Genomic DNA, 60,948 nt, shown 5'->3' with positions numbered 1-60,948 from the left:
CAGTGTCATGTGCTTCGTAAACAGCCACATTCGCTCTACTGTTGTCAACACTAACAAGTACGTGCTACTCTTGTGTAAGGCATAATTTCATTGTTTTGAATTAAATCGAATAAGACTTTTTGTCGTTTCTGAGCATTCGGAATGCATGTTATATGCACGATATGTGAGTTACTCAGTCAAAAGTAATAAATTAATATTGCATCTCAATAGTGCATATTTACATGTATAAATTAAAAAAAAAACATTTGCGATTTTAAATACGAAATTTTATTATGCAATCCGGTCATTAATATAACAGTTTTCATGATGGAATGTGTTTGCATCAACGCATTTATTAATGTTTTGCCTTACAGAGGAATGAACAATGAGGGGATTTGGACACTTTTTTTTGCACAAAAAAATGTCAAAATTCTTAGGGTTGGAGGTGTTCTTAGCCTGTTATAGTCTTTAACAAACTGTGCCTTGGGAATCACTCGAAGTCTAAAGTGCCCTCAAAGACCCCCACCCCACCCCCGTCCTTCCATCCTTTCCGGGATATGCAAACCAATCATTCAAAAACAAAAGAGTTGTACACCGAACCCCCATAAGTAAAGGCAAATATGTAATAAATACAAATCATTTTGTTCTTTTTATATTGAATGTATCATTTAGATGCCAAAGTTGGAAGCCTTCTAAATTTTGCACCATCGATGAAACCCTCTTATCACCAAATGGCGTGTGGTGTATGAACTCTTCAAATATGACTTTTTATTACATATAGTATTCAGATTTTTAAATATAAACCAGGTGTTCGATGCTATTATTTTTTTTAGTCATTTTGCATTATCATAAAAAGTTCGCAATTGCAAATACAGAAACAAGCCCAAAAGTCGACCCGTACAACGATCTTGTTTGATTACAAGACAATCCACCTAATCAGAGGTAAAAACATTGACAGTGTTACATTTAAAGGGCACGTGTTTGGGTCAGTGTAAGGCTGCAATTAACTTCATTCAGAGGACACCAAAATATGATATTTCACTTGTGGATATCAGTAGACAATTTACTTTTATGGTGTTCACGCTATGAAATACATTGCCATCTTAGACTGAAACAATTATTCTTTTCCTTTTTTATGCTTAAAACGGTTTTAAAATATTGATTGTAGTTTTTAAGAAAATAAATAAAACAAACACTATGTGTGCGAACGTTACGCCATTTCATGACGTCGATGAAACTGTGACCCAACCCTGTGCTCGCTGTCGCTTGATTTGAACTGAAATAAAATTTAAGAGGGCTTTAATTTTAAATTCAACTAAAATGATTTTATACACTGTTTGAAATAGTACAATCTCTTTTTTTATTGCAGTGATTTATAAATTTGTATAAACCAACTGAAAGTTTGTTTGCATGCCTGTTGGTTTTTTTCATCTTCGACTACGTCTAAGTATTTGAATATTTTTACGGTATTCAAGATAAAAGTAAAAACCCTCGATACATTGAATCAGTTCTCAACGGTGAATGAAATTTTGTTTATTTGACTTACTCATTTTCAAGTCTCTATTGTCTGATAAAAGTACTGATATTATTTTAGGACCACTGCATAATTATGTTTTTGTGTAAGGAATGTGAATACTAAATAACCATTTATGGCTTTTTCTGTATCGCGTCGAGAAGGTAAAAGTTCTTTTGATTAAGGGTTATTGCTACATGAAAGGTGATTTATTACCTACGACTTTTCAAACATGCATAGCAACAAGGTCAATTACCATTTGTTACGTCGGTAATTTCTTGTTTTGTGTAAACTGCACTGTTGAAATATGAATAATCGTAAACGAGAACATGATGCACACGGAAGCACTTGAGTAATTAAATGTTATCAAGTTTATGTTGCACAATATAAAGAGCTGTTTATGATGTTTTGATTAAATGCCAGATTGTGTGGGAGATCAAAAGCTACAATCACTGTGAGAGGAATCTATTACTGTTTTAATCAGTTTAATATTCTAGATAACATTCGCTTAAATCCAACTGTAAATTTTTACAGCCATTGTATAAGATCTTTAGGTAAGGTATTCCTATTTATAATGATATATGGTGTCATTAAATGGTTTTTAATTATTGTTATTTAAACAAAATTAGCAAGAATCGAATTGTTTGCTTAGTCATATTTTCTCTAAAAACTACGCATTTCTGATATCAAGAATAATTGGCTAACTCTGAAACTAATGAATTAATTGGTCCATAAATGATCTTTACTGTCATATGGAAACCTAATTTGCTTTTATTCAATTCCCGCGGCTAATGTTGTTCTTGTCAACTTAACTGATTTAATTAAGTACTCTAAAAGGGGGTACATTAGATGTGTAGCTTTACGGTAATATTTGACATTAATTTCGAATCCTAAGGGACCAAAACTCAATTATACCCAAGGAGTGCTTTTAAATCACTTTGCTGCACTCAATGCCTAATATCGGTTCGTTATGCTATAATCATGTTTTTTGTTGCCTCGTGTTAATGTATTTTAGTCGCTTGAAAAGCTAGTGAACTTTCATTTTTATTAAACCTCATTTACATAAAAGCAAAACAACTCGTTCGATTTAATGTCTTTTATAAACTTTTCTCAGGTTATTGCTTTGTATACATAGTTTCTTCCAAGCTATTTTCGTCAATTTAATTCAATGGTTTACTTGATATGATTATAATAAACAAAACTATTTTGATAATGTCTTTCTAGATCATGGGTATGAGAAAAGGCCTACATCGATGTGGCTAGTATTTGAAAAGATTTTAATCTTTGGAATAATAGTAGTCTTCTTCCCGACCGAATCTCCAAGGTACATGTGCCCCAGTTTTCTTCTTCTCAGATCTTACATAGTCTTTAAGATCGTTGTCGACGGACTTCTTTCCAAATCGAAACAAAGAGCTCCGTTTGTCGGCAATATCTAAGTTATTTGGCTGGTTTGGATAATACACATCAGGAGCAGCGTAGGGCAAATATTCATCCTCAAGGTAGGCGTCATAGGCCGGTCGTTTTCCAAATCGCAGAATGGTTCCTCGCTTCCCAAAGCGAAAGAGGGAACGTCGTTTACCGAATCTGAAAAGGGACCTCCTTTTTTCGGGGATGGACTCTTCTTCGTCGTCGAGGAATGAGTACAGCGATTTTATTTTGTTGATTCTGTCATCTAGATCTGGCGATATCGGATACTCGGCCTCTACAATAACAAATATACAGGCTAAAATAAGTGTATGGTAGATACTTTTGAAGGGCAATCGGCTGTGTGTTTTTTTTCATTATAGATTAATCGGACTGACTGCCTGAATTACTAATCGGATTAATTAATTATCAGAAAAAATTAAAAGATACAGTTTGAGTCATTTCGCGTCTAGTAAGTTAGTATTGGTAAATAAAATGACACGTATTTCATGCCTTTAAAATAAAATAAAGAAATAAAGTATTTGTGTAGTTTGATTTCTGATTAATCTACTACCGCCGATATTCAGCCAACCAGTAGTTAATACGACGTGTAAACATGTTAATGTTAAACTTTTCATTGTCTATATCTAAACGTTCAAATCATTTTATTAATGTTATACAAATTCGTAAAATGAATTTTTGTTTAAGTTCAAACAAGTGAAGTAAACGTCTATATTTTGAAGCCCTAAGATCGCTGAATATTTCGAACCATACACAGTAGAAGGTTGAGTTACATTAAATAAACTGTACCATATGTTTAAATTTTAACACATGTACCGGCTTATTAATGTTTACATTATAAGGTAATGTATCCTTCTTGTTAAATTCATAATAAGATAAATTAGCCAGCGTGTTCAAAAAGTAAATAAGACTCCAATTCTTTTGACAAAAATGAAAGAAAAGTTTGCTTGCATTGAAACTACGCAACTAACATACAATGAGTGAAGCATACAGGGCAACAAATTATTGCACACCGGATAGGCATTTCCGGTGAAAATGGCCGTGCTATAAATTTCCATCTGGCACCCCCATGCCAGATGAGTCACGCTCTAATGAAATTAAATTTTGTAATTTCAAATGAGCGCTGGACACATATTTCAAACAAATATTTTAATATCAATATTTACATTGCAAGACAACGAAAACGCTGTTTGATAGAAACTATTTGACGTCAACTTTGAACTAAAATTAGTAAGCATTATGATTGCAGTAAACAGGGTCGCACACGTTATTAGGTCAATGTGCAAACAAGCGTTTTCTACATTCATTTTTATACAGACTAAAACTTAAGGTATGCTTGAAATAATTCGTCATGTTTTTTTTGAAGTCTGCAAACAATCCATCCGACCCGAGAGCATGCGCGGAATCCGGTAAGGAGGTTCTACGAGGTTCACGTCAGGTATTATTAATCTGATTTAAATAGAGCGACACGGGTATTCCCATTTGTAAAACTCAATTATAACTAGTGGCACCGATGCCGTCAATTGATGGTGGGTTAAAGAATATCAAATATTGCTGATATATAACAAAACACCAATATAAAAGGTACTGAAAGAATTTAAGCTTAAACATGAATCAATGTTTAAAAACCGGCCATCTTGTTCTTTATTAAGTTATGTACGGAATATGACGTCATTAACAGGAAATAACTCAAGGAGAAAGAAAATCATGCACATAAACACATCAATTAGACTGTGAAAGGCAGTGCTTAAAAATAAATGAGATACATACAATTTTGACTACATAGGCTAGCAGAAATACTTCTAGCTATAGTTTAAACATATTGATTTAAAACCGATTGTGAACGTTATAACTATATAATATTTATCCCTCACGATGTTATGCGGGAGTGTGGTCTTGTGTTGCAGGGGTAACCGGAGTACCCGAAGGAAGCCCACTTGTCTGACTTGGCGACCACTTATCAAACACACGTGTGTCAAGAGAGATTTGATCCTGGGTCGCCAAGGTAAAAAGCGACTGAGCTAACCACTGCGCTAAATGGACAACATACTACTTTTACTTGTACACAAGACTCGACAGACAGTGACTTACCAGCTTGTGTGGGCTGTGAGCTTGAGTAGGAGGCCTTGAGAATGATAAACGTGAGTATTGAAAAGGCGTAGATAGAGTAGTCTGAAATCATCCTGAAAATGTGAAGAACGATGATTACTATTCAAAAAGTATCTTAGACATAACATGTAAATATAATCATTATATTGTGAATTAAATGTGGAACCTTCGATGCAATGATGACCCTTTTTTGAAAACTCTAAAATGAAATCGCGATTTGTAACAACAGGAGCTAAAGTGCCTTTTTCGTAAATCAATTTTGAAAAATAACGTTTTTAAGAAAATATCTAAAGAAGGAACTAGTTCAGTGACATTTTGCATCTGTTCATTGTAATGTAACAACGATAATACAAAACTCTAAAATAATGGTAAATGAATTAAATAAAATCATATAAGCAAAATCCTGTTTTCATTAAAACACACATTTACATCATAACATATGGACAAGCATAAGTAAACGTTTGTGTTTTTGTTATGATTAACGTCAACTTGACCCTTACTTTGTTTGGAAAATTAAAACTTCATTGAGGACAATTATGGATTGCATAGCTTCTGGCTAAAGAACAAAGCTATTTGGCTTAAACACTGACTATTTAGCTAACAAACAAGTTCGAAACTAACATACTTCGGATATCTTTTTAATCACTGAAACAGAAATAGAGTCACGTTATAGAAAAAAAAAGAACTATGAAGTGTTATCAATTCAATGCAGCTGCTGGTTTTTATTAAAATCACGTTTGTTTGTAAAATGCCCATTACTCACACATGCCCTCCTGTCGAGCAAATAGAAACATATTGTATCTTCCCAGGCCTTAATATAATCAAGTCGTACTTTGTCCCTCATGGGAAAAGGTTTATCTGTCAAGAACCCAACTACCAAACCATAAGTAACGACAAATGTAAGTGAATAGGAGCATTATTCATTTATGTTGTCTTACATCCAGCTGTTAATACCTCGTACTTCAGAAAGGTGGTGGTAATCTAAATCAATATAAATATTGTCACGGACAAATACGTACATTTGATCTAGATGGGTGAATAAGTGATCACTGTTTAAACAGTCATAATTTGAACATATAGTTTAACTTATTTGTTCGCTTAGCATGTTTGACGTTTTAGGCTTGTATTCCAAATTAATCCCATAATCATACTTCATTAACATTTTAAATTGTATATGATAGTCATTTAAATCACGCGATTAGATAAGCTTCATCAATTTTAGATTTTATTAAGACCACATAATTCAATACCTGACCTTCTTTAACTATTGAAATGACGATTAAATGAATAATGATCAGTACATATTATATGTCGTCAAAATGAAAATTAAATTTGTGTTAATAGGATATATAGGCCAAGTACAATTATTATAAGATAAAATATGATATTGTATAGGTACTTTATAAAGAAGGTATTCAATACTTAAATTTGTAATCTCACATGTACAACTATATTAAACTATTATGGATATCTAGTTTAAATATATTAAGTCACTCTCGTTGGCACGATGTTGCGCGGGAGTGTGGTATTGTGTTGTGAGAAAACCGGAGTACCCGGAAAAAACCCACTTGTCCGGCTCGGTTACCACGAACCAAACTTGCATGCGCCATATTGTGTATATTATTTGAATATATATAAACCTTAAGAATATGTTTGACTGACGTAGAAATGAATATGTATTCAATTTTAAAGTGGTATATCTTATATACACTTGACTATGTAATGTGACAAGCAATTAAAATGAAAAAAAATATTTCAAAAGGGCATTGCCATTTCAATTAAATAAGTTGATCCATAGTTACCCGATAAAGATGGCACTTTGCTCTTTATGTGGCAAAATATTGATAGATAAGTAAATATATCAAAAGCTTGCCTATCAAGTAATGAAATGGCCAACATTTAAGACAAGAACATAACATTTTCCAGTAAAACAGGTGACTCTTGTAAGAAGTTAATAGAAAATGATGGGAGATTAATAGATCTGAGATATATACTATTATGACTAAGAAACCTTTGCCTAAAGGGATGATTACCAGTTGCATGACAATGACATAGGCCAGACAAGTCAGTTTGTGGAATCATTTCTTGACCAAGAAAATGAAAATATCCTTAAGTCTATTCTCCAGATTTCAGTTTTGGATATTTTTTCTGTTTTATAGTGTTAAAAATCAATCTTGAGAATGGTATATACTAGCACAAGAAATATCCCTTAAAGAAATATGTGTATGAGCCTTATAGATGTATCAAGGAAAATCAACGTGAGAGTAAAACGTTAAGCAGTCTTCAAAGGGACGAGCTCATGTTTTGGACCATTTTTTGAATTAAGTGACGAAACGCTCCCAACGTATTACAATATCATTACAACGACAATTCTAGTCAATTATTTCCATTTATTTTGGACGATTGGCTGCTTTCCATTAACACCAAACCATATTTTTAAAAACTATCAATTAACCGTTATTTATGTCGACAACTAAACACTGAGCTATCAGAATAACGAGATGCACTGCGGATACACATGACTCTGTCCAGTTGGAAAAATAAAATTCCATCATCTTGTCCTGATTTTCATTACTGAATTTACATTTAATCTCAGTGACAATTCCATTTGTATGGTGTTATCTTGATAGTTTTCTGGTGTAAAACCCCCATTTCAAGTGGTGATCATTAATATAACGCTGATATCAAGAGGAAATGAAAACATTACAGCGGCATTAGAGTGGCACTGTTTGTAATGAATAACTAGTAAATAACCTGCACTCTACATGACAAAATAGAGAAAAGAGTTTTAGTGCGCATTTAAAAGAATGTCTGCATGCTAGAGTTATCAACATGACTTCCATAAATTGCAGTGGATCTATTGGAATCACGCTGTGGCCAATGGTCGCAGACAACTTATTTTCCAATAATTATCTAGGAACCAAATGTTACGAACGAAAATAATTACAGATGCTTTTACATGATCAATGTAAATAAGAAACTTTATTTTGAGCTCAATAAAAAAGTAATAGATACGCGAATTAAATGTGAAACCGTATGTGCAATGAGGGCCTTGTTTGTTAAATCATTTTTTCTCGTGATAAGGCCATACGCTATAGTGAGTTACATTTGTTAAGCCATTTCTCCTATCAAGAGAATGTCCACGTTTATGTAAGGTTTAAATATGTCGTTTTTCATTTGCTCCTTATTGTTCATATTTTAATAATTTTACGTAAGTCAAAATTCATGTTCAATTATTGAACCGAAGATCTTTTTTTAAAGTAACATGCACTTTATAAAGTGTACAACGTATCAAAATGTGTTATTAATAAGAAGAATTTAAGAGCTGTCTTCTTATTCTAATTAAAATAAATATCGTTAACCCGAATGTTACCATGTTCAGAAAATGGAAGCTGAGAAGAATTGCAGTTATTGAGGAAAATTTGGGATTAAACGGCTTTTAGTTATAGAGCAAGGCTATTTGGCTTAAGATTGACTACTTCGCTAACGAACTTATTCTTAACTAATATTCTTCGAAACTCTTTCTGATCACTGTAATACAATTGGAGACATGTTCTAGAGAATGTATTTGAACTCTGAAGTGTAAGCAATCAATGCAGCACGTAGTAAATAAAAGCACCCTGGTTTGTAAATGTTCCATTATTTGCACATACCCTGCTGTCGAGCAAACAGAAACATATTGTATTTTCCAAGGTCTAAATATAATCATGTTGTACTTTGATTTAGTATTTTCTTTGCGAAGCATGTGTAACGTCAAAGAGTTGTATTCAATAAACTCCACGCACTGTTATTTTCCTAACCGTAAATACTGCCACCATGCAAATCACAAGACCACAGCTTGTGGAGTTTTGTGCTGTTCTTCCTTGTTTGTGATTTTATGTTCTATGTCTTTGGCGTTTGTCCAGTGCCATTAAACCGGGTGTATGTTTAAACTTTTTGCTACTGAGCTTGTTTCTGTATCTGTTCGCATAAAATCGCTGTTTAAATACATATCAGTAGTGATTGTAAATTATCTTAAAATTTCAATATGATTTTAAAATTTAACTCAATGCACCTTGAATAATTAAATAGTGAAATAAACATTTCAAAAAAGAAAGAAGTAGCTATTCTTCATTGCCTTTATACATTGCATATGTCGATATTTTATAAACACTATCCGTTCATTTTTATCAATCATAGAGCCAATAAGACAAATAATGAGTATCCCTACTGTCATGCTTTAATTATCAAAACATTAAAAAAATGAGCTTTTGATTCAAATCACGATGATTTGATTCGTAATGTTAAATACTTATATGTAGATAAATATCTCGTCAAAATGAATTTTTTTTTTTTTTCAAAAAGGATATTACGGTTAATTTCATATACTAGTACAACTTGTCTAGATAAACACAATAATATGATGTCACTTTAAAAATATGTGTATCAATTGTATTCTATACTTAGATTTGCCAACTTACTTCAATATGATATTACAACCTGTAAGGTAAGTATGAACATTTATTACATACTATTTTATATAGATACGATGTAGTAATGAATTAATTGTTCAAAGTTAAAATAACACTTCTCAAATACACTTGTATATGTAATGTGGTGAGTAATTATGTCTTTAAAACAAAACAAAATAAAAGTCAAATTTCATAGCCAATTCAAAACACGTATATGAACAGTTAATTTGACTGATATAGAGGGATCCCCATACAAAACGTTCATTCGCTTATCTTAAATTAGATACCACGAGTGATATTCATTCCACTTCATTCCACCTCCAGACTATTAGATAAGCTTGTATATCAGGTAAATATTGAAATGGACGCTAACAGGCCATCATTTATAACTGGGCTGATATACGATGCTTTAAACATTATTTAAAACAATACGTGGTCCAATGATAGGCAAAAAGTCGACTATTAAAAGAATGGCATGCAATCCTTTATAACATACTCGCATACAAAGCTGGATAATGGGGTTACCGCATTTTCGACAACAATCGTTCATTTTTCCTCATCAATTATTGGCACTTTGGGCTATAGGAGGAACGACCGAGCGTTTTATTTGCATCAATAAAGAATTGTATATTTCTTATGGAACAGCCGTCCTTTTTAACAGTCATGCAAACGTCAATTGTTTTCGGGAAAAAAACATCTATAAACAGCATCTACGTGTCCGTACTGTTGATTTACCCTGATGTTAAGCCTCCATTGAAAGATGGATACTAATATTGGTGTTTATTTTTTTTTCTACCGTCATGAAAACGTCAATTGTTTTCTGAAAAAGCATCCGTAAATCAGCATTGATTTGTCTGTTTTATTGGTTTACCCTGATGTTAAGCTTCAATTGAAAGATGGGTATTAATATTGGTGTTTATTTTGAAATAAGAAGAGAGAAGATTACCAGGAAGAACACGTTTTTATAATTCAGATTTTAGAATAAAAACATTTTTGTTTACTTATGCCCATCGTTGATACGATGTCACGCAAGAATGTGATCTTACAATCTGGGAAATATCGATGACTATAAACAAACACCTGTATACTGAGGCCGGGTTCCGATGCCTTGATGGTTACCTATTACGAACGAATTTAATGAAAGCGCCGAAAACTTTGAAAGGCTTTTGGCGGGACAAGCTTGTGTTTACTCTTTTTACAATACTGTTTACAGGCAATGAAACTCGAATACAAAGAAATAGTGGCCTAAAACTGTAACCAATATGTACCTATCATTACTAAAAGATGTACTCTTCCTCAAAACAAGATTTACCACAAATAATAAAAGTGTTAACATATACCAAAACGGATACACAAATGTTAATTATGCATTATTTAGTAAGTAGTTAAAGATTTATTAGTAAAATTTATGTTTGTTATAGATGTGTATGTATTGATTTTGAATGAGAGTTTCACTCTAAGAATAGGTTATGTAAATACCAGAAAATGATAAACCTTTATGACTAGGATACATGAAAAATGTTTTCTTCGCGCAATCGTGTTGCTAGTGTAAATGTAATAAAATGAAAGAAGAAATTTGCTGAGGACTTATTGACTGTTTGTCGTAGGTTAGAAAAACATTTCCAATATTTGCGTAATTATCAATAATTATCTACTCCCTTCTGTTTCTCACCAAGATTTATTTAAGGCTTGCTTTCGAATTAACATTAACGTTGCAATTTTACGAACGTATTCGAATAAAGATGTCTTTAAACTCACAAAACGAATAACACCATACGTGTTATATGTAGCCCCGGCGCATTAATTATTTGAACATTTCATGTTAAAACTACTAAAGTCTGCGGCATACAGCCTAAAACACATTAAACAAAACCGCAGTAAGTAGTTGGCTGCAAAGTTTGTCCTTGTGGTTTCATGTCACTATTATAAATCCGCAGTAGGACCAGGGCTGTTATTCAATAGTAGTCTTATATTGATCTAAGAACGATGTAGCTTATCGGATTACTTTATAACTGACCGATTGAGTAAATTAAGTCAATAATGTATGATCATAAGATTAACTTGAATTGAATATTTAATACAACCACAGGCCCTTATATCACAAACATAATAAAGTCAAATCTTAAATGATTAACTCAACTCTTCTACCACATACTTGCAGAGTGGGATACAAAATGTTGGATTTTGACACTTTTTCCGGAAAAAAGATAAGCATTTGTTAAATACGATTTTAATGTCGTTGAGCATGATTTAAATAATAGTTTCCTTGTTAGAAAACGCTTTTAAAAGTGTTGAACATATACGGGTTTTTTTCTTTGGCTTATTCGGATATTAACATTTGGGTCAGCAATCACATGTATACATTTTAGCCCATAATTCTTATCATTCTTTTTTTCATTTGGCTGCTTTCCATTAGCCGCTAACCATACATTTACAGATTATCGGTCAATCGTTGTTGATGTCGACAACCGAAACACAGCGCTTTCAGTTTAACGAGATGCAATGCGGATACAGATGACTTTGTCCAATTGAAAGTATGAAATTCCATCATCTTGTCGTGATTTTCACTATTTCATTTACATTCCATCTCCAATTCCATTTGTTATGTGTTGACGTTATCTTCATAGTGTCCTGGTTTTATACCCGTATTTCAAGCGGTTATCATTATTATACCGCTGATATCAAGAGGAAATGAAAGCATTAGAGTTGCATGAGAGGAGAACTGTTTGTCATGAGTAACCAGTAAAATACTTGCATTCTACATGACAAATTAAAGAACGGGCCCCAATTTCTCGAAACTTCTTTAGCTTAACAGGATTAAGTAGCTTATTTCAATTAGCCAAAATATATACTTAAAATCATTTTGATCAATGAAAAATGGTTTATTGTGATTATCATAATAATCTTAACTACAAAACGTCATAAAACTCTTAAAGAAGTAAATATAACGCAAGTTATAGAAAAACAGAAATAGTGAGCTTAACTTATTCCTGTTGTAAGTGTTTAAGAAGTTTTTATAAATTGGGGCCAGGAGCTTTAGTGCTCATTGAAACCCAAGTTTCCAGGTTCGTGTTAACAGCATGCCTTCCATAAATTGCAGTAGATATGTAAGAATCACGATGTGGTCAATGGACGCACTTAAAAACATCTAGACATATTTCAACTTATATTCAATTAATAATATACCGATCACTTATTTAAAAACAAAAACAATAAAAAAAAGCTTTTACATTCTCCATGTTAAACAATAAATAATAATTGAGCTCAATAAAAACAAAAACGATTATTTTATATATTAATTCCTTGGTGGTTTAATTGCTTTCAAATTGTCGTTATTGGCTGCCAAATGTGTGTATTTTTGCCATGTAGAAACAGGGAACAATGTAACTGTTTTTATATGATCCATTCGCAATGCCTCTAGTATCCTAATCATTTATCACTGAGGACCAAGAAGGCGTTCTGAATGGGCGTGAAAATATAGACGATTCGGATGAGAGTGAAGACATTTGATGCATCAGTTTTCCTTAATTTAGCGTTTTGATGTATCGACCAAACGGAAATTTGTAACATACCTCCGGTTTGACGCATTCCGAGTAGAAATATTCCATTAAGCCGACAATCATTTAAAGAGCTAATGACTGATGGGGAAATATTTGTTATCAGATTTTGATATAAATTGCTACGAATCATATTTCTAACGGTTGTTATCTTTCCCCTTTTTTGCATTTGTCATTTAGCAAATTTAATAATACCAAGTTTTAATAAATAGCCCTGCAAAATAATCTCTAATTGGTAAGTTAATCTTAGCACAAGGCATCTTCTTTCTGTTGAATATGTCAAGTTTAATGAAAAAATAAGAATTAATTTCTTTAACGATCAGATTTTTTGTCGTTTCGTGATTCAATATTAAAGTTCATTTGATATAACAGTTTCGTTACGTAATTTCGACTATGATTGATGAGTAAGCGCATATAAAAATCAGGGAAACAAACACAACTTTTTTGCTTAATTAAGATCCGTTAACATAATGGGAGCGTTCGGACAGTTTTACAATTTTGAAAATACTGCTATCGTGCAAACTGACATTAAAACTTCAATGATTAACAAAAGGTTTAGTACACACGTTAGAAGAAATAAGAGTAACAACAAGTGTCAATTTATGACGATATAGGAGGCGCACTTTGGGAGGAGGTCTTGGGGTTTAGGGCTGCACTTTTGCTAAATTTGTTCTAAATTGGTGCGCTCTGGCGTAATATCTGCATCATGTTTCCTCGACATTTACATGATAAATTCACTTTGACATTCTTATGAGTCCCCCTGCTTGACCAGCTAGTGCAATACATAATGCACAACGGGTTTAATTACTTAATTCATAACTTATAAGACTTCCATTTGGATGCTTTTGCACACTTTTCAAAGCAATTTGGAAACAATGAGGAAACGGTAGCCAGCTTAACTTACCTAAGAAACGAAAATGACACCTTTCGGCATGCAAAATCAAAATATGAAACACTTGTCAGTAAGAAGTGTCATTTATAGTCACGACAAGCAGCAAATTGTCTAGTGCGAGTTTGAGCACAGCTAAATTAGTTTCAATCCCTTATGAATGTTTGCTTCACCAACTGTTCCAATGTGTTATCCCCAACAATGATTACTACAAAATTTATGTTTATGTATCTGTTATCTTTCTTTGCTGCTATGTTACGTTATGAGTCTCTCGCTTAGTGCCTGTGAGGCCTTTAGTTCAGTGTTACCTACTATGTTTGTCCCACTTTTTTCCATTATATAATTATTTTAATATCAAACTCATTAACGTTTCATAAGGCATGCTGATAGATTTTTTTCAATATCAATTACGATACCTCGATGTTAAGTATCATTTTCATAGTATTGAAACATTTGTCCCGACCACTTAAAATAGACCGAAATATTCCGAATAAGCATGAACGGAAGCGACGTTTGTGGCCAATCAAACACATGCGTCTGAATATATTTAACGAGTTAAGTTTGCCCTGGTCTGCTCCGAGCTCAACAAGCTTCCCTATTGCATCTATTATAATAGTACAGTCGAACCTCGCTATGTCGACGTCGGATAAGTCAACTTTCCGGTTATGTCGACTTTTTGTCCGGTCCCGAGTTGATCACTTCTTATCTTATATAAAATAAATCTGTTTGTGTCGATTTTATTATCTCGACTTTTTCGCTATGTCGACCTCGTTTTTCAGTCCCAGTGGTCGAATTCCACACATTTCCTAAGTTCTTTATGTCGAACTGTAGATCGAGACGTAGGTGTGAAAATATTCATGACGGTTTGCGGCATGGCGCAAAATACCGTGCGTGTCAATATAACAAACTGTCATAATTGGGGGATACAAAAATGTAATTGGTAAGTGCGAATGATAAAAGTTGTTTGTTTATGTATTTAATTAAACTTTGAAACTATTTAATTAAAAAGACATTTATTGCTCAAGCTCTTTGGTATTGTATAAAACATGACCATTTTATTTATTAGATCAATCCCGAATGGGAACAGAAAGAATAACTTCAAAATGTCAAATGTAAGTTCCACTGCTCTGGTCGACCAATTCAGAGAAGAACCCGGTATAAAATCTTACAATGTACAAATGTATGCAATTGTGGTTTTATATGTTTTTTGTGTGATCCATAAACATAAAATAAATAAATTTGACACAAATAATTCTTCTTTTGTTTCACTTTATTTTTCAATAATAAGTTTGCTGTTTTCACGACGAAAATATTTAACAAGACCGTTCAATTGTGGATGTAAACATCGGACAATCCAACTCAAACGTGTTGGGATTGGTGATATTTTTTGTTATTCGGATGAGTCGACTTTTCGTTATCTCGACTTTTTTCACTAGGTCCCGAAAAAGTCGACATAACGAGGTTCGAATGTATCATTTTTGTACGCCACTCGCAGAAATATAAAACGAAATAACACTAAACAAACAAGTGCCCTCTTTTAATACTGACTAATATAGTATATTTCAACATAATAATCTGTGTCTGATAAAATGATCCTTTTACTGATTATATTCGACACTATCTCTTGTCTAATACAATTTTGGCATTGAGCAAAGCTTAAAATTGGCCATGCAGACAAAGCCCTGATTTAAAATGAAAATTAAACTTATATGGTTCTCACTTTTAATAACTGTGTTCCCTTAAATTAGTTTTCGCAAGAAAATTAAATATTACTAGTAACTAAAAAATGATATATAAAACAAGGATACAACAAAAGCTTCTTTGAAAATATTATCATTGTAAACAGCACTTGTATAATACCATACAACAAATTAAGATATCCGATTTAAATATTACAGAGGTTTGAAACGCTACGCGTACTTGTTTTGTATGTGAAGTTTTGAGTACAAGTAAAGAAATGTGTTCGAATGCCCTTGCCGATGATCATTAAAATAACGGGTAATGTTTATTAGACCGACTCTAACAGAGCACGCTTTCGATGTCATATTCGTTCCCATTGCTAGGGTCTAAACACACTTGTATGTGGTAGATCACGGATTACTGTATTAATTCATTTTATCTTTATGTATAAGTGATCGTTCATATTTTAAGTGATATGGAATATATCACAATAAGGGTTTAAAGCACCGTGATATCTTCCATTGTATTAAACATATAACCATCAAATATTTACAGTTCCACCCATTCTAACACGTTCGCAAATGATTTTGATCATGTAAATTTTGATCATGTAGATCTTATACAAGAAAATAATAAATTTGCTGCATGTCAATAAAAATCGTAAGGCTTAAAATCGTGCATTTCCAGGCATAGCACAATTTTGACATAAGCTGCGTTTCAAGACATTTATCGAAGAGAGGACACTCTAAACAACGTAAAAATTACGACTTCAATACCTTACTGAAAGGGAACCCAAGGCGTCTGGGCATTTAATGAAAATAGTTTTTTGATTGAAAACGCAAAACAGTGATTTTATTGTTGAAAAAATGACAAACTGTAAGTCCTTCATTCCGTCTACATGCATGTAACTTGTACATAGTGCATATATATGGGTGGCGGAGCACTCATCGTGAATATCACAAGTACACGTACAAGAAGCGTGCCGCAACCTCTCTATTATGGAACCAATTTCTGCAAACGAAAGCACTAAAAATTCAAATGAAGCTAATGTGCTTTTCTTTGACATTTCTCCAAACAAATTTGTTAAGTATTCACTTGAAATGCAAATGCACTTTTTAGAATTTATAGGATCGTAACACAGTTCATTAGCTGCATTGAAAGTTCTTTTAATCACACGCGGAGTAAAGTGGTTTCGGTGGTTTGAAAAAAAAATGTAGTCAAAGAAATAAAAATTATTCTTGCATTCATTCTGATTTGGTGTAAATTAGTTGAACAGTTAATAGCAATTCGGTGAACATTGTCAATAGGAATAGTTTGTGCTATTTCATAACAACTGTTTAACCATGACATTTGTACAAGACAAATTGTATAACTGAGCAATAAAATATAGATATGGTTGAAGAAACAAATGTGTCAATTTTATGTGTCAGCATTGGTGTTTGCTGGCTGCGGTGGCCTCGGCATCACGGTTGTTGGGAAAATATTTATCATTGATGATATTTCAAACGTTTTTAATATTTTCATGAAACTGTTCGCAAAGCTTTGAACTGACGAGCTCACCAATTAGCGAAAATTAAACCCTAGTGATGATTAATTAGTTGTGTCCGTTCTATATCACCTTCGTTTATTGACAAATGGACTGCAGTTTCCACGCATCAAGAAGATATGTCGACTCCTGTTGGAAATGCGTGCTAGTTCAAGGCATGGGGCACTTTGCAGAACTCCAAAACATTACAATATTTTGTTTTTGACTGTGTGAAATAAAACAATACATTTAGACATTTTAAAAAACCTAATCCTGATATATTTTTTGGAATATTTCTTAGACCTTTCCGCAGCGCTTTTTCGCAGTTTTTTTCCCTTTCATAATGGGTGTGTAACACTCATACTTTAATCCAATATGGGTAGTTATAGTAGAGAAAAATGTGGAAAATCGTTATGTGTGGGCAAATATATGAACATTACTTAAGACAGAATTATGAAGGCATTTATGAATACTGAAAACCGCCTACGTTCAGAAATCTTCTGTCTTGCATTTTTGCACTGCTACTAGGTAACTGAATGTCATTGGAAACATGCTCAAGAGTATTTAAGTCTTGAATTACTTCTGTTTGAAAGTTAATGTAGAAAGCGTGTTCATAACTCAGTTCAAAAACACTCAATCGCAATGTCATTTTCCACTTTTCGTAAGAGAATTGCAATAAAGTTGTGGCTTCGGGTAGGCAACATTTCATGTATTTACATGCGGTTCTTGAGGGCGTCATTTAAAGCTTCTATTTAATTGGTCGGTTCAAGTAGAAACAATGCAATCTGAAGATACATGGATGTTTTGTGGGATACAGACGTTTGCTATATGCATTTAAATGCCACGTCATTTATGTTTCACTTCAATCGAACGCCACGTGTTAATGACACTGTATTGTCAGTTGTCTCCATAGGCAAGTGGTTTAAAGAGCCTTTAAAAATAATGTAGTGACAATGCGGACCTAGTTCAATTCGAGCTTACGCCTGCATACGTTTTCTACCTAAAACACCAGTATGAGTGTACATGTATATATTTCCATTTCTTCAACGAGTATTCATAATTACGAGATACTCTTAGCCGATTCACACGCGATTTTCAACCAAGCATAGCGCACTTTGTATGAAGCATGGTACCACTTTTCTCTTGTTTAAGGCATTGTATTTATTTTTTCGACGCATATGATTATTTTTGTGCATGAACTATAGGAATTGTTCATTCGGTTATTTTTTCGCAATCGGTTAAATTAAATGTTAAATGTCTGTACTTGTCGCCATGTTGTACACTATTAGTGTACACAGACATATGAAATTATGGTCCATTAATGATTCTATTCTGATTCATGTAATACTTTAATTCCAATTACTGTAGAAAAGGAATAAAACACCTGCCTTCTTTTCTTTGGTAATCATCGTTCCTTTTAGCTACAGAAAATTATTGTTATGTTTGTACTGTTACTTTAGATAACTACGCTTACTGTTTAAGATATATTCGAATATTTATAGATAAATAACTGCAGTTTCAACAGTTACTAAGGCTTAACGTCTATGGTTGTGTAATGTTCAGAAATAGCGCATCATGCCTCACACTTGTTCAACCCTGTTTGTCCCTTCAACCGTAATTAAAGCAAAAGAGAGGCGTTAGTTTATTTCCAGGAACTTAAGTAACCAAATAAAATCTAAAAGCATCGTTTAAACACTGAAATAAAATGGTCGCCTTGCGACGAAGCCAGATGTTTAATTTGTTCTTTCAGGAAGTTTGGGCAATTTAAAATGTTATCACCACAAAATATTTAGAAATAAACTTATTTTCAGCTAAATGGTTTCACCCGAAATATCTTTACATTAGTTTGTTATTCATTAAGTATCAACCCAAACATAGTTACAAACCAAGGTAATGTTGTTGATAACTCATGAAGTAATCATTTATATCATGCTTTGCCCGTTTTGATGCAACATTGCTTGTCGATTGTCTTGTCCCAGAAAAATCAAAATTGGGCGTTTACCTTCGCGTATAACGTGAACTGACTACTGAAGAGGCGAGAGCCCTTAACCGCGCAAAAACATCCACCTAAACCGACCAATAAAACCGTATTAAATTAAGTTAGCAAGAGCGGCGCGGTGACAAACCAATCTTCAATAAGTGTTTAAACTGATTTTATGGTGGTACAAATTGACCGTTTTTTTTCGGTACTGAGTAAATTTACGACCGCACTGAAACGATTGAACCGATCGAGTTTATTAGTAAACAGTATAATATATTTTTGACAAAATACTATTACTTCTTATTTGTCAGCTGTATTATTTAATCATAGCCATCGTCAAAACAAATTGGATATTTGCTCTAATTAACCTGCCTTCTAGGGGAACGACTATTAAAGGTTAGCATGTATTCAGTTTGTCATGTCTTGTAGAATTGAATAACCTAGCGATGTTTTACAATTTTCCATTAGTTCTGGAACTTCATATGGATTTGTTTAATACGGTCTTTGCCCAAGGCAGGGATTTAAATGGCTTTGCGTCAGATCAGCATACTTATCCTCTTAAAAGCGTTGAAACTAAAGTACAAGTATTTTTGTCCTACGAAACAAACGTCAGAGTTAAAGAAAACAAATCTTCATTATGAAAAAATCAAAAATAGTTAACTTGTTTGCATACATTGAAGCAAATTGGTCGAATTGCTATCAGTTTATATTGATTGTACATGAGTACCATCACTATCACTGACTGTTCAGTTGGTAGCCCTTATAACAAATAAGCACTCTTGTCTCGTCTTGTAATGAATTGCAGTATATTGTATTGAATTATATTAAATTGTATTACATTGTTTATTTGTATTGTTTTGTATTGAAGTTGTATGTATTGCATATTATTGTGTTTTATTACATTTAATGTATTGTTTTGTTTTGCATTGCTTTCTCGTGTTTTGGTTTGCATTGGAATGTTTAATATATAATTGTATTGTATTGTATGTATTGCATTGCACTGCATTGCATTGCATCGTTTTGTATTTATTCACATTGTATTGCATTTTATTGTATTGTATTCTATGGTTTCGTATTGTATTATATTGTATTGTATCGTGCTGCATTATAATGTTATATATAGAATTTTTTGCTAGTATCTAATTGCATTGAATTGTATTGTTTTGTTAATCCCTAAACACGAAGGATGAGATTGGTCTTGTTGAAAAGGTGTTTGCCTCACTCAAGGGGTCGTTATTATCACCTCATGTTGGGCTTCTCAAAGGAACCCTCAGGCATTTTTTATTCATTGTAACATTGTTACAACTACAGCATTGATAGAGAAATATATCAGACCATAGACATTACTAAATATGGGCCCGGTACTAATTTCTGAAATACGCTTGAGAGTGTCTAGCTGTCTTCACAGTCCACGAATTAAAGCCAATTATTATTCAGTTTGAAAGAAGATTTATAAGCTGTATAACTTAATAAACAAATCAAATAACGCTAATTCTCTATTAAATGAAATTTGTTCAGACAAACTTTTGTGTATTCTCAAGAGAATTATTGCAAAAATAGAGAAGCTCAATATTCTTCATTAGTTCATATTCAAAGTACAGTTGCTTTTTGCGGCAGTTTTAAAAGAAAAGTTGCGAAGTATATGATTAGCGCAAAATATAAATGAATTTAATATCCTATATATCAAAGAAGTGCATCCACAGTAGCTGAGAGTGCATCTTGGCAACTCGATAAAACACTGTTGGCGAAGAAGGTAGCTGAGTACAATGCATATTTACAACTGAAGACACCACTGTCGACCAAAAAGTAAGGTGAATATAGTTTATGTTCGCATCCACAGAAAACAGAATACAGTAAATATTCGCAGCACAAGAAAACAATGTCGACCAAGAAAGTAGCTGAAAAGTACATAGCAGCCGAAGAAAACTTTGTCGACCAAGGAGGTTGCCGAATACTGCGCATATTCATAGCTCAAGCAAATACTGTCGACCAAGAAGGTAGGTGTATATAGCTGATATTCGCATCCCGAGAGAACAGAAAACAGTACATATTCGCAGAATAAGAAAACAATGTCGACCAAGAAAGTAGCTGAAAACAGTGCACATCAGCAGCCCTAGAAAACACTGTCGACCAAGAAGGTAGTTTCCGCAGCAAAACCCAGACGACCATGAAAGTAGCTGGCAACAGTGAATATTCGCAGCAAAACCCTGACGACCAAGTAATAATTCAAAGTAAGTACTTAAGAAAAAATACTGAAATCTTGTCTAGTGTTTGCTTTGCATTCTCATTGTGCCTTGATTTAAATTCACGCTACTGTTTTTTTTCTCTGTATATTTCAATCTTTTACAAACCACACTAAGATGAAAATTGAAGTGTCGAGATTATATTTCGCAAATTCTTACTGCTAATATAATAACGACCATTTCAAAATCCTCATCAGAATCGTATTGCAACATAATCAGATCTCCGTTTTTTTATAAGTTACACCTGCGCACAATATTATTTCCGTAGACTTCGATCTTCCTAGCAACGTGGAATGATATTGTTTCCATATGTAATTTCCGCTAACTGCTTTGCAAACAATGTTTTGAAATGCTCTGAACACTTTCTTAGGGATAACAGCGATGTGGGAAACAGGTGGTCACGTGATGTTCTTGATAGTTCCTGTCATTTCATCTGTTCAAAAAATTACACCCCGATGTTTATTATAATGAAAACGCTGTGTGAATCTTAAATACAACTTATTTTAGAAGTAAATTGCAACAGCGAAATATGATATTTTGCCTGGTGTTACATAATAGTTTCAGTGGGAAATTAGTGTCAATATTTAGCAATTGACATTTGTTTATATACATTGAATAATTATAATTACAAAACAAATTACGGCTAATATTTACACTTAAGTCTGTAAAATATGATGATAATGATGAATCACAATTATTTCAATCAAAAAGTCACATAAACACAAGGCTATCATGCAAACAACTAATTGAATATATTTATTGACCTATATTATGTTAACAAAACAGACTCTTTGTTATAAACAGTTACGAGTTGTATTTTGATCCACTTCTTCGCAAAATACTTTAAACTATGTAGATAATTCAAGTAATAAGAATTTTACAATCACATCACCTACAAATTATTCCATCGTAAACAATCTCGAGTGTACTTGCATATGACATCACAAATACTTCAAATGACGTTTTGGCGGTTTTTCAATATTATCTGAGCTATAGTGTTAGAGGTTATTACAATTGCATTACACATATGTTAACTGTACATTTTACTGCGCTGGTTGCGCGTTACCATGGTTTTAAAAGGGGCCATATAGAGAAAAGGGCAATACAAACATATTCGGCAATAACATGAAACGATAGAAAATACTTAGCGGGTTAAAACGGTATATATATTGTTACACTTGACCACTCAATGTTGTTATGAGTACACCAGTCCTGTTTATTTTGGATCATTCCTCGTATATAGACGGTTTACAATGTCAGAGTTCTTTATATTTAATATCTTTGTAAGACAAGTGCGTAGTAAATTCAATATGGCAGTTAAACCTCAGGATTTTACTCATATGGATCTTAATTACTTATGGAATAGTACGCTTCACTAGGAATTACTTTGAATTAAATTTAGATCCGCAATTTGAAGACTAATTTACCTTTCTGATGAAACATGGTAACAATTAATAAACCAGCTTATATTAAATAATGAATTAAAATAAAGCGGTTTAATGAAATCGGTTTGAATTAATTAAAATATAAAACTATGTAATGTTGATCTATTTTTATTGATTCTTTTAAAAAACAAATCCACTACCCTGTGTGCAAATTTTCAAGTTTGACAATCAAAATCAAGTTGCTCATAGATATTTTTTTCTTAATTGGTGAGCCTGCTTTAAGCTCAATTGATCTTTTTTAGTCCGTTTCGTTGGTAAAGGAACATTTGGGTGTAACATGATGTCAGACTTTTTCCCTTTGTGGGGCTCGAACTAGTGACCTTTTGAGAGGAAATGTTGTCATTCATGTTTTCGTAGAAAAATTCGAATAAGTGGTCATTTCTTAAAATGCCTAAATTCATGTTGGTGCCGTAGATGGGCTAGACCAGGTAGCCCTAGAACATTTATCTGGATCAAGTGATCTGATGCGACTAGTAATGCGTTTGCTTTTTCGCAAACAAAAACAAATACACTTACCATAGCTGCACAAGTGCAGAAAACAAATCAGGTCAACGATAATGATTAACATTAGAGACGCTGAAATGATTATGAATATTCTAATAATGTATCAATACAATCGATACATAAGAACTGTCGTGAAGATCCTCTGGGAATTTTACTTTGATTAACAATTGTAAAAGTAATTCAGTTTTGTAAATGACTCGAAACACAAAAATGATTTCATATTCCTGGAAAATGTTGTCTTGTTTTTCAAAGAAACCATCCCTTGGAATTAAATGTCTATTATTATAGCGAGGATGCAGTACCAGGAATACTGGAAAGTTTTCGTAGAAAACGTATACTATAAAAAAAGGTATTTATAACGGAAATAAAAGTAATCTTGAAGGTTTATCGAGCACCTACTGATCTCTTGTTTCATCTAGTTAAGCTATTCGATGTACAGTTGTGAGTGTTGGATGATTGGTGGCTCCATTATAAGTCATTTCATAACCTTTTACGTTAAGCGTATCAACAACGAAAATAAATCAATACTTATAAGTTTCATCATATGTAGAACATAAGCATCAAAGCCTCCTCCAAAGTACATTCTGGACCATTTTCATTTATTCCATAGATTTCCACTGCAGATTGATTTCAAGTAAAATATTGTAATTAAGTCTGTTAATCAAAGAAATCAAATAGAATGCAGCGTTTTATATCAAATGCCAATAATACTAGTACGAAGCAGTATGTTTTTGGTCAGATATATATTGTTGTTCAGAATGCTGTTGATTGATAGATGTTGTTGTTCTGTTGTTCTGATATGTTGTACTAAGATGTCTGACTCCATTGTAAATTTTCCTTCATGGTATGATGCAGATAAAATTCCTGTTATATCAATGTTTTCTTAGCCATAAGAAAATGCCCGCCGTGTTTAAATAACACTAATAAACCTTGTTAAAGTTACAAATTAAATATTTACATCTTATCTAGAGTGTGTTTTTCTTTATTTGTCATAAAATGTTATTGCGTTTAATTTCTCATCATATTTCATTCTGGGAAAACTTATTTCAATATGTGTTTTTTTAATCGACCTGCAATACCTGGAAAAATACAGCTGTTTATCAAGGTATTATTATACAATACTTAACTTTTAAATTACGGTTTATTTAATGTTTCAACGTTTTGTGTCGCGTAGATATTTTTCATAATAAAAACTCATATACGTGGGGTATGAGGAAAAAAGATACATATATGACAACGCAAAATATTAATAACCGTGGCACATAACAACCATTAATCTATTGCATATAAGATGCACTCTTACTCCTTAATAAGCAATACCGCAATTGTTTTAATTTAACGAAATGGATGAGTTAATATCGCGACGGTTGTTCGTATGAAGGATACTGTGTTTAATTTGAAAGAAAGGTGCAGAATACACGTTATTTCTACCTTCTGTGACGATAGTTGATCACTGTAAATCTTTTAAGACCGACCAGTGATTTAAAACGTGTGCGTTTTCATCTATCAAATACACGGTTACAGTCGTGTTAACAGTCATTACTAATTTCCGTAAATGCATTATATAGTAAATAGTTAAATGTTTATCTCTCAACAGTTGTGCTTGCGTATTTTTTATTTAAACTGCGAGTATCGCTTTCTTTAAGATTTATTTAGTAAAATTTAAAAGAATGTTTAGCACATACAGTTAATGAACATAGCACTAGTACTTAGTATTTAATTACAACGTCATTACGAAAATTGCATACCACATGACTTTCTGAAAACCTAAAAGTCTATGTTGCTTTTAATTATATGATTTGCATTTTTAACTAAAACGGTTTTTGTTAAATTGTGCACCTGAAAACACTTATATTATCATTATTTTACTTTTTGATTCGAAATTGCAGACAAAGTACAGCTATAGTATAACAAGTATGTTGGATAATGTGGGGAGCGAACCTACGTCGGTCAAGTCAAGAAGAAATACCATAGAGAAAAAAACACCTGAACCAATAGACCACCAGGATATTTACAACAACAATATATATTTTGACATGGTAACCATACATTGATAACATCACGTGATACTGTCAACCAACCAATTACGCAACAACATATAAAAAACAATATGAAATGAGTGTGGTCTTCACAGGCGATAATTGAGCAAACATCAACTTTTTTTTTTACAGCTTTTGGTTTAATGAATCGTCACACTTTATTTCGTCATTCACAAAAAAAGTGCATTTTAGAAAAACATGACCCAAGTACCAATCTGCGTTTGGTCACTAAACAACATTGATATTTGTCCATTCGAAAATATTCGCATGACATTTCTTTTAGAAATAATAGCTTAATTTCTGTATGTGAAATTTTATTTAAAAATGTTCAGTATTTCTCTAGTTATTTCTCAAGTTTATTCCGGCAATTGCTCAGGTACTATTTGGAAAGCGCTATGATCCGCCCACTTATTTACCACATTAGCATATAGTGAGTCAGTGACAAAGTTAAATTTCTTTGGTATTTCCCATAAATTTCATTTCACCTCAGCACCGTGTGGCCCTCCGAAATTTATCAGGCATTATATAAGGCTATAATTATAGTAATATACCAACATTTCTCCAGTTATTTTATCCTTAGTGGTACTGAAGCTTTAAATAAGTTAAAAGTATTCAATTAATAGGAATAGTGCAATTTCTCGTTAGACTAGTCCTAAAAAAATCAACAAAATAAAAATTGCTATTCGAACAAAATGCTTTCACGTTGCCTTTTTGTGTGGGCTTTTTTTTAATTCCAGTTACCTTTGCTTTTATTAAACCAATGAAAAAGAATACAACCTGAATGTCATTTTACGGCAATTTCGCGTTTCAGATTTTAGGGACATGCCAAGCGACCTTTACCAATGATATCATTAAAACAAGCTTTAGCGACACCTAAAGATAGCTATATCAATGAAACAATGAATATAAAATAGACACGGCAGGCAAGCTGTACAATTGATATTGTGGAGATTTAAGTGGACAAACCAAGCAAGCTATTCCGTTAATATCATATAATCTAAAGGGACAAACCAGATAGGATGTAGCAATGAAAGCATGGGAACTAGGTCGACAAGCCAAGTTTATCATAAAAAATATTGAGACTAAACAAATTAGGTGTTCTAATGACAGCATGGCAACTATAGGGACGCGTAAAGTAAGCTATACTAAAAGTATCATCAAAACTTTAGGGACGCCAAGAATATACCAAACTATACCAAGAATATCATAAAAAAACTATGGGGACTAGACAAATTAGCTGTACTTATGATAGCATGGGAACTAAAGGGAAACGATAAGTAAGCTATACCAAGGACAGCATAGAAATACAGGGACACGCAAAGTAAGCCATACCAGTTATATTATGGGAGTAAAGAAAACACCAAGAAAGCTATTCCAATGACAGCATTAGAGTAGAGGAACACGCAAAATAAGCTATACCAAGGAGAGCATGGGAGTAAAGGGTCGAGCCAAGTAATCTGTACCGATGATATCATGGGATTAAAGGGACACGCTAAGTAAGCTATACCAATGATATAATGGGAATAAAGAGTCACGCTAAGTAAGCTATACCAGTGATATCATTGGAATAAAGGGTCACGCCAAGTAATATGTACCAAGGAAAGCTATACCAGTGATAGCATGGGAATAAAGGGACACGCCAAGCAATCTATACCAATGATAGCATGGGTGTAAAGAGACACGCCAAGTAATCCATACCAATGATAATATGGGAGTAAGGACACACGCCAACTTATCTATACAAATGGTAGTATGGGGTAAAGAGTCATGCCAAGTCATTTATACCAATGATAGCATGGGGATAAAGGGACACGCCAAGTAAGCCATACCAATGATAGCATGGGAATAAAGGGACACGCCAAGTTATTTATACCAAGTATAGTATGGGAATAAAGAGACAAGCCAAGTAATTTATACCAATGTTAGCATGGGAATAAAGGGCAAGCCAAGTAATCTATAACAATTATAGCACGGGAATAAAGCGACATGCCTAATAAGTTTTACCAATTATAACATGGACACGCCAAGTAAGCTATACCAATAATATCATGTAAAAAAGGGACACGCCAGGTAAACTATAATAATTATAGCACGGGAATAACGGGACTCGCCAAGTAAGCTATACCAATAATATGATGTGAATAAAGGGACACGCCAGGTAAGCTATAATAATTATAGCACGGGAATAACGGGACACGCCAAGTAAGCTATACCAATAATATGATGTGAATAAAGGGACACGCCAGGTAAGCTTTAATAATTATAGCACGGGAATAACGGGACACGCCAAGTAAGCTATACCAATAATATCATGTGAATAAAGGGACACGCCAGATAAGCTATAATAATTATAGCACGGGAATAACGGGACACGCCAAGTAATCTATACCAATGATAGCATGGGAATAAAAGAACACCTAGTAAGCTTTACCAATGATAGCATCGGAATGAAGGGACATGCCAAGTAAGCTTTGCCAATGATAGCATGGGAATAAAGAGACATGCCAAGTAATCTATACCAATAACAGCATGGGAATAAAGAGACATGCCAAGTAATCTATACCAATGATAGCATGGGAATAAAGAGACATGCCAAGTAAGCTATACTAATGATAGCATGGGAATAAAGAGACATGCCAAGTAAGCTATACTAATGATAGCATGGAAATAAAGAGACATGCCAAGTAATCTATACTAATGATAGCATGGGAATAAAGAGACATGCCAAGTAATCTATACCAATAACAGCATGGGAATAAAGAGACATGCCAAGTAAGCTATACTAATGATAGCATCGGAATGAAGGGACATGCCAAGTAAGCTTTACCAATGATAGCATGGGAATAAAGAGACATGCCAAGTAAGCTTTGCCAATGATAGCATGGGAATAAAGAGACATGCCAAGTAAGCTTTGCCAATGATAGCATGGGAATAAAGAGACATGCCAAGTAAGCTTTGCCAATGATAGCATGGGAATAAAGAGACATGCCAAGTAAGCTATACTAATGATAGCATCGGAATGAAGGGACATGCCAAGTAAGCTTTGCCAATGATAGCATGGGAATAAAGAGACATGCCAAGTAAGCTATACCAATGATAGCATGGGAATAAAAGAACACCTAGTAAGCTATACTAATGATAGCATGGGAATAAAGAGACATGCCAAGTAAGCTATACCAATGATAGCATGGGAATAAAGAGACATGCCAAGTAAGCTTTGCCAATGATAGCATGGGAATAAAGAGACATGCCAAGTAAGCTATACCAATGATAGCATGGGAATAAAGAGACATGCCAAGTAAGCTTTGCCAATGATAGCATGGGAATAAAGAGACATGCCAAGTAAGCTATACTAATGATAGCATCGGAATGAAGGGACATGCCAAGTAAGCTTTGCCAATGATAGCATGGGAATAAAGGGACATGCCAAGTAATCTATACCAATGATAGCACGGAAATAAAGAGACACGCCAAGTAGTCTATACCAATGATAACATGGGAATAAAGGGACATGCCAAGTAAGCTATACCTGTGATAGTACGGAATAAAGGATCACGTCATGTTAGCTATACCTGTGATAACACGGGAATAAAGGGACACGCCAAGCAAGCTATAACAATGATAACATGCGAATAAAGGTACACGCGAAGTATGTAATACCAATGATATCGTGGGGATAACGGGACACACAATTAAGCTAAACCATTGATAACATGGGAATAAAGGGACACACAAGTAAGCTAACCCATTGATAACATTGGAATAAAGGGTCGTACAAAGTAAGCTTTACAAGTGATAGCTTGGGAATAACGGGACACGCTAAGTGATCTATGCCAAATATAGCATCGGAATAAACGGACATGCCAACTAAGCTATATCAATGATAACATGAAAATAAAGGGACATGCCAAGTAAGCTATACCAATGATATCTTGGGAATAAAACTACAAGCGAAGTAAGCTATACCTGTGATAGCACGGGAATAAAGGGACATGCCAAGAATACTATACCAGTGATAACATGGGAATAAAGGGCCACGCCAAGAATGATATACCAGTGATATCGTGGGAATAAAGAGACACGCAAGGTATCTAAACCATTGATAACATGGGAATACAGGGACACGCCAAGAATTATATACCAGTGATATCGTGGGAATAAAGAGACACGCAAGGTATCTAAACCAGTGATAACATGGGAATAAAGGGCCACGCCAAGAATGATATACCAGTGATATCGTGGGAATAAAGAGACACGCAAGGTATCTAAACCATTGATAACATGGGAATACAGGGACACGCCAAGTAATCTTTACAAGTGATAGCATGGGAATAAAGGGCAAGCCAAGTAATCTATACCAATGATAGCATGAGAATTAAGGGACACACCATGAAGATATATAATCTGTTTTATCGTGAACGTTGGGTGTTAAGCATTAATTGTCTGTCTGTATTAAACCGTTTGCTTTTGAACTGGTTTTGCTACTAGGCTTGTCCCTGTATTTTCCAGAGTATGCCTGTTAAAGGCATAATGAACAAAGCCAGACAACCATCGAGAGACACAAGAGACAAGAAATAAAACTATTATAATAAAGTGTAGTTTTATGGCTTATCACAAAATAGGAAAACAATTTAAATAAGATCAAATTATTTCCTCTGAATTTACTACAACCGATAAAATCTATTTTGAGACTGTTGAAGAAGTGTTTCGTGATGGATTGGATTTTAATGACCAATGTTTGCAATCAAACATGGACTTTAATCCAGCAGCAAACACAGCGTGGGATTTAAGTCTTTGATTACGGCAATCCACAGATAATATTTAATAACCAACGACGGATAAAATTGTTGTCGTGCTGTATAAACAAATCTAAACACATTTATAATTTATAGTTTTTTTCGTTTTGTTTTCTTTTTTTATAAATCTATAAATAATTTGTTCCACATTATTGTTTCTTTGGCAATCAAATTTGATGTATGTGTGTTGCTTAAAACGTGTGTAAATATAGAGAGAGATAGAGAGGAAGTTTGTAAAAGCAAATTGGTATTTATATTCCGTTTTAAACAGATACCTTAAACAATGTTATTTGAACCCGATGGTAAATTAAACATTTTGAATACGTACGCGATTTTGAAACCTTTTATCAATTATATCTGTTTTATTGAACTTATCATTTCTGAAATGGGTACCATTGTTATTCTTTCTATGGTATGAGTCAAGATCGATTTCATAAGTCACTGCCACTTTAAAATTATTACTCTAGTTAGCTAGATCTTGACAGGAGCATTATGGCTGCATTCTTTCATGACCAAACATTTGTATAAATCACATAAAGACACGTTGATTTTTTTATTGAACAAGACTAAACAATTGTGTTTTTGGCTGTTGGTGGTGTAAAAGAGAAAGTTGATTTATAAACAAGTCAACAGAAATGGTAATAGTAGTATGCCAATGCGAATATAATATGGAAAGGTCCATATAGTAAAGCATTTCAAATGTAGAGAGACTGTAATAGACAGTGGTTACAAACAATAATAGTTCACCGAATATAAACAACTATTACTTTTTCATAGTGGACAACACACTATCAGTTAGTGTGTATCGCAGGATAAATTACGCCATAAATGCTACGTCGGAGAGCAGTATTTTGCTTAAAATAGAGACTTAAACCACAGATAACTTTAAAAGAAACAAAGGGTAGTCTACGTCGCGTACATAAAGAGCCCCGCATTCATTTTATTACTGGGGTTCGATAAGGCGATTAGTTTCCTCAAACACTTTGACAAACTTGTTACAAAAGGAATGTTTTGACAGTGCTCCATAAGGGCGACGGGTTTGTGAAAAGGTTTGTCGAAGTGTTTTAAGAAAATAAACTCCAAATCCAACTCTGGTAATCGACCAATAGCGGCTCTGTAGGTGATAAAGACTGCGCCTAGTTTCATTTAAAATGGTGTAGAAGTAGTAACGTTATCTTTGTTAAAAGTCTTCGTTCAAAGCAAAATATTGCCTTCAGACGAATAATTTATGATGCAATTTATCACGTGGTATAAACATACTGATTATGCACCAACAGTAAATGTTGTGAAAAAATAATTTGTTTATGGAGTGTTGTAAAAAACAACCTTTTCAAAAACATTAAATATAACAATTGGTAAATGTTGATTAAAATATCTTCATAAAAAGAATGTTTGTTTTATTACAGGCTGGAAACAATCATTTTAAGTTGAATGTGTGTTCTAAAATAAACAAATATAATTCCCAATTTAAAATGGAGAAAAAAGCATTGCGTATTAATAAACACCTAAGGCTGTTATGGAAAATTTATAATAACCCAGTTGTCCGATAGAGATAAATATAATTGAACGAGCGTAAGACTTCTTCTAACCAAAGTTAAATATTTATTGATAATAGAATAAGAATATTGAGTATTAAGAATACTTTTAAACATTGTTTCTAAGTACTTGCATGTTTATTTTTTCTCATTTATTTTAACGTTCATGGATATTGTTTCAATATGACAAATATATTAAGACTGATATGTGATCCTTAATTTAATAAATACATCAGATATATTTTTTCAGAACCACCTAGTGTCAATATTTGTTCATAAGTACTGATCAAAACCTGGTTTTATTTATTTTTGCTTTGTGTTTGATGCTAATGTATTTTTGTTCATGAATAAAAATAAAATACGCAGATCCAAATATGTCATATAAACACAGTTTAACATACCAGAAAAAATGCATGTGTGCCGTGTCCTTTGACGGCAATACTTATTTTGAAAATAGGCTGTTATCAAAATCAAGAATAACTTTGCACAGGTTATAAATATATGTCATTCAGGCAACCATCGATTTAAATGTGACTATTTTGTCTTTCTTGAAACTGTAATAACACGCTTTAGCGTATGATTAAAAGGTTTTTGAAATGTATTTCTCCAATAACAGCTTACAGTTACATATAAAGAACACGTTTTATTCAAAGATGTTTTCTGCTTTCTTTGATATTACCATTATCTATTTCTGGTAATAATACAAAAGACATGAGCATTGAAAGTTAAATAAAAAGATATAAAATGTAGTGATTTCAAATATTTATCATATATTAAAGAGGAATGCTAACATTTATATACATGGAATCTGAAAAAAAATCTTCTTTCTTTGAAGATAACAGTTCAATGTTTTCGCATAACTATATTGTATAGCCAATGCTCAGTTATAAAAATGTGGTTTATTTTCATTTTTGAAAATGAACATCTTTTTATATAACTGTACAACTTTTAAATGGAAGAAGAAAAATATTTTTCTGCTTCAAAAAAAATTAAAAAGAAACATCGTTGCACTCCAAGTTTTTTATAATGTACTCTTTTCCCAATATCATTAAGAAAAGGTTATAATTTACACTTAGTATCTTGTATTTTTTATTATTGAATAAAACGAATCCAATCATAAACCCTACCTGAACTGCATTTATTTCCCAGTTGTTTCCACAGTCTAACAATGAGGCTTGCTGGAAGTGAAGTCTCTGGTTCCCCTGATTTTATAGATATGGCTGTTCCCGCGCTAACGCCATGCCAAACTGCGGAGGAAAATCACATCGTATTTAATGAAAATCATGTATCACACGAAATGTTTGATATTCTGATAAGCTCTGTATAACGGGTCTTTATTGCCAAACGTGGAAATGAGCTTATGGGGGTCGTGTTTAAAATAATGTCTATTGTAAAGTTAAGTGTTACTGTTTTTACTTCATATATTGGTTTGTTTTAATCAGGATAACGTGTTTAGTGTTACAACATTATATTTCTATAAAAAAACTACCTTCCCCTAGCTGCCTTTAACGCCTTGACGCCATTTCTGTTGCTGACATGTAATAGAGATCATTTGTATGCTTATTTTAAACAAAGGCAATTTGACAGTTTAAGCTTCACTCTCACACATTGAACATTTTGACATTTTTTTTTAATCGTTTGTCTTGGAACAAGCCACTTTATGCGAATATGCATGAATACCAGTCATATAAGACTGCTGACAATAAAATAGATAGCAGATTTTTATATTTAAGATCAAATATTGATGTTGTATGCATTTCTCTTAACCGTTAGTAACGCGATTAGCCATAAATCATTAATTTTCGGAAGGAAATATGAAAATCTGAGATCTGATTATTTGTCAGCAGTTTTTTTTTTAACTTGTTTGTAGATACTTACGCAAAATTTGGCTCATTCAAAGGCAAAACAAATATAAAAAATCTCAAAAACGGTGAGTGCAGCTTTAATTTCAATTTAACCTTGACCTCCACTATGTGACTGTCGTTATAACAGAATTTATCTGGTAGCTTAACACACTTTATTGAAAATCCTAACCTTCTATGAAATGTTCATATTCATCTCGACATTACAGGTGGAAAGAATCAAATTTAGATAGATGAGGTAAAAAAAACGCGCAAATACAAAACATTCTTTTCATCTGTTTTTATCCAATTGAATTATCATGGTAATTCATTTGACTCAAATGATAAAAGTAAAAAACATATGATTTGTGAACAGATAAAAAAACTTTAATTGCCCATGTATTTTTCTTTCTTTTAATAGCTACGTGGCCACAAAAATCGCAACACTATCGCTATTTTTTATCGGCACAGAATCATTTTTCTTTGTTTCATTAAAGTCAAATTATTTAAATATGATGATGCAAATAGCATCAGCTTTTATTGATCGCCTAAAATGCATTGTGTAACATAACAAACTCATGTAACGTGATATATATATTTATTTTATCGTTTATTTTTCTCTGTAATGTTATACGAAACGTATTATTATTAAAATATTCAGTTAACGCCAAATGAACGACGGTAACCTTTTTTTATTCTCTGATTCCTATAGCTGTGTTTTTGTCTTCATATAACATATCTTATTTAAACGATTACCTCCAAGAACAACAGATGTGCATGTATCAAATCATTGTTCATATCGTTCGTATAATTAAACCATTCTTAAAGAAATATAACGACTATGTTTGACAAAAACAATTTAGCTAGAATCGCAGCCTTTAAAGCTCTATAACCAGTGGCCAAGTTTAGATATGATTCTTTACATATTAGTGATTCATTGATGAAAAAAAATACTGCATTAGGGGCCCAAAATAGAATTTATGCCTCCCGTATGGTATCGTCGGCAACTACGAGTTGCCGAGTTTAGATAAGCTAATTTACATATTATTGATTCATTGATGAAAATGATAATTGCGTCAAGGGCCCCAAATAGATTGTATGCCTCCCTTATGGTATCGTCTCAAGCAGGAGCTTGTGAATGTTGTGTTGTGTTTTTTTCAACGCGGGTAAAAAAAATAAGCATCATGCCTTAACTCTTCGTGGTATTTGTTGGACCGAGTGTAAGGTTGAGATCTCCTAAACAAGTTAAAAACAGTCAACTCCTCGGGCCGTTTTAAAAGAGCTTAGTCGATTCTAAATTGAAATCATTTCATTATTGTGCTACATATTTGAGAGAATTGTACTTTAGTTAAGGAATAAAAATCAATGTATCGCCATTTGTGATGTTTAACCAGATTTAAAATGTAACATTTTTTCACTTCACGACTTAATTCCCGTTTTGAAACGGCCCCCTGAGGGAGAATAGGATAGTTTTGTGATGGAAGATACCTACGATATTTGTTTGAGGAAATCCATGTGAAGACGATTGCTATTAACGAGACACGTTTTTGGTTGTTTTATAATGTTTGGATTTTCCTTGTTGATTGCATTGTTTTTTTATTGTTTTTGCATTATTGGGGACTCCTTACATAATTATTAAAACAAATTAAAAATACCAAGACACAGAGAAGAAGAAGAAGAAGAAGAAGAAGAAGAAGAAGAAGAAGAAGAAGAAGAAGAAGAAGAAGAAGAAGAAAAAGAGAAAGAAGAAGAAGAGCAAGAAGGAGTAAAAGTAGAATAAAAAATAAGAAGAAGAAGAAGAAGAAGAAGAAGAAGAAGAACAACAACAACAACAACAACAACAACTAACACATGCAACAAAACAATTATTGAAATTAAAGATCTTCATTATTAGAAAAATTAATCGAAGAAAACCCAAAACAATACTTTTTAAAATCAAATGTAAGTAAATGATAGTATCTCAGTTTTGATGACAGTCCAACTACCAAAGTGTCTTCAGGGGGATATTATTGTTGTTTATCAAATAAGAAAGCTATTTAATAAATAATGGTGACTAGGCATTCACTTCATAGTTGCAAAAATGAAAATGTCTTACTTAAAATTAAAGCAATGGCCACAAAACCAAAATGTTCTGGTAATTGTAACACCATTTGGCTTCAAACGATTTTTTTTCTTTTTGAAGCACTTCTGTGTTAGAATACAAATGCATTATGTTCTTTGAGCTATTATTTCTAGAAATGAGTTCAGCTCTCAAACACACCTTTTCGTGAAAAGATATATGTAATACGCTTGCTAAAGAATAAACCTGTACAGGACATAACATAAGTCATATGCCACAAGACATAGTAAATCACATACAAAACACAAAAGATTAAAGACACAAAATTGACTTGTTGCACCCCAATACAAGAATATGTTTGTGTTGTTGAAAAGAGCTTTGTGCCCTGGATCTATGTTTAAGGCACTGAAAACTTTTGCTTCATTTTACATTTCAAGTATAATATCTTAGCTCTAAAAGTACGTTTTAAAGAGGCGATACTAATGGAAAAGAAACGAAGATCTTATTTTGTTGACAAATCAAGCATAGTTGTATTTCTATTTTTGTCTTGAAATAAAACCATGATCATATTTTTATGGGCTGGGAAATGGTCATAAAACAAGAAATTTTCCCAAGCTTCTTTTTTTAGCCAAAATAGTAAATATTTTCCTTATGTAATTTCAGTTCTATAATCAATATCACAAACAGTTTATCAACTATCTTCTTCCACCATCTCATTCACAGCATTGATATGCTGCCAGAGGTGTTTAATACTTAACAGACATCCTATAAATATATTCATCTATTAGACTACAAAGTCAGATGGACGTCATGAATAAGGCGGCATTTGTAACAGATAACTGCTTATATACGTGTTTGTTTTAAAATAATAATGCAATTTGAATTTTATAACTTATCTTACTTGATTACACTGTCTCCAAGAATTATTTTTAAATTCATAATAGTTTAACTACTTTCAAATTGAAAAAAAAACAACATGTTTAGCTTTTTCTTTTATGTCGTTAGGTTTTTTCTAACTTTTACGTTAAAAAATATTTGGTGATATGAAAACCTATGGAATATGATCGAAGAAGGAGATTTTGAAGAACCTTGTACGATTGATCAGGATATTACATATTGCTACTTCATCTTTCATCTTGAGGTGCCCTGAAAGCATGCACAATATTTTAATTTATCTTGTCTGATAAATACAAGTGGCTTATGGCCTTCTAATAATTTTTTTTTAAAAGTTGTTTAACCAATCTTCGGGGCTTGGTACGTGCCAATTGAAAAATATGTTTCACCCCTCTTTAAGGCTTGCTTTATGTGAATTGTTTTATTTTGATTGAGCTTATACTATATGGTAACGCTTAAAGTCGTCTCGAACACCTTCAATAGGGTGTTTTATCTCTTGGTAGTGAATCGATCTCAACTACTTTTAAAAAAACGGAAGCGCTGAAAGCGCTAATAGATAATAACGCAGAAAATGGAAAATAGTTGACTAAAATACCACCGACTACAAATAGTCAAAAAGTTCTCAGCCAACATCGGGTTTCATTTCCTTAACTTTAAACAAGCAATCAATTTGCGGTATAAACGCGATGTTAATGTATCCTATTACATATATGTATTCATCAATGTTCATTTCCTATTATTATTGATTTTAACATATAGTATTGCCTTTTTTCTTTCAACGTGATCGGTATTTACAACAATGCTATAGAGTATACAAAAAGCAAATGGGTTGGACACAAGTTCTTACAACATTAGTAACGTCTTCCCCATTTTCTATTAGTATGTAATGACGGTCATTTATCGGTTACAGTTTGAAGCCACTTATATAAAAAGTGTTTGGATTCGATTTTAATTGCCTATGAGCATACTTGTAAACAAAGTAAATTCACGATCCCACTACCGTTCAACACTTTCAGCGCTTCCGTTGACATTTCACGTCTTTGTTATAATTGGCGGCCAAGATTAAATTTTATTCTCTAATGTTTCAAGCATGATAATAAAATTGAAAAACATCCTGTGTTTTACAGAACAAATAAACAGCCGTACTAAAATCTGTTTTTGCAATTTACGACTTGGAGTACTTAAGTCTGTTTAAATGAGATCCCGGTTATTGGAATCCATCTTATCTATGAGCCTAAAATAGGAGAATACTTGAATAACTGTCTAATGTGATTGGTACAAATCCTGTCTTATTGTTCCTTAGAAAAAATTTAATGTCACTGACCTTCCACGTTTATCTAATTTATCGCCCGAAATTTTGTCAATTTCTCGTTGCAGCGATTAATACGATTTCTAATCCCGTCGCTATGTGTCACTTACCATTAAAGCTTTGTCAACCCGAAGATTTCACACTATTTAGTGAGCTCTGTTGTGATTTTCTATGAAAACAATTGTGGCAAGAGGATTTCCTAAAGCTGGGAGAAAAATTCTTTGAGGTTATTTGACGCTTGTATTATGAGACTGTGGGTGGGAGAAATTAGCTCCGGATGTAAACCAACCGCTTGACGGACTCAGATGTAGAAAAGATCGAACATAATTAAATTCTTTTTTTATTTGGCCTGATTGCTCTGAAATACATATATGTAATTGTGTCGAAAAGGAACGCCAGAGTGAGGTAGCCTTTGTTACAGATTACAACATAGATTGCCCTCAGTTGACGCGACCCTTCGTATAATACTGATGACTTGACACTATTGTCTGGACATTGTCTTTTCTTCGTAGTTATATATGGAAACACTCCGGAAATATTTAACACTCGAAGCCGTCAGATGTTCGTGACAATTGGTATTTTGTATAAGATATGTTGAACGACTTGTAGTTGATGTAAAACGTATAATGTACAAGATAAATATTGCAATGGTCTATCACTTATCGTTGTTTTATTCACTGCAGTTTGTCAATGCGAACACGAAATGGAGCAATTCAAGTTTACTATATTTAGTTCTGCAACATAGCATATAACGTTTTATGCCAGACTCATGATAATTTTCGGATTTAAACACAGTGTTCATGATCTAAATCAATTTCTGGTATAATTACAGTAGGGACCGTCAATTCCAAATGGATATCTTTCCGTGTAGATTTTATCATTGCGTCATATTTGCTGAGAATGATCAAAGGGTGGAAGTTTGAAACAAAAGGAAATATTAATCTAAAACGCTGAAAAGATCAGACATTAACCATTGTTCTATTTTCAAAGCGCATTTAAGAATTATCTGTCCTATTAGACTTTCCGGTACCATGAAGACTTTAGGCAAACATTGGTTTAGGGAGCTATCATTTAGTGGAACGACAGGTTCCAAATCCGAGTATTTAATGTAAATACTGCCGTCGGACTTTCTTTGAGAGAAAACTGATTTTTCACTTGCTATATGTAAGAAAGCCGTGCCTTTATGCTAAAATGTGTGTAAGATCTAATTTGTTATTTCCAAACGCATTGTTAAAATCGTAGTTCTTCGCGGGTGCAAACGTTTATCTTTTAGTTGAACACCATTTGCTGATATGGTAAACTTTATTTGATCTTTCAGTTAATATGTACTTTTTTCTGAAATACGCGGGTAGTGGTCGATTTTGCAGGTATCCGGTAGCGGACGAATACAGAATTACCATCCAAGGTTTGGTGATTTTGTTTTTTTCTTTACGCCTGCCTTATGCCTACTGATATATGATGTAAACCTTTTTTGCAGCGCGGGCTTAGCATTTCTACGCGTCATTTCCCCCCTTTCATCATTACAAACAACCATCATCATGCTTTCAATAGTTGATCTTTACCGAGGCACCACGTTAAAGGAATCGATTGTTGCAAATAAGCTCGCACAAGTTTATCATCCTAATATTTTTTTCTGTAAAAGTGTAATTTAGTGTAGTCAATTTCATGGTGGCTTTGATACAATGTAAAGGTTTATTTTACTGTACGTGACATTGGGTCGACCGCGTGTAATGTTGAGATTAACTAAACCGGTTAAAAAGGTAAAAACAGTCCACTCCTCGGGCCGTTTTCGTTAAGAGGTTAGTCGATTTGATATTGAATGATTTCATTATTTTGCTACATATTTAAGTGAATTTATCTTTAGCCCGTGTTACAAATGAATACCAAGTTATGCAAAAACAAATCAATGCGTTGCCATTTGTGATGTTGAACTAGATTTAAAGTTTAAGATTATTGCAGTTACAACTTAAATCCCGTTTTGAAACGGACCCCCTGGGAGTTTTATCCAGGTTTGGGGTACTCGACTCATTCTTTTTAATAACAGGTCTAAAATTATGATGTAATGACCTCCTTAGAGTTCAAACTAAATAAAAGAAGGAGAAAGTGCATTCCGGCAAAATATAATGGACATTTTTTTAATGAGAGTTATCTCTGATATTTGTTATGAAAGAGCACTGGGTAGACGATTGCCATTGCCGAGTCTTGCTTCTTTACTTTATTCTTCATTGTGTTCAAGTCGATTTTTTATCTTATAGGCTTATATTTTAAATTAAGTAATTATAGATAAATGTTGGGAAAAGGGTGAGGCTATGGCGATACAAACTAGTTTAACCCACCTTAAGCACGTATTCCTTGTTGCATTGACCGTTCAAGGGCATAAATCATAACATTGTCTCCAAACACATGCCAGAGAATATGAGATGAACTACTCCAGTACTTATGAGAAAAACTACAGAAACAAGCTCAGTAGCAAAGAGTTTAAACATTAACCTGGTTTAATGGCAAATTTAACATCTTTTTATAACTGTATTAAAGTTTCTGATTATGTCGATATATTTTTCCATTTATATTAAAAACATTGTTTAGCGAAACCGAAAGCTGATGGGAATCCCTCTAAGTTATTTCCTGGATTACTCTTATTGCAAGTGTTTAAGAGGCTCTGAAAGCATGCCCCATAAGGTATTTTATCTTGTCTGACAAATATAAGTAGCGTATTGCCTATGACTATCCCAATTTGTGTTGATTGCACGGATCATGCATAAAGCAAGCGTAACACATATATCTTTTCACGCAAAGGTGTGTTTGGGGGCTAAACACATTTCGAGAAATTAAAAAGAACCTAATGCATTTGCATTCTAACGGAGGATTTTCTTAGCATTAACATTTACAAAAGTATTGTTGAGCGATTTTTTTATTCATTTTTGTACAGATGAAGATCTTTAACTTGAATGATTGTTTTGTTGCATGAGTTCTTTGTTGTTGTTATTGTTGTTATTTTCTGTTTCGGTGTTATTTTCAACACTGTTTAAAATATATGTAAGGACTCGTCAATAAGGAAATAAAAAACTGCAAAGACAATGGAAGTAGTCGAAATTTCGAAAATAAACCCTAGGCTCGAACGACAATGAGCTGGATACACAAACATATACACACTACATACACAAATACTAACGCAAATACATACTTTCACAAACACATCAAACAGAAATAACCTAAATATAATGGGATTATCGCCCTTAAACGGTCAATACATCAAGAAACACGTGTTTAATGGGATTAAATTAGTTAGTATAGCCATAACCTCACCCTTTTCCCAATATATATCATTAATTACTCAATTAAAATATAAGGCTCATAGGAGCACGCATTAGCTTGAAAACAATGACGAATAAGGTAAAGCCGTGTTAATGGCAATCACCCACCTAGTGATATCCCATAACAAATATCTGAATTAACTTCAATCATAAAAAACTGTCCTTTATATATTGTCGGAATGCACTTTCTCCCATTTTAATTTAGTTTGTTATCATACGAGGTCATGATATAATGATTGTAAAAATATTGAGATGAATAGTAGGTCGAGTACTCAAAACCTGGTTAAAACCCCCAGTGGGCCCGTTTCAAAACGGGAATGAATTCGTAACTGCAATAAACGTACATTTTAAATTTGGTTAAAGGTCATAAATAACAGCGCATCGATTTTTATTTCCTTAACTTGGTGTTCACTTTTAATACTGGATAATGGATAAAATTAAATGCACTTAAAGCTGCACTCTCACAGATTGAACGATTTTACAATTCTTTATTTTTTGTCTTGGAACGAGCCAATTTTTGCGAAAATCCATGGAAACCAGTTATATACGACTGCTGACAAAAATTAGATGGCAAATTTTTATATTTAAGTTAAAAAATTGATGTTTTATGCATTTTTCTTTAACCGTTAGTAACGGTTTAAGCCATCAAACATTTATTTTCGAACAGAAATATGAAAATCTACGATCTGATTTTTTGTCAGCAATCTTATATCATTGGTTTGCAGATATTTACGCAAAATTTGCTCTTTCCAAGACAAAAAATAAAAAGGTTATAAAAACGGTAAATCTGTGAGAGTGCAGCTTTAAATGGGTAGCACAATAATGAAGTTATTTAATTTTGAATCGACTTACCACTTTGTTTAAATTGCCAGAGTATAAAACTGTTTTTTTACCTTTTTTACCGGCTTAGGAGATCTCAACATTACACGCGGTCCACCCAATGACACTTACAATAAACAAATAAACCTTTCCACTTATCAAAGCATGCATGAACATGACTACAATCAAGTAATAATAATTGGGAAGATATTCTTGTTCGAGCTCATTTTAACTGTGATTGGTGTTTTCGATGTTCACGTTCAAATGCTATCATAAAGTGTTTTAAACTACGGTTCTCTTCATTTCAATGCTGTCACAATCGATTCCCGTAACGTGGTGTCTCTGTAGTTATCAACTATTGAAAGCATGATGATGTTGATTGTAATAATGAAAAGGGGACGCGTAGGAATTTTGGACCCTGGTACCAAAATTTGAATTATTCACGGTGAATAAAGCTCACATTGCAGAAAGAAGACTCGCATATAAAAGTAAATATGACTTGTAATCTAAAAGACCAAGTATTATTAAGAAGTTTTTTCATCGTTTGCATTATGCATATACGACCTACCGTCTCTGTTCATTTCAACTAGGTCACAAAAAATTGGTATCGTCATTTATGCGAACTCACATGAAGAAGAAACAAATGATTAATTCAATTCAATATGCATCAGGCGACAAGGCAGACGTACAATACCCCAAAAGATCCAAACCTCGGATGGTATATTTGTATTTGTCCGCTACCGGGTACCCGCAAAGTAGAACAATTGTTTTACTTTTGTTATTGTTTATTTGAATTTTGACACGCCTGTCATTCCACAGAATGATCCTTCCCTCAACTAATGTTAACCTTATTATTTTCTACAATTCATTTAGAAATGGAAACAATTAATGTAACAACACACATTTTCGCATAAAGGCACAGCTTTCTGACATAAATCAAATGAAAGGTCAGTTTCCGCACAAAACAGTAACCAACAGCAGTATTTACATTATCAATACGCGGATTGAAATTTTGTCGACGTTGTGAATGTTGAGTCCATCAGTTCTACAAAAAGGTGGTTCCTTCAACCAACGTTTACCTCAAGTCCCTATGGTACCGGAAAGTCTACCAGAATAGAAAATTCTTAAATGCGCTTTGAAAATAGAATAATAGTTATTGTCAGATCGGTTCAGCGTTTTAGATTAATGCTTTCTTCAGTTACAAACGTCTTCCCTTTGATCATTCTCAGCAAATATGACACAATAATAAAATCGACACGGACATATATCCATCGGGAATTGACGGTCTCTACTGTAATTATACAAGGAATTGATTTAGTTTATAAATAGTGACTTTAAATCATAGACATGCATCTGGCATTAAACTGTATATGCTGTGCTGCAGAACTAAATATAGTAAACTTGAATTGCTATATTTTATGTTTGCAGTGACAAACTGCAGTGAAGAAAGCAGCGAAAAGTGAGAGAACATTGAAATGTTAAGATTGTACACTATACGTTTTACATCACCTACGTGTCGTCTAACAAATATTATACAAAACACAATTTGCAGGAATGAAACATATCTTGACTTGTCACGAACTAGCTGAGGGCTTCGAGTGTTAAATATTTCCGGAGTGTTCCCATTAATAACTATGAAGAAAAAACAATGTCCAGACAATAGTGTCAAGTCATCAGTATTACACGAAGGGTCGCATCAACTGAGTGCAATCTAATGTGTGATAGTAAGCTATAATCAAGGCTACCTCACTCTGGCTTTCATTTTCTGCGCAATTTCATATATGTATTTCAGATCAATCAGGCCAAATAAAAATGGATTTTAATTATTTTCGATCTTTTCTACATTTTAGTGCTTTAAATGGTTGGTTAAGATCCAAAGCTAATTTCTCCCACCCATAGTCTCATTATGCAAGCGTCAAATATCCTCAAAGAATATTTCTCTCGGCTTTAGGAAATCATCTTGCCACGCTTGTTTTCATAGCAAATCACAACAGACCTCGCTAAACGGTGTGAAACCTTCGGACTGACAAAGCTTTAATGGTAAGGCCACTCCTTTTTTATTTATTGGTTTACAAGATTTTTTGGAAAAAATGTCGACCGGGAGGTCGAAAAAAAAAGGAAAAAAGTCACAAAACATACTCTTAAAGGGTGAAAATCAGAGAACAACATAAAAACATTGAAAATTTATATCATTTACTTAACATTTTAAATTTTTAAACTGCTATTAATGCATGTTTTAATTCACTCAAAGTTTCAAAGTTATAATAAAACACACAGTTTAAATCTTACATACTGTGCATATAAATCATCAATGAAATTGACTCTAAAACATGTTTACATGTATAAACTACACTTTTTATCAAAGATACATTGAATATCACTCAGCCAGACATTTGTGTAGCTTTAAGGGTATGCTAAGACAAAAGTGAATGCAGAACACTTAAACTGACCAATATTAAATTGAAAAAAGAGAAGGCGAATTTTCCGCATTAAAATACACAAAAATTACACTGTATAAAAACAATACATTACATTTTCTAAACATTGTGTCAGTTATTTCAATATTGGAAAATATCAATAAAGTGAAATAATTACCAAATAAGGAAGTAACATTTTATGAAGACATTTGAGATTTAATATTGTGAAAACAATTCCTGAAAAACTAAAAACCAAAATAGACCTAGATTTGAGTTTTAATATCCCTTTACCATGCGGGGTCCTAATTGTGTGTAACCCGATCCATGCTAAGTCCGGATATTTTCGGACCGGGGTATTTACCATAGGATGTTCACCAAATCAATTTCAAATTCAAATCTTGCAGCAAATTACCACATCAGTACATAATAATCACATAGCAAAATAATAAATCTAGCATGTGACTTAACTTTATGTACCAATGATAGCAAACTGACAGAGAAATCCATAATTATGTATCGGATATTTTCATCTTCTCCCAACTCCGCCATTGTGTGTATACATACGTTCACAGTGCATCTATATTTCATGCTTGTTTATTTTTTCATTTTAAAGAGTATTCCTTGGTTACAACAACAAATCTCATTTATAGTGAAATATCAAGTTAATTACAAATTGAAATGGACTTATTCAAAATAGTTTTCCGTGTTGTTTTATCTCAATGTTTTGCTCACAACTCCCGGGGTACCACTCCCGGTATTAGTAAATGTCATTGACACATGTGTCTTTCATTGTTTTTACTCTACTATTAACCCAAACATGAATAAACATGTAATCTAGAATAAACACAAGCTTTAAATTGACTCAATGACAAGTTTTTTTCAAACCATTATGTGATTTAAAATACATATAAACCACCGACCGAACTTGTGAAACTATGTCACCGGTGTCAACTTAGAAATTATACTTTCGATTTCACCACTCACACTTAGTGCAATGTTATTTGATATTTAACCATAAAATGTTATAAAATGTTGGTCTCACACATAATTTACAGATATGTGTGTCTACTTATTCGATGACAGCCGCTGACACTTTTATTTTTTATCTATAAACAACAATATTTTCATGACCTAAATTGTCGGGGAAAACAACAATCACGTGACAGTTATTGTTTGTGTCGGCTGTTTAATTTGCCAATGTTTATTTCTATTGTTATTTTAACAACTCCTGCATATTTTGAATTAATTATGTCATACAAAGAATGACTGCTATCGTCAAGTCCGCCATTGCACACGGCGCTGTCATAACAGTTGACTGGCTCACATGCTATCAATATAAATTGGCGAATACGGACACGGAACAACAAACCAGTCGAGATCTACTGAATTCGTACTCTTATCTATTCGTTTTTTTTTTTCATTTCGCACCAAACTCAATACGGTCGGGAAAATAATTTTAAAAAAAATGAATTCATTTTTTTTGTTGTTGTTCTTTTCGGGAAATTAGACCCGCCGGTTTCGTAAACCACTTTATATAAAAGTAGTGGCCTAAGTGACACATAGCGACGGGATTAGAAATCATATAAATCGCAGCAACGAGAAATTGACACAATATCGGCCGATGAATTAAGATCAGTGACATTACAAATTTTCTAAGGAACAATAAGACAGGATTTGTACCAACCGCTTTAGACAGTTATTCATGTTTTCTCATAGATCAGATGGAGTCCAATAACCGGGAGCTTATTTAGACAGACTTAATAACTTCAGGTCGTAAATTGCAAAAACAAATGTGTTGTTTTTACTGTACGGCTGTTTATTTCTCCTTATTTTTTACTTTAATTATGATGCTTGAAACGTTAGTGAATAAAATTTAATTTTGGTCCGCTAATGATAGCAAAGAAGTTAAATGTCAACGGAAGCGCTGAAAGTGTTTTAAGGGTGTATACGCGGCAAGCGTGATTTTAATTTGTTTACAATTGTGTTCACAGTCAATAACAACCGAATACAAAATAAATATTTTAAGTGTCCTCAAACTGTAACCGATAAATGCTGTCATTACCTAATAATAGGAAAGGTAAATGGGAAGGATTTTTAATAATATTTGCCAGTTTCATTACATTTGCCGATTAACCTTTATGTGCTAAGATATATTGACATCGCTTTTATATCGACAGTATATTGCTAATGTAAGGTTTAAAAAATGAAACCCGAAAAAGAGAGAGAACGTTTTTACTTTTTGAAGTAGGTGAACATTTAGTAAATATTTCCATATCTTGCGTTATTATTTTAAATTGTTATTTTATCTTTAATAATTTACATCGGTACTTTACTTAGATTTATTTAAGATTATTCAGCTTACTTTCCAATTCACATCCATACACGTTGCCATTGTAACCAGAAGACACTGATACACTAATTATAATACATACGACAAGCGTCTCTTACTGTCAAAATATTAAATTCAATGTATTGTTTGTGTATATTGTAAATGACGTAATGCTTTTTATGTGTCAAAATAGTTTTTTTTATGTCAAAACTTTGTATTGTATGTATTTGTTAAGCTATACTTCTCTTAACCTATGGATGATTTACAGAATAAACTAAACTAATTTGAATAGTGTTGTCCTTTAATAAGCACTATTTAAAACTGCATTTCACCAAAAGTCCCATTTTGTAACCCCCTACAGCCTTAGCACAACCCACAGAAGAAGGTACTCAGGGGCGTTGACACTCCCGAACCATTGCTGTCAAAATGTTTCAAAAGAAATCGATCCGGCTTATTGTATAATGCCAATGAAAATAAAACATGCGGACTGTTGACGCAGACTGCAGTTGCGGACTGCAGTTGCGAACTGCTTATGTGGACTGCTTAATAGGTGAAATGCAGATGGGGAATGCTTCAATACGGACTGCTGATATGGACTGCTAATGCGAACTTTAAGCCCCACTGTTTTTGGAGATCGGTGTTGGGAATTGTTCAACCTGTCCCAGTTATTTGGAAGGTTGGTGGGGTATGGTCCAACCAGCCCCATTGATTTGGGAGTCTGGTGTAGCATTGTCAAGTATGCCTCACCTAAGTTGAAGCTAGATGTGGGGCATTGTTCAATTAGCTTACCCTCATTCGGTAGATTGATGTGGGGCTTTTAGCAACTTATCCTTCTGGATTTCCGCCAGTTCAACTCACATATGCATTATTTGTGGAGTCAACACAAAAGAGGATATTCGTACGAAATAAGCCAAATTTATCAGATAAGATGAACTTCCATAAGGTGCATGCTTTCAGGGCGTCTCAAACACTTGCTTTTGGAGCAATTCAGGAAATAGACTAGAGTGATTCCTATCAGCTTAAGTCTGTCTTTAACAGACAGTACGATGGTTAGAAATGAAAGCAAGTCTTAAAATTCAACAACAGTCAATGAATGTATAGTGTAACAAAGAATTGATAATAATATTAAAACGACGAATGAGGCAGGAAGATTCTGTCAAAATTGACAAACAGAAAAATAGAGGGTAGCAGATGCACATAAGACACATAAGACAAAGAAAGGTCATATATACACGATATACATATAACCCAGTGGACACTCCTAGAAATATTTGACAGGATAATATTATCATTTTCTGATTGCCAGATTCGCTAGTTTGATGTACAGTATTGTTATTGTCATTTGCAAATTTATTTATTTTTCATTATGAAGCTTTGTATTGATACTTGTTGGGCTTACATAACAGACTAACTCTACAGACGCTACACAAATAAATGAAATACTGAAAAATGTGAACCTAAGACTCAATGTAGTTCTACATTCATAGTACAGTTAAACATTTTTTACGTATCCACCTTGGGGAAAAGTGGTTGCTTAAGACAGGAGGCCACTGATTCCAGTTGGGAAATTTCTTTTCTATAAACACTTTAAGCTTTGTATATACAGGGGTCTATTTTATACCTTTGAATGACAAATGACTTGCAGTTCAATTAAATTATATTATGGATCCTTATTAGTTATTAGTGTTTTGTTTAACCTTGACATTTAAAAAGTTTAAACAAAATGTAATATGACAATGAGAAGACAAGTACTGCAGTCAATCAAACCCTGTATAGAGGCACGAGGCTATAGTCCAAAACAAAGCTAAATGTTGAAACTGAAACAGTGAAAATTAAGAAAAAAACACTAGAGAGATTCCCATTGAATAGATTAATAATCGAAACCTTACAGTGTAAGGGGGTACAGAAAAGGTTTAAAATCTAGTTTTAAACATCATTTGAAAATCAACTGCTAAAATGCCTTGTGTTTTTATCAACTTGTACTTATATCCTATAAAAGCAACACATTAAATAGGAAAATATGTACGTTATGTTCAAAGCCATGACCTGCACGTTGAACTGTGCTGATATAGAAACTTTATAGAAGATTTATTCCCGATTTTGGTTAAAACGCTATTATGTGATAAACAATCATAAGCAAAATCATCAATCGTGTTCCATACAAAGCGATTTGATGAATACAATGGAAGAACTAACAGGTTAGTCCCGGAGAACATCAGCCAGATGGTTGTAAAAGTAGTTGATACTTTTTTCTCTTTCGTTTGCAGTTAAATAATTTACTGTTGTTATAGCCCTAATAAATAATAATGTTAATTAATAGTGTTGGTGATGGTGTTGATAATGCTGATTAATATGTCTGGTGGTGGTGTTCATGTTTATTAATATGTCTGTTATGGAATTGCTAACATTAATTTATATGTTCAATGTTTGTGTTGCAAAAAGTAATCAATACGTCGAGAGGTGGTGTTGCTTATATTAATTTTTTTTATGCATGGTTGTATTCATTATTGCACATTTTAGACATATCACTATTATAATAACGAACACCACTACTTACAAATACAATTATATACCCACTCGATATAGCTAGCAAATAAGTGGAAGAAAACAAGCGGGATGAAACAAGCAGAATAGAACAAGCGGCATGAAACAAGCGGAATGAAATATGCAGAATAGAACAAGCGGAATGAAACAAGCAGAGAAGAACCAATGGAATTAAACAAGTACGGTGAAACAAGCGGACTGAATCAAGCGGGGTGAAACATGTCCAAAAATACAAACCGATGGAACAAGCGGAACGATCAAGCGGAACTAAACAAGCAGAAAAGAACAAGCGGAATGAAACAAGATAAATTTTCAAGCGAAATGAAAAAGCAGAATATGAAGGAAGCACTAATAAAACGAACAGAATACAACGGGCAGAATAAATCAAGCAGAAAAGAAAAAGCGCAATGAAACAAGCAGAATGAAACAAGCAAAATAGAACAACCGGAGTGAAACAAGCATTCTGCGTAATGAAACCAAACGAATATGACAAGCATTAAAACAAGCGCAATGAAACAAAGTGAATAAAACGAGCAGAATGAAACAAGTGGAAAAAATAATCAGAATATGACAAGCGGACTGAAAAAAGAGTAAAAAAACAAGCAGAATGAAACCAGCGGAATAAAAGAAGCGGAATAAAACAAGCAGAATGAAACTAGCCGAATAAAACATGCAGAATAGAACAAGCAAAATGAAACAAGCAGATGGAAACAAGCAGAATAGAACAAGCGAGGTGAAACAAGCAGAATTAAACAAATATAATATAACAAGTGGATTGAAACATGCGGACTGAAACAAGCAGTAAAAACAAGCGGAATGAAACAAGCACAATGAAACAAGAGAAATGTCCTAAAGCGGAGAGTCAAATTGCATTGAGCACGAAACATATTGCATTATTCAGTTAAGCTAAAGTAAACTATCAAAATGAATTTCACTCAAATCAATTGCAATAGTTACACATTCATTTTAGAAAACACACATATCTGAAATACCAAATAAAGTTTTCTAAATCAGCAAAGTTCAACATAAAGGTAAACGTTTGCGCAAACGACGAAATATTATTTTCTATAATACATTTAGAAATGGAAACATTTGATGTAGCAAAACAAAGTTTGGTAGTTTCCGCACTAAACAATAACCAACAACAGTATTAACATTATCAATACGAGAATTGTACTTTTGTCACTTTTGTGATTCCACAAAATGATGAGTCCTTCAATTCCACAGAATGGTAGTTCCTTCAACCAATGTTTACCTTAAGTCCCAACGGTACAGGAAAGTCTAAGAGGAGAGAAAGTTCTTAAATGCTCTTTGAAAAAAGGAATAATGGTTTATGTCAGATCTTTTCAGCGATTTAGATTAATGCTTGATTCAGCTTCAAACTTCCGCCCTTTGATCATTCTCAGCAAATATGACACAATACAAAAAAATCGGCACGTACATATATCCATTGGGAATCGACAGTCTCTACTGTAATTATACCAGAAATTGATTTAGTTTATAAATCCTGTCTTTAAATAATGGAAATGCATCTGGCATTAAACTTTATATGCTCTGCTACAGACCTTAATTCGGTTAACTTGAATTTCTATATTTTATGATCGCATTGACAAACAGCAGTGAACAAAACAGCAATAAGTGAGAGTCCATTGAAATATTTAACTCGTACATTGTACCTTTTACATCACCTACGTGTCGTTCAACACATATTATACACACCACCATTTTAAGAAAAGAAACATATTTTGACTGGTCACGAACTAGCTGAGGGCTTCGAGTGTTAAATATTTCCGGAGTGTTTCAATAAATAACAACGAAGAAAAAAACAATGTCCAGACAATAGTGTCAATTCATCAGTATTATTCGAAGAGTTGCATCAGCTGAGGGCAATCTATGTTGTAAATGTAAGCTATAACAAAGGCTACTTCATTCTGGCTTTCCTTTTTTTGCGCAATTACGTTAATGTCTTTCAGAGCAATCAGGCCAAATGTAAAAGGAATTCAAATATGTGCGATATTTTATACCTTTTGAGTTCTTAAATCGCTTGGTTTACATCCGGGCTAATTTCTCCCACCCACAGTCTGATTATGCAAGCGTCAAATATCCTCAAAGAATATTTTTCCCAGTTTTAGGGTTTCTTCCTGCCACGCTTGTTTTCAGAGAAAATCACAATATAGCTCACTAAATAGTGTGAAATCTTCGGGTTGACAGAGCTTTAATGGTAATTGACACATAACGACGGGATTAGAAATCAAATGAATCGCTACAACGAGAAATTGACACAATATCTTGCGATAAATTAGATAAAAGTGGAAGATCAGAGACTTTACAAATTTTCTAAGGAACAATAAGACTGGGTTTGTACCAATCGCATTAGACAGTAATTTATATATTCTCCTACTTTAGGCTCATAGATAAAATGGAGTCCAATTACCGGGATTTCATTTAGACAAACTTCATTTAAACGGGGTTTTTTTAGTGTTCGGCTGATTATTTGTTCTTTAGAAAAACAGGATTTTTTTTATTTTATTATCATTGCTTGAAACGTTAGAGCATAAAATTTAATTTTGGTTCGCTAATTATAACAAAGAAGTGAAATGTCAACGGAAGTGGTGAAAGTGTTTAAATGGTGTAGGATCGACAAGCGTGATTTTACGTTGTTAACAATTCTGCTCGCAGGCAATTAAAATCGAATCCAAAATAAATATTTTAAGTGCCCTCAAACTGTAACCGATAAATGTCTTTACCTAATAATAGGCTTGGTAAATAAAAGGAGTGTTAATACAATTTGCTAGTTTCATTACATTTGCCTATAAACCTTTATTTGATAGGATAACTGGACATCGCTTTAAAATAGCCAGTTTATTGCTAATGTAAGTTTAATAAAAATGAAACCCAATATATATTGGCAGAGAATGTTTAGAATTTATTAAGTAGTTGAAATTTTAGTCAATATTTTCATATCCTGCGTAATTAGTTTTCAATATCTATTTTATCTTTCATAATTTACATGGGTTCTTTAATTTGATTTGTTTAAGGTTATTCGGCGTCTCTTACTGTCAAAATATCAGATTAAATGTATCGTTGGTGTATAATGTAATTTACGTCATGCTCTATATGTCAATAGTGTTTTTATGTCAAAACTTTGTATTGTATGTATTTGTTAAGCTATACTTCTCTTAACCTATGGATGATTTACAGAATAAACTAAACTAATTTGAATAATGTTGTCTTTTAATTAGCACTATTTAAAACCGCATTTCACCAAACGTCCCATTTTGTAACCCCCTACAGCCTTAGCACAACCCACAGAAGAAGGTGTTCAGGGACGTTGACACTTCCGAACCATTGCTGTCAAAATGTTTCAAAAGAAATCGATCCGGCTTATTGTATAATGCTAATATAATAAAACATGCGGACTGTTGATGCGGACTGCAGTTGCGAACTGCTTATGTGGACAGCTAATGTGGAATGCAGTTGGAAACTGCTGATGCGGACAGCAGTTGATGAATGCTTAAATGCGGATGATATGGACAGCTTATGCGGACTTTAAGTCCCACCCGTTATCCTTCTGGATTTCCGCCGGTTCAACGCACATACGCATTATTCTGGAATCAACACAAAAGAGGATATTCGTACAAAAATAGCCAAATTTATCAGACAAGATTAAGTACCATAAGGGGCATGCTTTCAGGGCACCTCAAACACTTGTACAAAGATCAATTCAGAAAATAGACTAGAGTGATTCCTATTTTTTGATTTCCAGATTCGCTAGTTTGATGTATAGGATTGTTATCGTCATTTGCAGATTGTTTTTTTCATTATGAAGCTTTGTATTGATATTTGCTGGGCTTACATAACAGACTAACTCTACAGACGCTACACAAATAAATGAAATACTGAAAAATGTGAACCTCAGACTCAATGTAGTTCTTCATTCATAGTACAGTTAAACCTTTTTTACGTATCCACCTTGGGGAAAAGTGGTTGCTTAAGACAGGAGGCCACTGATTCCAGTTGGGAAATTTCTTTTCTATAAACACTTTAAGCTTTGTATATACAGGGGTCTATTTTATACCTTTGAATGACAAATGACTTGCAGTTCAATTAAATAATATTATGGATCCTTATTAGTTATTAGTGTTTTGTTTAACCTTGACATTTAAAAAGTTTAAACAAAATGTAATATGACAATGGGAAGACAAGTACTGCAGTCAATCAAACCTTGTATAGAGGCACGAGACTACAGCCCAAAATAAAGCATACTGTTGAAACTGAAACAATAAAAGTTCAGAAATAAACACTAGGGAGATTCCCATTGAATAGTTTAATAATTGAAACCTTACAGTGTAAGGGGGTACAGAAAAGGTTTAAAATCAAGATTGAAACATCATTTGAAAAAATCAAGTGCTAAAATGCCTTGTCTTGTACTTATATCCTGTAAAAGCAACACATTAAATAGGAAAATCTGTACGTTATGTTCAAACCCATGACCTGCACGTTCAACTGTGCTGATATAGAAACTTATAAACTTTTTTGAAAGTCGAAGTTGAAAATGAGCAGAGTGTTGGTATTCATTGTAGAGGTAACAAGTATTCTCTTTTTTTTCGTTGTAACGAAAACTAAAGCATACAGGTACTCGCTCAAAGTCTATTCAAACATACAACAAAGAAGATTTATTCCCGATTTTTGGTTAAAATGCTATTATGTGATAAACAATCATAAGCAAAATCATCCATCGTGTTCCATACAAAGCGATTTGATGGAAACAATGGACGACCTAACAGGATAGTCCCGGAGAACATCAGCCAGAACTGCCGGCATTTGAGATAATTGTCCGATGATGCATTAACTGCGTTTAGAAAACGTATAAAGTCACAATAGAACTCATTAAGTAATGTTGTGAGTGCGTGTTTGCTAAACGAATGTAAACACTCTATAATATTGCACTGGTTGTGGCAATAGTTATAAGCGATATTGTCGGTTGTTTTGTGTCCAACATTTGACTACGCAGACGCTGTTCTCCTAGTATTTTTATGGAAATATCAATGTTGTATGGAAGCAGAAGCATTTAAAAGAGTGAATCAAGTACAAGTGTGACACGACATGGTCAGGTGGTGTACTGGTACAATTGTTAGTATCAGAATTGGAGTAAATAACACACCCTTCGCCTATCTCTCTCCCAAACTCCCAAAAAATTAAGCTATCATTATTCGATTCATTAAACATTCGTGCAAGACATTTTATCATTTTATCTATGATGTCATGCATGACAAAAATGCTAGTTTCAATGTTTGTGATTTGTTCGTGTTTAAAGAAGTATTCAACTCATAATTATATACACATTTGAAAACATAGTACCGATAACGATCACCCTGTTCATTCCTGATGATATTTAACATAGTATGAAATTGAGCAAATATTTTGATTTTGATGTTAGATTGCATTTTTTTTCACGGGTGTTATAGATTAACATATTTACACGAGCGGCGAGGATAATATAGTACACATAGTTCTTTTATGACCACAACTGAGATAAAATACGTTCTTACACTGAAATATACACATTTTCTGTAGCTTTAATGGTTATTTTCGGAGATGTTTGGTATTTCAAATATATTTTCGACCCAAGGGAGTTAAGTTTTGATCGCTGATGATGTAAACTTACGTTTATACGACTCCTTGTGGAGAAAGTGTCACACACTTCAATCATTTTTATTAATACATTTATTTCCTTATTAATAAGAAATAATGCACGATAAGTTTAAAATTGAACAGGACTTAAAAACATGATCAAATTACTTTGGTCGCCATTTACTAAAGGAACATTTGAACGGTCGAAGCTGTGGGCAAAAGAAATGATTTCATTGAACTGACTAATTAAAAACATTCTTTGTTTCATTTTTCAGAGTTTGTTTCCTAAATTACGGGTGTTCAATCACCCTTCACTGTCAGACATCAGTTTGATGTGCTTGATTCTGGTTGTTTTCCAGATGATGAGGGAAGATCACGCTTCTATGTTGACAAATATTTAGGGCACTTGATTTTTAATTTTCTGTGGTGTGAATTTTCCAGGGAGTTGGTTTTACAGTAATACAGTTTAAAATACTTAATAAAGATGATATAAAATCGAAATTTATATTCGAACATTCAGCTGCAAACAACCGTTTGAAAAACAGGATAACCTTTTTCGAATAAACGGCAAGTTATGTAAATTTACAAAAAAATACCTTTTTTTAAACATATGTACCATTTTTTTTATATTAAAACATGACAAAAGGTAAACAACTATAATTGGTTGTAAAAGTAGTTGATACTTTTTTCTCATTGGTTTGCAGTTAAATTATTTACTGTTGTTTAACCCTAATAAATAATAATGTTAATTTATAGTGCTGGTGATGGTGTTGATGATGCTGATTAATATGTCTGGTGGTGGTGGTGATAATGTTTATTAATATGTCGGTTATGGAATTGATAAATTAATCAATATTTTCGATGTTGGTGTTGCAAAAAGTAATCAATACGTCGAGAGGTGGTGTTGCTTATATTAATTTTTTTTATGCATGGTTGTATTCATTATAGCAAATTTTAGACATATCACTATTATCATTATGAGCACCACTACTTACAATTATACAATTATATACCCACTCGACATAAATAGCAAATAAGTGGAAGAAAACAAGCGGAATGCAAATATGCAGAATGGAACAAGCGGAATGAAACAAGCAGAGAAGAACCAATGGAATTAAACAAGTACGGTGAAACAAGCGGACTGAAACAAGCGGGGTGAAACATGTCCAAAAATACAAACGGAATGGAACAAGCGGAACGATCAAGCGGAACTAAACAAGCAGAAAAGAACAAGCGGAACTAAACAAGCAGAAAAGAACAAGCGGAATGAAACAAGATAAATTTTCAAGCGAAATGAAAAGCAGATTATGAAGGAAGCGCTAATGAAACGAACAGATTACAACGGGCAGAATGAATCAAGCAGAATAGAAAAATCAGAATGGAACAAGCAAAATAGAACAAGCGGAGTGAAACAAGCATTCAGCATAATGAAACAAAACGAATATGACAAGCATTAAAACAAGCGCAATGAAACAAGTTGAATGAAACGAGCAGAATGAAACAACTTGAATGAAACGAGCATAAGGAAACAAGCGGAATGTAACAAGCGGAAAAAAACAATCAGAATGAGACAGGCGGACTGAAACAAGCGTAATGAAACAAGCAGAATGAAATAAGACAAATGAAACAAGCAATATAAAACAAGTGGAATAAAACAAGCAAAATGAAACAAGCATATTCAAACCAGCGGAATGAAAGAAGAGGAATAAAACAAGTAGAATGATACTAGCGGAATTTTACACGCGGAAAGATACAAGCAATATAGTACATGCGGAATGAAACAAGCAGAATAGAACAAGCAAGGTGAAACAAGCCGATCGAAACAAGCAGAATAGAACAAGGTGAAACAAACAGAATTTAACAATAATAATATAAGAAGTGGATTGAAACATGCGGAATGAAATGTCCTAAAGCGAAAAGTCAAATTGCATTTAGCACGAAACATATTGCATTTTTTCAGTTTAGCTAAAGTAAACTATCAAAATGAATTTCACTTAAACCAATTGCAATAGTAACACATTCATTTTAGAAAACACACAGATCTTGAATACCAAATAAAGTTTTCTAAATCAGCAAATGCAGTTCAACATAAAGGTAAACGTTTGCGCAGACGACGAATTACTATTTTTTATAATGCATTTAGAAATGGAAACATTTGATGTAACAACACAAATTTTCGCATAAAGGCACGGCTTTCTGACATAAATCAAATAAAAGGTAAGTTTTCGCACTAAACAATAACCAACAGCAGTATTTACATTATCAATACGCGGATTGAAATTTTGTCACTTTTGTGATTCCACAGAATGATGAGTCACTCAATTTCACAGAATGGTGGTTCCTTCAACCAATGTTTACCTCAAGTCCCTATTGTACAGGAAGTCTGCGAGGAGAGGAAATTCTTAAGGGCGCTTTGAAAAAAGAATAATGGTTAATGTTAAATCTTTTCAGCGTTTTGGATTAATAGTCCGCCCTTTGATCATTTTCAGCAAATGTGACACAATAATAAAATCGACATGGACAGATATCGAATCGCATCAACTCAGGGAAGATCTATGTTGTGAAGAAACTGTAACAAAGGCTACATCACTTTGGCTTTCTCTTTTTTATAATCGCATTGACAAGCTGCATGGAATTAAACAGCGATAAGTGAGAGTCCATTGAATCATTTACCTCGTACATTATACGCTTTACTTCACCTACGTGTCGTTCAACACATGTTATACAAAACACCATTTTAAAAAAAGAAACATATTTTATCATGTCACGAACTAGATGACGGCTTCTTGTGTTAAATATTCTCGGGACCTTACCATAAATAACTACGAAGAAAGAATAATGTCTCGACAATAGTGTTAAGTCATCAGTATTATACGAAGGGTCGCATCAACTGAGGGCAATCTATGTTGTGAAAGTAAGTTGTAACAAAGGCTTCCACACGCTGGCTTTTATTTTCTGCGCAATAACATATCTGTATTTTAGAGCAATCAATCCAAACAAAAAAGGAATTAAAATATGTGCGATATTTTCTACTTTTTGAGTCCGTAATATGCTTGGTTTACATCCGAGCTATTTTTTACCACCCACAGTCTTATCATGCAAGCGTCAAATATCCTCAAAGTATAATTTCCCAGCTTTAGGGAATCTTTCTGCCACACTCGTTTTCATAGAACATCACAATAGAGCTCATTAAATAGTGTGAAATCTTCGGGATTACAGAGCTTTAATGGTAAGTGACACATAGCGACGGGAGTAGAAATCAAATAAAATCGCTGCAACGAGAAATTGACACAATATCGGCCGATGAATTAGATAAACGTGGAAGATCAGTGACATTACAAACTTTCTAAGGAACAATAAGACAGGATTTGTACCAATCGCATTAGACAGTTAATCATGTTTTCTCCTATTTTAGGCTCCTAAATAAGATGGAGTCCAATAACCGGGATTTCAATAAGACGGACTTAAGAACTTCAGGTCGTAAATTGCAAAAACGTTTTTTTTTACTGTACGGCTGTTTATTTTTCTTTAAAAAAACAGGATTATTTTTTAATTTAATTATCATGATTGAAACTTTAGTGAGTACAATTTAATTTTGGTCAGCCAATTATAACAAAAAAGTGTAATGTCAACGGAAGTGCTGAAAGTATTTAAAGGCTGTAGCATCGACAATCGTGATTATACTGTTTACAATTCTGTTCACAGGCAATAACAACCGAATCTAAAATAAACATTTTATGTGGACTCAAACTGTAACCGATGAATGTCTGTCATTACCTAGTAATAGGAAAGATAAATTAAATGATTTTTAATACAATTTGCTAGTTTCATTATATTTGCCGATAAACCTTTATGTAATTGGATATATGGACATCGCTTTAATGTCGCAAGTTTATTGCTAATGTAAGGTTAATAAAACGAAACCCGATATTGGCAGAGAACGTTTTGACTTTTTGAAGAAGGTGAAATTTTACTTACATTTATTTAAGGTTATCGGCTTTATTTCCAGTTCACATCTATAAACGTTGCCTTTTTAACCAGAACACACTGATACATTAATTATAATAAATACTATAAGCGTCTCTTCATGCCAAAATATAAGATTCAATGTATTGTTTGTGTATATTGTAAATAATATTAGTCTTTATATGGGACAATAGTGTTTTTAAGTTGTCTTTTAATTACAACTATTTAAAACCGCATTGCACCAAACGTCCCATTTCGTAACGCCCGACAGAAAAACCCACTGAAGAAGGTCCTCAGGGACGTTGACACTCCCGCACCATTACTGTCGATATGTTTCACAAGAAACTGATCCGGCTTATTGTTGATGCGGACTGCAGTTGCGAACTGCTTATGCGGACTGCTGAGGTGGGATGCAGTTGGAAACTGTTGATAAGGACTCCAGTTGAGGAATGATTATGCGGACTGCTGATATGGACTGCTAATGCGGACTTTAAGTCCCACTCATTTAGGAGATCGGTGTTGGGAATTGTTCAACCTGTCCCAGTTATGGGGGAGGTTGGTGGGGCATGGTCCAACCAGCCATATTAATTTGAGGGCCTAGTGTGACATTGTCCAACATGCCTCACACAATTTGAAGCTTGGTGTGGGGCATTGTTCAATCCGCTTAACCTCATTCGGTAGATTGATGTGGGGCTTTGACCGACTTATCCTTCTGTATTTCCGCACATACGCATTATTTGTGGAATAAACACAAAAGATGATAGTCGTAGGCAATAAGCAAACTGTATCAGACAGGATTAAGTACCATAAGGGGCATGCTTTCAGGGCACCTCGAACACTTGCACTAGGAGCAGTTTAGGAAATAAACCAGAGTGATTCTCATCAGCTTAAGTCTGTCTTCAACAGACTGCAGTTATACTGGTTAAGGACTCGCAAAGATTACGAGATGGAAGTGAAGAAGCAAAACGTAGCCTTTTGTACACTTGAACAAGGTTCAAACTTATTTTTCAACGGAACTATAATATCACGTATCACTTAACAATTCTAGTTCCATATATAAGGTAAAAATATCGACCTTATCTGAACATTTCGTACCAGCAAGCTTAATTTGTATTGTTTACTTTCCAAGTTTCAATCTGTACGATGGTTAGAAATAAAAGCAAGTCTTTAAAGTCAACAATAGTTAAGGAATTTATATGTTTTACAAGGAGACTAAAGAACTCAGATTGTATTGAACTAAGTTATTTGATATACAGTTCTTATCAATATAAAATAAAACAAATAAATAAAATACCGACAAATATAAACCTCAGACCCAATGTATTTCTTCATTCAAGGTACAGTCAAACCTGTTTTATGAATCCACCTTTGGGAAAAGTGGTTGCTTAAGACAGGATGCCACTGAATCAAGGTGGGAAATTTCCAACACTAAAGCTTTGTATAAACATGGGTCTATTATATACCTTTTGAATGACAAATGACAGGCATTTCAATTAAATTATATCATGGATCTTACTAGTTATTGCTGTTATGGTTAGCATTGACATATAAAGAAGTTTAAAAAAAGTAATGTTAGAACTAAGAGACAAGTCTTGCAGACAAACTTTTAAACTAATCCATGTATCGAGGCACGAGGCTAGAGCCCAAAACAAAGCAAAATGAAAAAACTTATACAGTGAAAATTGAATACTTATATATTTGAAACCTTACAGTCTAAGGGGTTACAGAAAAGGTTTAAAATCAAGTTTGAAACATCATTTAAATATCAAGTGCTTAAATGCCTTGTTTTTTATCAACTTTTACTTATATCATATAAAAGCAACACATTAAATAGCAAAATATGTACCTTTTGTACAATACCATGACCTGCATGTTGAACTGTGCTGATATAGAAACTTATATACTATTTTGTAAGTCGAAGTTAAAAGTACTCGCTCAAAGTCTATTCAAACACAAAAAAAGATGTATTCCCGATATTAGGTCAAAATTTCATTATGTGACAAATAATCACAAGCCAAATCATCCATCGTGTTCCAGACTAAGCGATTTGATAATTACAAAAGACGACCTAACAGGAAAGTCCCGGAGAACATCAGCCAGAACTGCCGGCCTTTGATATAATTGTTCGATAATGCATTAACTGCGTTTAGA

The 60,948-nt window shown here is 33.3% G+C and overlaps 1 protein-coding gene across 1 annotated transcript; it reads right to left on the bottom strand.

The window, feature by feature from the left end:
* Positions 1 to 2,579: 2,579 nt before the first annotated feature.
* Positions 2,580 to 32,920, bottom strand: LOC128236009 (uncharacterized). The gene is made up of 3 exons (XM_052950793.1): positions 32,799 to 32,920; positions 5,009 to 5,100; positions 2,580 to 3,194 (listed from the first exon to the last, which is right to left on the bottom strand). Exons 1-3 carry the CDS (start codon positions 32,807 to 32,809, stop codon positions 2,770 to 2,772), a joined length of 528 nt encoding a protein of 175 aa, XP_052806753.1. The 5' UTR covers positions 32,810 to 32,920; the 3' UTR covers positions 2,580 to 2,769.
* Positions 32,921 to 60,948: the final 28,028 nt, after the last annotated feature.

The sequence above is a fragment of the Mya arenaria genome, chromosome 5 (genome assembly GCF_026914265.1).
Source record: "Mya arenaria isolate MELC-2E11 chromosome 5, ASM2691426v1".
NCBI classification, from domain to species: domain Eukaryota; kingdom Metazoa; phylum Mollusca; class Bivalvia; order Myida; family Myidae; genus Mya; species Mya arenaria.
Note: the sequence above shows the minus strand (reverse complement) of the source record. Positions and strands in the feature narration are given on the sequence as shown.

Coding starts and splice junctions, on each gene's coding strand:
- LOC128236009 (XM_052950793.1), bottom strand. Junction 3,195..5,008: donor CTCACAGCCCACACAAGCTG/GTAAGTCACTGT, acceptor TTGTTATTGTAG/AGGCCGAGTATCCGATATCG.